This window comes from Gopherus flavomarginatus, chromosome 3 (assembly GCF_025201925.1).
Source record: "Gopherus flavomarginatus isolate rGopFla2 chromosome 3, rGopFla2.mat.asm, whole genome shotgun sequence".
NCBI classification, from domain to species: domain Eukaryota; kingdom Metazoa; phylum Chordata; order Testudines; family Testudinidae; genus Gopherus; species Gopherus flavomarginatus.
The window spans coordinates 20,492,546-20,564,634 of record NC_066619.1 but is presented as its reverse complement, the minus strand read 5'-3'; positions in this window follow the sequence as shown (position 1 = coordinate 20,564,634).

Genomic DNA, 72,089 nt, shown 5'->3' with positions numbered 1-72,089 from the left:
TGGCTATCACAGGAAAAGTGAACTTTTAGGAAGGTTCTTAATGAGATGGGACATCGTATTGTGAATGAGGATTAAGAAGCTGATCTATGCATAGGGAGAAGCATGGAAAAAGTTGTTATAGTAACATTAATTAAACAAACCCCACAACATTCTCTGAGATTGGTATGATAACTATTTTTAGAGTTGATCAAAGTGTTTTGAAATGTGAAAAAACAAGTTTTGGGGTATGTTCCCCCATGTTCTCACAGGCTCTCCCCAGTACAGATGAGCAAACTGAAGAAGAGGTTGGTAAAGTAGCCAGCCTATGGCCACACAGTCACTTGCAGTTCCAGGGAGAAAATGAAGGAATCCTGACTCCTAGTCTTCTGATATATTAATATTACTGTTTGCAGTTATGCAGCACGTGCCAAAGGGTAGATCAGAAACCAGTTTCTATCCTCCTTTCCATATAACTCCACAAGCAGATATCGAGATACCTTTTTCTTATGAAGTACGGGCGCTGTAAAATCCATTTGCTTATACGCGTCAGAACAAGACAGTTACTAAGCCGGCTCATTTCCCACTCTCAAATCCCTCCTGGAAATTTCCCTGGTTTGTTTTATTTATTGATTAAGGACAAAATGTTTAAATAGGTTTGTCAGGAAAAATTTGTAAAGGATCATATGAATCCCACTGAAATGAAGCTTTCACTTGCAGTAGGGCTCCCCTGCTTCAGTCCTTTGGACATTTCTACGTCTGTGTGGAAGTAATCTTAATAAAGTGGTGCTGCAACCTACATTTGGTCTATGGCCCCATTCCTCCCCATTCCCTTCACTTATTCACAGATCCGAGTCTATGTCCGACCTTGTTCTCCCTACTGAACTTGTAAACGCACTTCTAAATGTGTGTGTGTGTGTGTATTCTACCACCTCTTGCTCTCCATTCCTTCCCCTGTTGTTGTTAAGTAACAGTGACATGGGGGAAGGGAAAAAGCAAGGAAGAGGATGGCCTGTAAAATTGGCTGTAGCTCTTCTAGAAAGGCTGCTTCTCCATCTGGTGAACCTCCCATAGGAGGATTGCCAAAGGAAAACCTCAGTCCCATGAACCTTGCTAGGTATAGCAGCCTGGGCCTGCCACTGGTGAATATTAGCATGTCCACAGGAGACTGGAAGAGAGGTGGAGTAAGAGGGACAAAGGACTGGGTGTGTCTGCAGGGAGATAGAGAGTGGGCTACGAGGAGACAAAGAGACAGGCTGGGTAGTATATCTGGGGTACTGGACTCTACAGCAGAAACTGCTTGGGGAAAGTAGTCAAAGAGACAGAGCTGAAGAAGGTTGTCTCTCATATGCAGTTTTCTTTCTCTCAGGAATGCTGCATCATTTAACAGAAGTGGCTAGCAAAACTCCATATAGCTGTTGGCTTACACTGGCGGCCCTGAACTGAGCTAGGAGGAATAAGGGGAATTGTATTTGTTTGTTATTTTTAATATTTGAAAACTTAGCCTATGTCAGAGGCATAATTCTGCTTAATTTGCATTAGATTCAGGTTGGAGTAATAGTATACCTGAATTAGAGGAATCTGAAATGGGTCTTATGTTAGAGAGGCCCAATGAAAAGTCAGACAAAGAAGCACATTTTCAGAAAGGATGTATTTTTGTGAGTTTTCAGTGGTTGGAATATTGATTGAAATATTATAAACCCGGGGTAGAAAATTCTATTAGTATCTCATTTGCATGAGTCTTAACTGGGAAGAAAATGAATTGGATTATTTTGAAGGGAAATGAAAGGTGTTAAATGCTTTAGCCTCAAATCACAATTAAATCCTAAATACAGAGTCATGACCGACACACCCCACAATAAACATAAGCATTTCGAGAGTAGTTTTGTGCATTTTTTTTAACCCATAAAAAAGCAGTTAAGGATCTTGGGTGTGATTTTCAGAGAGATCCTAGGGGAGTTAGATGCCTAAGTCACATTTTCAAAAGTGACTTTGTGCCAGAGTTCCAAAGGTATTTAGGTGCTTAATGGACTTTTCAAAAACTCCTAAGCAGGTTAGATACTTAACTCCCATAGAAATTATTGGCAGCTAGGGCCCAGATCCTCAAATGTATTTAGGTGCCTAAATCCCATTGAAATCATAGAGTTTTGAAAACCCCATTAAGTGCCTGTCTGAATCTTATTCACTGTAGAAAACAATGGGACTGCTGTTATACAGCAAAGAATGGCACTATTAACACATATTGCACGCTGCTTGTGCTTGCTCTTAAATGGCCTATGTCTGCAAATCACAGTGAAGAAACTGTATGGTGATAGATCCCCATCACTGTGGTCTCTGTGTACCTTTAAATTGCTTTGAAATACATCAGGTCAAAAAGCAGCCCCATTCCAGCTGTACTGAATGCACGGTAGAAGTTCCCTTGTTATTTGAAGTATTATTCCGGAATATAATTTACTACATTTAAGTCACATTAATTTAGCCCCTGCAAACAGGACTCCCAAGAAAGTTTCTGACAAGGTTTTGCCAAGCTTCAGGCACTGGTACAAAAGCCATGTGAACAGAGTAAAGGAAGTAAATGGTAAGGGAAAAGATGCACAAGAGGTTGAAGCATGCAAGCTGTCCTGGCGTATGTTTCATTAATGTCTCCCTCGCATAATATTTTCTCAGAACTTTTGAAAAACTCCATTAGCTCTTTCTGTTTGAAGGTGACATTTATTTTCAATTCTCCCTACAATATGATGATGAAATTACATGAACTTTAAATCAAACTTTAGTGCGACAGGATAAATAAGCCTCACAGCTGACTGCACTGAACTGGCGTTGGAACAATCGCACTAGCATTACAATTTTATCTTCTTAACAAATGTTTGTTTTCCATTTGCATTTGACAATGGAATTAATAAACTATTTTACCAATTTAAGATTTATGAAAAATATCTCTCTCTCCCTAGATCCCCACCCTCACTTATCTCATTTATAGAATTTGCAATTTGCATAATGGTAAAACAGGGGCATTTTTGCTAGAGCATTTCAAACACCTCGATTCTAATTTTCATGGTAATAGTAAATGCGCTTAACAACAATGGTCCATTGATCCAGTTTGTCTCCTACCTGCCCCTGAGCAACTGGGCAATAGTTAAATGTAGAAGCCACAAAACAGATAACAGAATAGACCATTAGTGCATAGGCTTTGGCTATAATGGTTTCAATAATAATTAATATGCAGGATACCTAGTCATGTCACACACCATTTCAGACTAGAATTGCATCTGTCAGTCCAAATTCTGACTACGCACAAGGCATCCAGCACCGAATCTAGTTAGACAGCTAACTGAATTAAAACAAAAATCTACAGATGCATGATAAATGCACAGGATGCTCTGTCACACATGAATGACTCCTGTGCAGGCCAAATGACAGATGTATTTCCTCGACTCCAGGCCAGGCTCCAGCACAAACCACTCTTCATTTATCAATAATTGGGCCTTAATTTCATTTGGCAGTGGTGGAGCAGCATGCTCAGCTTCCTCTCCAATAGACTAACACTAATTAGACTTTTTGGGGGGGGGCATAAATCTTTTTATTTTATCCTCTAATAATCCTATATAAGCATAGCTATATCTTGTCCTTTTCAAGGGACAGGGTCGGCTTTACCCATAACTCATTACTAGCGATAATGGAATGGGAATGGGAACCATTGTATTATATGTTAGAGAACGACAGAGAGAGAGAGGCACATGGGATCATATTCTGCCTATTCACATTGAATCAGTGTCTTGATTCATTTGCCACCTCTTTGGAATAACAAAATGTCATGTTCTATTAGTACCTTTACACCAAAAAGGGGATTTTGTTAAATAAGCCCTATTTGTCAGCGAGATTGGAGGGTAAAGTACAGGCAGAGTAATGCTGATGGAAATGCCCCACTTCGCACCCAGTCATCAGAACCTTGAGGGCTCAATCCAGCAAAGTTATGAGCACTCCTGAGTGGTGCTGGGCACCCTCAACTCCATGGAAAAATGAAACTTGATGGGAGTTATGGGCACCAGAGAGGATTGAGTTCTTATTGAACTAAATTTGGTAAAAGGGAAATTTTAGGGTCTGCAGGAAATCCATGCAGTATACATGGCACACATACATACACACACATGCAGAAAAGGAATGAGACAGGCTAATCTTAGGGCTTATTTACACTGCACATCATGCTATCAAAGGATTTACCCCCCACAGAGTTTAGCTTTACAGCTAAATTTCTTGCTGTTTCAAATGCAGTAATATAACTGACCGTGGTTTACATAAGTTTTGCTCTTATCACCTGTTTCCCCTGTGAGTTCAGAGACAAACATCATATTTCTAAACCCTTTCTTGCCTCCAAGTGATAAACTGAAGTGACTGGTCCCATTTGCAGAGAAGACCTCAGCTTTAGGTAAGTGTTAAGCTCTAATGATTGGCTCCAGGGATCAGAGCTGTTCAGTGCCACTTACATTCCCCTTAGTACTTTAGCATATAACACTGTGTTTATTAGCATACACTAAATCAGTGATGTGGTCCTGAGGGCTGATTGCTATGCCCAGATGATCTGTTGGAGTTTGCCTCATGATCCAATCTCTGGCATAATTGAAGAGGATGAGGAACAAAATTCATCCTTGTTTCACCCCAGTAACTACGCCAAATTCAACAGAGAGCTCTCCATATGGTCCAGCACAAGTTAGGTAATGTGTATATTATGCCATAATAGATGAAGTCTCATAGGTTTCAGTGGCTAGTTATTTTCAAAGATCTTTCATAGCAATTCATTGTGAATGGAGCAGAATGCAGCAACAGGGAAAATGAAAAATAGTGCTGCAGTGCAGTTATGATAGTGATGGAAAAATCTGGGCTTGTGTGATTTTTGCAAAATAATGATGCATGCACATGTGCTTGATCTTCCCCTTGGAAAAGTCTGCCATTTTTTATTCAAATTTCCTTGTGGTTAGTATAGTTAAAATATGAATGGGTAGATACTTCAAGGGTCTGTTCCCAAAAAAATGCTTAGCACCCTGAACTTCCACTGAAGTCAGTGGGAATTGAGGTCTGTCAGCATCTTGTGGGAGCAGACGCTGAAGCAGTGACGAATGAAAAAGTTCTTAACTCTAGTCTAAACACTGGCAAAGTTATTATATCAGGTATGTAGAAGTGGAGTATGTCTATGAAACAAATTCTCCTCTTGTTTACATTGGTGCAACCCCATTGACTTCAATAGAGTCAAACCTAGGTAACTGAGAAGAGAATTGGGCCTTTTACATTGATTCTGTTGTTCTAAATTAAAGATCTTAAAAAGTTCTCCTAATTTTATTTAAATGGGTTAGTTAAAGTCCCACAGACACATTTGATTATGTAATCTCGGCTGCAGCAAGAAATTATTGAAATATTTTAAAAATATCTGTCAATTATCTCTCGCCGTGTTTTAATTTGTTAGCCATGTGTATGGCCTGTTGACATGAAGATCAACGGAAGACAATTGAACCATCTAAAAATACTTGATGTGTGCAAAAGAGCAAAGAGAGAGAGGAATTCTCTAGGATAGTACAAAGGGATATAGCCAGTTATGTCTAAAGATGGGTAGGTAAAATTGAGAAAATAAAGGCCATTTCAGAGTCTATTTGCAGCAATAGGTAAAAATACCAACCCTGCCTGACTCAAAACCAGGCAGATAAAGCCTGCCCTGAGGGGACTCCTTTGGGCATAAGTGGCAGTAACAGAAAGAAAGAAAGAAAGAAAAAGTAAATTTAACAGGATACAAAACTCAGATAGAGAACCTGATCTGCAAACAATCCTGAAGTTTAGCGGTCTCCAGATCTCAGGTTTTGGTTTGGCTCTGTATACGTAGATGGCAAAATTCAGATCTGAATTCAGGTTCAGGGTTAGCAATAGAGTATGCCAGAGTGATCCATCTAGTCTGGATCTCTATATCCAACTGTTGACAATACCAGATGCTTCAGAAGAAGTTCCAAAAAACCCCGTCATGAACAATTATGGAAAACCCGCCTCTGATGATGATGAGTGGAGCTGGAGGAAGATCATCAGTTTTCAGCAGGGACTTAGTTAAATATAGCATAGGAGACTCAGAAATTCAAGTCTGTTTAGCTAACAAAAAAACACAAAACCCTCTAGAATCTTAGCATGGAACACTGGCCACACAGCATGCTTAAAAAAGTTCTCTTTCCTGCAACTCTGCCTACCTGGTGCACCCCTTATTGCTAATAAGCCATCATCATAGGAGAAGTTTCTTTCTAACTCCAGACAACTAGTAATTGGTTGGTTTATATTATGTACTTTAACCATAGCTAATGGAACTGCTGAAGGTAAGAAAGAAAGTGGTTCAAGACTATTTAGAAAAGCTGGACGAGCACAAGTCCATGGGGCCAGATGCACTGCATCCAAGGGTGCTAAAGGAGTTAGCGGATGTGATTGCAGAGCCATTGGCCATTATTTCTGAAAACTCATGGCAATCGGGGGAGGTCCCAGATGACTGAAAAAAGGCTACTGTAGTGCCCATCTTTAAAAAAGGGAAGGAGGAGGAGGATCCAGGGAACTACAGGCCAGTCAGCCTCACCTCAGTGCCTGGAAAAATCATGGAGCAGGTCCCCAAGAAATCAATTTTGAAGCACTACAAGGAGAGAAAAGTTATCAGCATGGATTCACCAAGGGCAAGTCATGCCTGACTAACATAATTGCCTTCTATGAGGAGATAACTGGCTCTGTGGATGAAGGGAAAGCAGTGGATGTGTTATTCCTTGACTTTAGCAAAGCTTTTGATACGGTCTCCCACAGTATTCTTGCCAGCAAGTTAACGAAGCATGGGCTGGATGAATGGACTATAAGGTGGATATAGAAAGCTGGGTAGATCATTGGGCTCAACAGGTAGTGATCAATGGCTCCATGTCTAGCTGGCAGCTGATATCAAGCAAAGTGCCCCAAGGGTCGGTCCTGGGGCCGGTTTTGTTCAGTATCTTCTTTAATGATCTGGAAGATGGCGTGGATTGCACCCTCAGCAAGTTTGCAGATGACACTAAACTGGGAGGAGTGGTAGATACGCTGGAGGGTAGGGATAGGAATCAGAAGGTGTCATAAACAGATAGCTAAGGGTTAATGTCTCTTTCACCTGAAGCACCTGACCAGAGGACCAATCAGGAAACCGGATTTTTTCAACTTTGGGTGGAGGGAATTGAGTGTCTGAGTCTTTGTTTTCCGTCTGCCTGCTTTCTCTGAGCTTTGGAGAAGTAGTTCTACTTTCTAGTCTTCTGTTTCTAAGTGTAAGGACAAAGAGATCAGATAGTAAGTTCTATGGTTTCTTTTCTTTGGTATTTGCATGAATATAAGTGCTGAAGTGCTTTGATTTGTATTCTTTTGGAATAAGGCTGTTTATTCAATATTCTTTTAAGCAATTGACCCTGTGTTGTATCATCTTAATACAGAGAGAACATTTGTACTTATTTTTCTTTCTTTTTATATAAAGCTTTCTTTTAAGACCTGTTGGAGTTTTTCTTTACTTCAGGGAAATTGAGTCTGTACTCACCAAGGAATTGGTGGGAGGAAGAAGTCAAGGGGAGATCTGTGTGTTGGATTGCTAGCCTGACTTTGCATTCCCTCTGGGGGAATAGGAAAGTACTTTTTGCTTCCAGGACTGGAAACAGAGAGGGGGAGTCACTCTGTGTAGTTTCACAGAGCTTATGTCTGTGTATCTGTCCAGGAGCATCTGGAGGGGGGAAGGGAAAAAGGATTATTTCCCTTTGTGGTGAGACTCAAGGGATTTGGGTCTTGGGGTCCCCAGGGAAGGTTTTTCAGAGGGACCAGAGTGCCCCAAAACACTCTAATTTTTTGGGTGGTGGCAGCAGGTACCAGGTCCAAGCTGGTAACTAAGCTTGGAGGTTTTCATGCTAACCCCCATATTTTGGACGCTAAGGTCCAAATCTGGGACTAAGGTTATTACATGAGTGGCAGCCGGTGGGATATAGACAGAATCCAGAAGCCAGTAGGAATATTATATTTTTCTTTTCTCTGCTAAGGGCTTTTTAGCAGAGAGAGAAACAGTTGGTTTTAAAAGGGAACCAGAGAGAATTTTTTTTTCTGCTCTCTCTGGCAGTTTGTGGCTTGCATGTTAAGCGAGAAGCCATTAAGAAACGGTTGAGGGTCTTTTGTCATGCAATAGCCCTCCCATTAGGAGGCAAGTCCAGCACTATAGGCATGCAAATAAAGTGGTTTTTCAGGTTTACTTAACATTGAAGATTAGCTAAAGGCACTGTTGCTAGGCAGACTTCAGGAGGCAACAGAGAACCTGCAGTTCAGAAGATAAACACCGGAGGGCACCCCAACACACGAAAACAGGAACCATGACTTCTAAGGCAAAAATTAAGGCCGAAGAGCAATTCAAAGAAGCTGAACACAGGCGACAAATGGAGATGAAAGAAAGAGAAGAACAAATCAAAGAGGCAGCACACAAAAGAAAAATAGAAGAAGAAAAGGTGGCCCACCGAAGGAAGCAAGCAGAAGAAGAGTTGGCCCACAGAAGGAAGCAAGAAGAAGAAGAGGTGGCCCACAGAAGGAAGCAAGCAGAAGAAGAGGCAGCCCACAGAAGACAGATAGAACTCCAGAGGGAAGCCCACCAACAGGCCATGGAATTAGAAAAGGCTAAGCAACAGACTCCAGCCAACCCTAACAACCCGGCGCCAAATATTGCTCCACAGCACAGGAAATTTCCCACCTACAAGGCAGGGGATGACACCGAGGCCTTCTTGGAAAATTTTGAAAGAGCCTGTCTTGGGTACAACATCCCCGAAGACCAGTACATGGTAGAATTGAGGTCACAGCTCAGTGGACCTTTAGCAGAGGTGGCAGCTGAAATGCCTAAGCACCAAATGAATGACTATAAACTTTTTCTAACCAAGGCCAGATACAGGATGGGGATAACCCCAGATCATGCCCGTCGGCGCTTCAGAACCCAAAAGTGGAAACCCGAGGTGTCATTTCCCAAACACGCCTACTACATTGCAAAAAACTATGAGGCCTGGATAACAGGAAACAACATTCAAACCTTGAAAGAACTAAACCTCCTCATACAAATGGAACAGTTCTTGGATGGTGTTCCTGAAGACATCACACGGTACATACAAGATGGAAATCCCAAAGATATCGCTGAGGCGGGGGAGATTGGAGCCAAATGGATGGAACTGGCAGAAAGCAAGAAAGCTACTGTCAAGGGGAACGATTACCCCAGGGGGCACACAGACCATAAACCCTACAACCGAGGACAGCCAAAGACCCCACATACCACCCAAGTAAAGCCACAGATACCCTACCCTTCAACCTCACCAGTCTCCAGTAACTCACCTCGGCCCAGTGACCCATCAGATGGAAGATGCTTTAAGTGTAATGAACTGGGACATATCAAGGCCAAGTGTCCCAAGAACACCATGCGAGTGCAATTCATTACACCACCATCACACCAAAGATCCCCAGGCCCGGATGCCTCTCAAATACCCTTGGAGCGAAGGGAAAATTTGAGAGTGGGCGGAAAGAAGGTTACTGCGTGGAGAGACACGGGGGCACAAGTGTCAGCTATCCACCAATCCTTCGTTGACCCCAAATTCATCAACCCAAAGGCCAAAGTTACAATTTACCCCTTCATGTCACAAGCTGTAGACTTGCCTACAGCTCAACTGCCTGTCCAGTACAAAGGCTGGTCAGGAATTTGGACTTTTGCAGTCTATGACAATTATCCTATCCCCATGCTACTGGGGGAAGACTTGGCCAACCAGGTGAGGCGGGCCAAGAGAGTGGGAATGGTTACACGTAGCCAAGCCAGGCAAGCTTCCAGACCCATTCCTGTTCCTGAGCCGTCCACAGAGGCCCCGTCTGTGTTACCAAAGACCCAGACAGAGGTAGTGGACCCGGATTCCATGCCAACCACTGAAACAGCCACAGCATCTCCAGTCCCAGGCCCGGAACTGGAACAGCAACCAGCACCAGCAAGTGCAACCCCATCTTCAAACTCAACGCCAGAGGGCGCCAGCGAGCCACAACTGGCAGAAGCAACAGACAGCCATACCCAAAAGGCTCAGCCGGAGCCTGAAATACCCTCAGGTGCACCAGCGGAGAGCGGTTCACCAGCAACGGAAACAACCCCATCACCTACATCGCTTCCAGAGGGACCAAGCCCAAGTCCACAGTCTGAGGAAGAACTGGTGACCCCAGCCTCAAGGGAACAGTTCCAGACTGAGCAGAAAGCAGATGACAGCCTTCAGAAAGCTTGGGCGGCGGCACGGAGCACCCCACCGCCTCTCAGCTCTTCTAATCGATCCCGGTTTGTTATAGACCAAGGACTTTTATACAAGGAAATTCTTTCTGGTGGACACCGGGAAGAATGGCAGCCGCAAAAACAGTTGGTGGTTCCAACTAAGTACCGGGAGACGCTCTTAAGCTTAGCCCATGATCATCCCAGTGGCCATGCTGGGGTGAACAAAACCAAGGACCGGTTGGGGAAGTCCTTCCACTGGGAGGGGATGGGCAAGGACGTTGCCAAGTATGTCCGGTCTTGTGAGGTATGCCAAAGAGTGGAAAAGCCTCAAGACCAGGTCAAGGCCCCTCTCCAGCCACTCCCCATAATTGAGGTCCCATTTCAGCGAGTAGCTGTGGATATTCTGGGCCCTTTCCCAAAAAAGACGCCCAGAGGAAAGCAGTACGTACTGACTTTAGTGGACTTTGCTACCCGATGGCCAGAAGCAGTCGCTCTAGGCAACACCAGGGCTAACACTGTGTGCCTGGCCCTAACAGACATCTTTGCCAGGGTAGGTTGGCCCTCTGACATCCTTACAGATTCAGGGTCTAATTTCCTGGCAGGGACCATGGAAAAACTGTGGGAAACTCATGGGGTGAATCACTTGGTTGCCACCCCGTACCACCATCAAACCAATGGCCTGGTGGAAAGGTTCAATGGAACTTTGGGGGCCATGATACGAAAATTCATCAACGAATTCTCCAATAATTGGGACCTAGTGTTGCAGCAGTTGCTGTTTGCCTACAGGGCTGTACCACATCCCAGTTTAGGGTTTTCACCGTTTGAACTGGTGTATGGTCACGAGGTTAAGGGGCCATTACAGTTGGTGAAGCGGCAATGGGAGGGGTTTACGCCTTCTCCAGGAACTAACATTCTGGACTTTGTAAGCAATCTGCAAAGCACCCTCCGACACTCTTTAGCCCTTGCTAGAGAGAATCTAAAGGATGCTCAGGAAGAGCAAAAGGCCTGGTATGACAGACATGCCAGAGATCGGTCCTTCAAGGTAGGAGACCAGGTTATGGTCTTGAAGGCGCAACAGGCCCATAAAATGGAAGCATCATGGGAAGGGCCCTTCACGGTCCAAGAGCGCCTGGGAGCTGTAAACTACCTCATAGCATTTCCCAATTCCTCACTAAAGCCTAAAGTGTACCATGTTAATTCTCTCAAGCCTTTCTATTCCAGAAACTTACAGGTTTGTCAGTTTACAGTCCAGGGAGATGATGCTGAGTGGCCTGACGGTGTCTACTACGACGGGAAAAAAGACGGTGGCGTGGAAGAGGTGAACCTCTCAACCACCCTGGAACGTCTGCAGCGGCAACAAATCAAGGAGCTGTGCACTAGCTTCGCCCCATTGTTCTCAGCCACCCCAGGACGGACTGAACGGGCATACCACTCCATTAATACAGGTAATGCTCACCCAATCAGAACCCCACCCTACCGAGTGTCTCCTCATGCCCAAGCTGCTATAGAACGGGAAATCCAGAACATGCTACAGATGGGTATAATCCGCTCATCTACCAGTGCATGGGCATCTCCAGTGGTTCTGGTACCCAAACCAGATGGGGAAATACGCTTTTGCGTGGACTACCGTAAGCTAAATGCTGTAACTCGTCCGGACAACTATCCAATGCCACGTACCGATGAGCTATTGGAAAAGTTGGGACGTGCCCAGTTCATCTCTACAATAGACTTAACCAAGGGGTACTGGCAAGTACCGCTAAATAAACCTGCCAAGGAGAGGTCAGCATTCGTCACCCATGCGGGGGTGTATGAATTCAATGTCCTTCCTTTCGGCCTTCGAAATGCACCCGCCACCTTCCAGAGGCTGGTAGATGGTCTACTAGCTGGACTGGGAGAATTTGCAGTTGCCTACCTCGATGATGTGGCCATTTTTTCAGACTCCTGGCCCGAACACCTACTACACCTGGAAAAGGTCTTTGAGCGCATCAGGCAGGCAGGACTAACTGTTAAGGCCAAAAAGTGTCAAATAGGCCAAAACAGAGTGACTTACCTGGGTCACCAGGTGGGTCGAGAAACCATAAACCCCCTACAGGCCAAGGTGGATCATAAACAGATAGCTAAGGGTTAATGTCTCTTTCACCTAAAGCACCTGACCAGTGGACCAATCAGGAAACCGGATTTTTTCAACTTTGGGTGGAGGGAATTGAGTGTCTAAGTCTTTGTTTTCCGTCTGCCTGCTTTCTCTAAGCTTTGGAGAAGTAGTTCTACTTTCTAGTCTTCTGTTTCTAAGTGTAAGGACAAAGAGATCAAATAGTAAGTTCTATGGTTTCTTTTCTTTGGTATTTGCATGAATATAAGTGCTGAAGTGCTTTGATTTGTATTCTTTTTGAATAAGGCTGTTTATTCAATATTCTTTTAAGCAATTGACCCTGTGTTGTATCATCTTAATACAGAGAGAACATTTGTACTTATTTTTCTTTCTTTTTATATAAAGCTTTCTTTTAAGACCTGTTGGAGTTTTTCTTTACTTCAGGGAAATTGAGTCTGTACTCACCAGGGAATTGGTGGGAGGAAGAAGTCAAGGGGAGATCTGTGTGTTGAATTGCTAGCCTGACTTTGCATTCCCTCTGGGGGAATAGGAAAGTACTTTTTGCTTCCAGGACTGGAAACAGAGAGGGGGAGTCACTCTGTGTAGTTTCACAGAGCTTATGTCTGTGTATCTCTCCAGGAGCATCTGGAGGGGGGAAGGGAAAAAGGATTATTTCCCTTTGTGGTGAGACTCAAGGGATTTGGGTCTTGGGGTCCCCAGGGAAGGTTTTTCAGAGGGACCAGAGTGCCCCAAAACACTCTAATTTTTTGGGTGGTGGCAGCAGGTACCAGGTCCAAGCTGGTAACTAAGCTTGGAGGTTTTCATGCTAACCCCCATATTTTGGACGCTAAGGTCCAAATCTGGGACTAAGGTTATTACAGAAGGACCTAGACAAATTAGAGGATTGGGCCAAAAGAAATCTGATGAGGTTCAACAAGGGCAAGTGCAGAGTCCTGCACTTAAGACGGAAGAATCCCATTCACTGCTACAGATAAGGGACCGAATGGCTAGGCAGCAGTTCTGCAGAAAAGGACCTAGGGGTTACAGTGGACAAGAAGCTGAATATGAGCCAACAGTGTGCCCTTGTTGCCAAGAAGGCTAACAGCATTTGGGGCTGTATAAGTAGGAGCATTGCCAGCAGATCAAGGGGTGTGATCTTTCCCCTCTATTCGACATTGGTGAGGCCTCATCTGGAGTACTGTGTCCAGTTTTGGGCCCCACACTACAAGAAGGATGTGGAAAAATTGGAAAGAGTCCAGCAACAAAAATGATTAGGGGGTTGGAGCACATGATTTATGAAAAGAGGCTGAGGGAACTGGGATTATTTAGTCTGCAGAAGAGAAGAATGAGGGGGGATTTTATAGCTGCTTTCAACTACCTGAAAGGGGGTTCCAAAGAGGATGGATCTAGACTGTTCTCAGTGGTAGCCAATGACAGAACAAGGAGTCCGAAGTGGCAGTGGGGAAGGTTTAGGTTGGATATTAGGAAAAACGTTTTCACTCAGAGAGTGGTGAAGCACTGGGAATGGGTTACCTAGACAGCTGGTGGAATCTCCTTCCTTAGAGGGTTTTAAGGTCAGGCTTGACAAAGCCCTGGTTGGGATGATTTAGATAGGGATTGGTCCTGCTTTGAGCAGGGGGTGGAGGTCCCTTCCAAACCTGATATTCTGTGATCCTATGATTAAGGTAGAGCGGATCAATACGGAGAAAATTCCAATATTTTTTAAAAGATTTCATTTCAAGTCGGAACAAAAATTAGAAATTTCCCATGGAAAGGTAATTAAAAAAATGTTTTGGAAAAAATCAAATCAAATCATTTTTGTTTGCTTATTTCTAACAGATTTCTACTCATGCTGTCCCAACTGCCATGGACTCCACTACTAGGGTCAAGGGGATCCCTCATTGCAGAGTAAGAAGTCTAGAGCCTTGAGAGTGACATCTCCTGTGGCAGGGAGCCTGGGAGCCTTGGGGTCCCTGATTCCAAAACATGGCAGAGCTGCCCCCAGAGGTCATGGACCCAGGAAACCAAAGCTTCTCAGCAGCCCAAATGTTTCTGTGAAACATTTTGGTTTTGACAAATAAGCATTTTCCAATGAAACGCTGTTTTTTGGACAATTCCTAACCAGACCTAGCTGAAAGTAGCCCTTCCCCTTGTCTACTGAGAACTAGTGTTTTAAAGGAAGCATTTGTTTATGGTGTCAAGAAATTGCTTCTCGAGTCCTTGTCCCATTCTGGAATGGTTTCAAATCCATATTTATTTTTTGATTCTGATTCAGATCCATCTCTCAAAATACATGTGACTAGTAAGAAAATTTCCTATGGGTCAGATCATCCTGATGTGAAATAATCTCCTACTAAAGTAATAGAAACACCAGCATTTTAGATACTTAAAAAGTTGGCTAAAACAAAACATTAGTAAAAGGTTTTCCCACCCACCCCCAGTACCATCTCCTATGATTCTTAGTGTATTAAGTAACCAGGTATTATACTACAATTCTGATAACTAATTAAACTGCCTGTATTTGAGACTGTTCACAGCAAAGAAATTCATTGGTAGTCTAATACTTGCTGTACTTTATTTATTTGGATTGATAAGAACAATAAAGGGCACCCACTCTAGGTCTGGTAGAGTGATTAACAGATTTTTATAGTTCAGTGGCTGAACTGAAAAGTCTGAAAAAAAATTTAGTCAGTTTTGAACCAAAACTGATTTTTTTTACATTTCTTAATAAAAAACAAACCAAAAAAAACGTGTTTTATTGAAGTTGAATGAAATACCAGTTCAAATCAACATTTTCAAGAGAAGACAGTTCATTTCTAAATGAAATGTCAAAACAGTTTGTTTAGAAGATGTCAAAATGAACCATTTGGACTTTTTCTTAACTCTTTTTCCTCATATTTTAGTCAGCAAAGACAATTCTCCAAATTCTAGGCAAATACTTGCAGTCTCCCCAAAATTATGTTGATTGAATAATTTATTATTTGCTGAAAACATTTTTGCCCAGCTCTGCAACTCTAGTTACCCCTGAGAACTTAAAAAAAAAAATCCTAGTCACTATAAACAGAAGAGAATCAGCGGCAGTCCCACAAAGCGTAACAGTAATATCATAGATCTACAGCTCAGATACCCCATGCCAACCTCAAGCAGAATTTCCTTTCCCAAAAGCTTCCTTAAAAGATCATTCATTCATATGTTTGTTTATTATACGCTGTTTGATGGATCATTGCTTGGCATTAGGTGAAATCCTAACACACTGACATATCCATCTTATTTGCGTGTAGGCAAGTAGCAGAAAAGTGGCCAGTAATGTTTCTTTTTGCCTATAAACTAATTTTATTGTTTTACTATGGTGGAGAAAATTGCTACATTTGTCTTGGAACGAAAACTATTAAAGATAAACAGCCAATTAACAAAATAAGGAGGGTTTAAAACATTATTTTGAAATAAATAATGGCTTACTGGGCTCAGCTGTATTAGGGAGATATTTGTTTTCTTTCCTGCTCTAAATTCCTCATGTGGAGTGCCTCACCCTAAAACCTCATGCATTGGTTCCAGCAGGAAAAAATAGACTGGAATCTTTGGAAGGATTGAAATGATTTGCGCTCTGCTATGTTTGTTAGTTTGCAGATGTGTCAAATAGTTTGAAGGCTTGTTCAAACAGTTAAAATGGGGTCAGCTGTCTCAGGCTAAAAGAACTTTGTGCAAAGAATAGAATAGAATTCGACCATGAACATTCGAAGAACAAAGAACATTCGGCATACTCACCCAGCTACTTTAATGCCATGTTTCCAACCCAAAACCATGGTGAGGAATGCTTGGACATAACTAGTTCTTATAGGATGAAATTCACCCCACTGCAGAGGGCTATCCACCACCTAAGTCCCACTTAAACCCTGTTTCAACCCAGGCCAGTGTAGGCAGGGGGATTTAGGGGTAGGTAGAAGAGGGGCAAGGAAATATCTAGGAGTTCTGCAATTACACGATGAACTCCTTCATGTTAGAGGAGTGCAGAGGTTACTCTTCATTCTTGCAGCTCCTATTCCAGTACAAAAGATGGAATAAAAGCTGTGTAATGGGCTGAATTCTCTCCTCTACACCCTTGTACTTCGTTACTCTTTGTCAGGGGATCAGAGGATGTCAAAAAGGGGTGTGTGCAACAGTGTCCCCAAACTGCCCACTTCTAAGAGCTTCCTCCTGCCCTCACATATTGATACCTCACTCTTTTCCAGACTTTTCTGGTCTGTTACCATGGCAATTCATTGCCTCAGCACAGTCCTTGTGAACTTGTTTACCATCCCAATTATAATGTTCTCAAATCCAGGCTGATTATGACAGCTCTGTCTCACCCATCTGTGCTTGATCTGATCAGCACTTCCACCACAATACATTGGCAGGTCACCATAACTTTGCATCACACTCTCCCGCACATTAACTAGGCTTAACTGTTCTTAACATTCTGAAATCAACTAAATTCAGCACTCCAGCGAAATTTATAATTCTCTGTTACAAGCCAGACATTTATGGAAGACCACAAGGGGGCAGAGTCAGATATAAAGGGCATTCAGAGCTCCGATGCTTTAAAAACATCTATTCACAACTTTTTAAAAAGGAATATTTTTATGATGCTTGTTCCTAGAGGCCTCAACTGAGATTGAGCTCCCCTTGTGCTAGATACTATGCAAACACATAGTAAGAGACTATCTGTGCCCCCAGCAAGTTCACAATCAAATAGACATGATAAGAAAAAGGAAGTATTGTATTATCACCATTTTACAGCTAGTAAAGTGAGATACAGAGAGAGCGGAAGCAATTTGTCGAAGGTCATGTAGCTATGGTAGATCTGGGGATCGAATTTAGTTCTCCCGAGACCAACGGCAGTGTCTTGACCACAAGACCATCCTTCCTATCAGGTTATAAGAGACAAGAATCAGATGAGTGCATGTTGTGGCTATGACCATATGTCATAATGGGAGTGGCACCAATTGTTATTGTTGCGCAACATTTTCCATTCTAACTCTTTGTTTTCAGTCACTCAGAAATGCACTCTGAGCAGAGCTGGAGCCAAAATAACTGGGCATTGAAATGTGAAACTTTGCCATGAAAACAGCCCTCACTGAGGAAAAGTGTCTTTGCTTGCTCTGGAGGAAATTGATTTTGATTTTTTCACTAAGCTTGTAAAGTGTGCAGCTAAGGAATGATACACTCAACATGCTAGAGGGGTTAAATTAGCCTTGCAGAGCAAAGTCAAGTCCAATATATTGGTGTGACTTGATTAAGACACCTGGAATTGGGAGGAGTGAGACTGCAACCTTGTAAGATGTAAAAGGGGTTAAGAAGGCTGCTATGGAATTCTCACAAGTGAGGACTACTTGCAGGGATAGGGGTGGCAAGACTGGACATATATTAAGTGACTGACATATTATTCCCACATTTTTTTCAAGCAGGAGTCTGTCTGTCAATCTGCCCAGAAGGACAATTTTTTAGAAAGTTTTTTCAGCATCTGAAAATGGGTTATAATCAAAGTCCTGACATAACATTAATAACTATAGCAGGTGAGACCAAGCTCCTGCTCAGATTTAGTGTGTACTCTCTTTCCTCTACATACAGTTCAGGCGTGCTGACCTGATATTAGCAGACCGTAATTGTTTGCAATGTTCAGATTGGTCCAAGGAAATTGATTTTACACTGCTTGAACTTCAGAAGTAAAAGTATTCCAAAGGGATGCTTGAGAAGTTTAGCATTCTGTCTTGGTAACAGTATTCAGGGTTGTCAAGATTAGCAGTCTGCATGTTAAAGACCATGCGGGCCTGATTCTGTGTTGAACCTTTTGCTTTGTGAAAAGCCAGTAGAGTGCACCAAAGATAAATGTGGGCTACTGGTTTCAGATTTGAAGTTTGCAAAATATTTAAAACAAATGGAAAAAAGTATCAGCACTTTCCCCTTTAGTTATGAACACAAAGAGGGTCCCATTTTGCTGAAAAATTTGCCAGTTTTCGCCATTTCCCCCCCTTGAAAATAGGCCTCTGGCTAGTGAAAATTAGTTTTGGTGCAAAATGGGACCATTCCAAATGATGCTGGACATTGTATTTTCAGACTTTAAATTTTGAATTAGCCATTTTGTTGAATGATGCAGAAAAACTGAATCTGAAGCACATACTGTCACCCATAACAAAATGACAATTTTAATGGAAACAATTAAATGAAAAACATTCACCACTTTCTCACTGTTCTAATGCAGATTCATCCACTCTACTGTATATTCCTTTAAAAAAATATTGTCTCGACCTTCAGATACATAGCAAGCTCAATCTATTTCATTTACCAAAAAGAAAGTTAAGAGGAGACTTGATTACAGTATATAAATAGCTACTGGGAAGAAGATTTCTTAGAGGTGAGTGTTCTTTAATCTATCAGACAAAGGCATAACAAGATCCAGTGGTTGAAATCCAATGGTTGGAAGCTGAAGCCAGATACATTCAAGCTAGAGATAAAAAAGAACTTTTTTTACAGTGAAGGTATTTCAGCATTGGAACAGCTAACCCGGGGGTGTGCTCAATTAAAAAGATTGGGACCGTTCAGATTGGAAAAGAATGACTAAGATGGGTTATGAGAGAGGGCTAGAAAATCACGAATGATGTGGAGAAAGTGAATAAGGAAATGTTATTAGCCCCTTCGCATAACACAAGAACCAGAGGTCACCCAATGAAATGAATAGGTAGCAGGTATAAAACAAACATAAGGAAGTACTTCTTCACTCAATGCACAGTCAACCTGTGGAACTTGTTGCCAGGGGATGTTGTGAAGGCCAAAATTATAACTGGGTTCAAAAAAGAATTAGATAAGTTCATGGAGGTTAGGTCCATCAACGGCTATTAGCCTAGATAGTCAGGGATGCAACTCATTGCTCTGGGTGTCCCTAAGACTCTGGCTGCCTGATGATTGGGCTGGCTGACAGGTGATGGATCACTATAGAATTACCCATTCTGTTCATTCTCTCTGAAGATCTGGCCACTGTTGAAAGACAGAATACTGGGCTAGATGGACCATTGATCTGACCCAACATGACCATTATTATCTTCATCACTTGAAGTCTTTAAACCGAGGCTGGATCTCTTTCTAAAACAGATGCTCTGGCTCAAGACATGGGCTTGATGCAGGAATTACTGGGTGAAGTTCTTTGTGCTGTGCTATGCAGGAGGTCAGATGAGGTTATCAAAATGGTCCCTTGTGGCTTTAAAATCTATGAATCTGAGAAAAAAAATGTGTGCTGGAGTCACTAGCACCAGTTTCTGACTCAGTGATATGTGCAAATTTTTTAGAATGGAGTTTTCCAAGTAACTTAGTGTTCTGAATGAGTTCATTATGAAACACTCAATGAGTGTTGTTCTCTTTCATTCTGAGCAAAGAGCAATTTTGATAATCTCGATCCTCATTCAGCTTCTCCCTTCACTCCAAACACCTGATCATCACATTGAACACTCATTCCACTGGAGTCTTCCTGTTCAAAGGAAAAGCAAATTCTAATCAGTGTCACCACATGTTGAGCAAGATTTTTTTTTTTTTAAAAGTTTAGCACTTTAGCGGATTCAATTAAAAACTAGGACATTGTAGATGTTCCAAATGGAGTTCCTGGGAAACTGGGAGGCCGTATGAAAAACCAGGACTGTATGGGGAAAAAAATGGAACTCATGGTTACTGTTTCTGAATTCCAAAATGCTCCATGTATACACTGGGGAGGCTAAGTAAGCCCAAACACACAAGCTGCATACATGGATGCTTTGGAATGTAGCACCTTATTGAGGAATAGATATACTGCTTTCTGTGCACTTCTACTTGAAATGCAAAGAGCAATGTTCTCTAGTTTTCCATACATGAAATCTAAAAACCATTATAATATAGCCTAAGTTCATGCAGTCCCCTCAGGCTTCTTAGCTCTGTGTTGAAGCAACTTGGCTATTTATGATCAAAGCTCTAATTGCAATCCCAGCAGCAATTTCATTCCTGGGGTGGACTGCAACCCTGAGGAAGGGAAGCTGCACCATCCCAGGAGCAGAACCAGGAGGCACTGTGCCCCAAAGATGACCCTCTGAGGCATAATTCCTTCCATGCTCCCTCTTCCTCCAGTAAGGATGGGGATAGCAACTTGCTATTGACTATGCCAGCAATGAATTACAACACTTCCTGCAGCAGCCTAGCTCTTGTAGTAGGGAAGGCAAAATACCAAGGCTCTGCCCATTTCTTGCCCTGTGCATTCACCCAGGGTCCAACCTCCTACAGGAGTGTAAGGGAGGATTCTTACTCTTCCTTATTCCTCAATATGGGAATGTGGTTGAAGTCCAAATTGCATTCTTGTGTATAAAAGAAAACAGTGGTGGCTTAGGCAGCTTGCAATTTCATATATTTAATTAAAATCCGTTTTGCATTGACTTGTAGCATTTGTATTATTTTATTCACAACTGAATACATAAATTCTGATTTCTAAATTAAGCTTTGAACAAGTGTACCTTTTCCTGGTTTAACACAGCCATCGCTACTTGAATCCATGATTAAAACATTTGACTCATGAAACAAACTTAGACTTCAGAGGAGATAGGAGCTATGCCTGATGAGTGTTATAGCATTGAAGCAGAGAGCAGTGGACTAGATTCAGCTTTTTCAGAGGGAACTGTAGCACTTTCTGAATCATCAAGCACCACCCCCTCCAGGACTGCTGGTTTTCCCTGGAAATTTCACATCCAAGTATCATGCTCAACCTCATTTAGCAGGTGAGAGCTGACATGATCACAGCACAAGGTGTGATGCTGTAGGCATCATATGGTGCCAAATCTAGTCTTGTTTATATTTCTGTCCACACCATTCCACATCTGAAAGGGAACATTCATTTACTCTTTCAGTATAAACATCGACAGAGATTATAGGCTTGAACAGGATTGAGAATCCATTTTTCATTTTCTTCTCATTTGCATCCCGTTTTTGCTTCCCTGATTCCAATGTTCATATTCGGAAACAGCCACTGAGAGACTTTGAATGGCAGCAAAGGACAGTAGCTACTAAATGAGCTGAAAGCATTGATACTCAACAAGCCAAGTCATAGCCTATGAGTTGCATCTCTAGCACCCTTCCACTGCCCGTGATCAGACTGCTTTTTCTCACATTGGACAGTGAACCTTCCCATCCCTTTCTGCAGCTGCTTTTCCTGCATGGCTGAGCAATACAAAGCCGTGTGGCCACATGGACTTGGTTCTTTTTCAATCTATTTTTGCGACACTATAAAAATGATGGGTTTGGGGGTGGGTGGATTTTTTTCCAGAGCTGCTTTCTGTTTTAGTTTTTCATTAAATCCTAAACTTAATTTCAGATGTGCCTGTGGCAGAAAATTTTAGTGAAATGTCGCTTTTCCTGCCAGAATAGTTTTACCCTACTTTGCTTTCTAATCCCAGGAAGCTTTATACTAAGCTGAGAAACATCTTTGGCTTAGTTTGGACAGACATAGCTGGAAAGAGAACACAGAATGCCTGCTTTTAAAAATAGACGTATCTGTACTTCCAGAGACAGGTTCCGATCCCCTACCTCATGTGGAGTGGCACCTTATGCCACAAATAGTCCTGTTAACTGTCACCACCAGAACAGACAGGAGAGAGCAGGGTGTGCGCTCATCTAAGAGGAGGGATTATGACTTGGCCTGGCCCTTGCATGGGCAGGACAGAATGACAGGGAAGAATCCTTGTTCCCCATCCATTTCACACATCCACACAGGGATGGGGCACATGAAAACCTCAGTGAGAGGACAGGGAAGACCTGGGTAATATATGAAAGACATTTCCCTGAATTAAATCATTGTCCACAAGAAATACATACAGTGACTATCTTTGAACAGAAAGAATATGGCCTGGGTTTCCTGTGGACATTGCTGTGGTTTTAGTTATCAGGGTGTGTCTGTGGTGGGGGGAGCACAGTGAGGAAGAGAGAGAGAGCGCGCAAATTTTGTGCAGAGTGGACAGCACATTTCAGTATGAGCCACAATTAATACACCATACCAAAGCCGTCTGTCTTTTTATGAGCAAAGGTTATATTCAGCTGCTTCTTTATATGCAAACCTCATCTTTATGATGGTGGGTGGGACTGGCTCCATTTGAAATGCCATAGGCTAGTTTAAACATTTTTCATTCTTTATTGAATTCTATAGAACTTTCGCATAAGAGATTGCTTTAATCTACATATTGCTAATGATGGGCCTGAAATCAATCATCTGTCCGCTACAGGAGCAGAAATGTGCTTGTAACAGCTCTAGAGCAAAAACATTGTTGTTTCTAGCAAGCTTCTTCCCCAACCTCAAAATATCTTCTCCCTGCCAAATAACTCAGCTAATACTGCTTCCAGCTATTCTACCCAACTATATCAATTCTTCTCCTGCAAATAACTTCTTCCCCCACTAAATCAGGTACTTTGCCTTCCAAAATCAATTCCACCTTGATCAATTCAGCCACTTAAAACCAATCCATTCTTCCCAATCAACTGCCCCTCCACCAGGGCCGGCTCCAGCTTTTTTGCCACCCCAAGCGGCGAAGAAAAAAAAATTAGAAAAACCAACAGGGCTGCCAAAGAGGAAGTGAGGCACTAAAGAACACTCCGCTGAATTGCCAATGAAGATCCGGACATGCCGCCCCAACAATGGACGGACTGCCGCCCCTTTCTATTGGCTGCCCCAGGCACCTGCTTCCTTCGCTGGTGCCTGAAGCCGGCCCTGCCCTCCACAAAACAGTCCATCCGACACCCTTAATCTATTTCTCCCACCATCTATGCAGGATCCCTTATTGATTTTTCTGCTTCTGCCTCCATTGCTCCTGCTGTCCTGATCTCCCAGCGCCTCCTCCAGCTGGGCCCTGATCTGCTCCCCATTTCCCCCCTGCCCTTTATTAAAGGAGCAGTAGCTCAAGGGCTGCACTGCTCCTAACAGCTCCTTCCCTGTATAAAGAGCAGCAGCGCTTGGGTTGCTTAGCTCCTTAAGTGGCGGCAGAACAGGCCCCTTTGCACCTCCCAACATGGACAAAGAATCAGGTCCTAAGACTGAAAGAATAAGTTGTTCATTATGAATAGAATGTCAAGTTCTATTCTATTTTGTAGAGGTTCCTGTACCACCATCACTGTAGTATCTGAGCTTCTTTCAATGGTGCATTAGCAATATGACTCACATATGCCACTGATTTACACCAGTATAAGAGACAGGAGAATTAGACCCTGGTCTGAGTTCTAAGCTTCTAACACAACCTGATACCAGGGCAAGTTTCACATGGTTGCGGGCTTTGTTATGAACGCCAGACATGGCTCTGCCTTAGACAGATGTACCAAATGAGACATCTTCCCTGTTGTGTATTTGTTTCAATTCCAGCTACCAATGAGTTGTTTTTTTTAAAGCCCAGTTAAGTTACTTTGGTTGATTTTTTTAAACACACACATTCTATTAATTTATAATAGGACACATGCTTGTATTCCTCTCAAGGACAGAGCTGGTCCTCAAGTTCAACCCTCACTCCCTGCCCTCTTTATCTTTATCCCACGCCTTTGTTTCTTTCCTCTCTTCTGACTCAGTGGCACAAGATGGCTTGAATACTAATCCCCCTCTCAGTGAAGTATTTTCTCTATTTTAATCTACTAGGTCATATCTTAACAGATCTCTACTCACCACTATTACCATTCCCAACTCAACCAGCAGTAATGAGAAATCAAATCACAGCTGTTAGAGAGATGTAGGCGCTCTGGGGCTGTTCTCACAGCTACAGTTGAAGACAACTTCATCCCTTACCCCTGGTTTCAGCTGTATTAGTTAACATACTCTCACACTGCCATGCTGGACTGCTTCTGGCAATGCCTTGTCACTGTGGGTATGGTTGTGTTAGCCCATGTAGCAGAGCAATGACTGCAAATCATCTGACTGATTTACTCCTGTATATGAGCATCTCCGGCTAACTCTGCAGCACTTTATGACATCTGGCAAGTATAATAAATTCCTTCTAGCTCAGCTTGTGGAGCTGAACCTATTGCTGTCTTGAACACAGCTCTGGCTATTTGATTACCTAGCTGTTTGATTACCTTATGCCCTTATGCAAATCTTGCCAATGTCTCCATCTTTTCAGTAATTTCTTAACTCTCTGGATTCTGTGAGCTCTTGCCCCTGGATTTCAGACACATTTTTCATAGTGTACAGCTTTGCATGCAATAGTCTTTTTACTTTAAGCTCAGGGATGGATTTTGCATGTTACAGACAGAACAGTCATACAGGGTTAATTTTAAACTCTCAAAACTATTGAAGGTGGAGTGGGAAAGGCAGGTCTAAAAAATTCTGTCTTATTGTCAAGTGAGACAACTTCAGGTCTCCAATGCATCAGGGTAAACCGAGTGTAAATTCAGTGACTCTAGTGGAATTGCTCTGGATTTACACTGGTGAGAGAGCGGAATTTGCCTCAGTGCCTGCAAAACTTATGCAGGGTGCTAAACTGCCAATAGTGAGAACCTCTGCCATTTCAAGCCATTTATACTGTGTACTGGGAAGTGGGTTCTGAGCTGGATTAGTGCTTTGGTCTTGCTTAGGCAAGATGTCAAGTATCAGAGGGGTAGCCATGTTAGTCTGGATGCGTAAAAGCAGCAAAGAGTCCTGTGCCACCTTATAGACTAACAGACGTATTTGGAGCATGAACTTTCATGGGTGAATACCCACATGCATCTGACGAAGTGAGTATTCACCCACAAAAGCTCATGCTCCAATATGTCTGTTAGGGTACGTCTACACTAGGGGATTATTCCGATTTTACATAAACTGGTTTTGTAAAACAGATTGTATAAAGTCGAGTGCATGCGGCCACACTAAGCACATTAATTCAGCGGTGTGCGTCCATGGTCTGAGGCTAGCATCGATTTCTGGAGCATTGCACTGTGGGTAGCTATTCCATAGCTATCCCATAGTTCCCGCAGTCTCCCCAACCCCTTGGAATTCTGGGTTGAGAGCCCAGTGCCTGATGGGGCAAAAATCATTGTCGTGGGTGGTTCTGGGTAAATGTCGTCACTCATTCCTTCCTCTGGGAAAGCAATGGCAGACAATCATTTCTCGCCCTTCTTCCCTGGATTCCCCTGGCAGAAGCCATAGCATGGCAACTATGGAGCCCGTTCAGCTTTTTTTTTACTGTCACTGTATGTGTACTGGATGCCACTGACAGAGGCGATACTGCAGCGCTACACAGCAGCATTCATTTGCCTTTGCATGACAGCAGAGACAGTTATCAGTTGTTCTGTACCGTCTGCTGCGCCATTGTAAATTGGCAATGAGATGACGGTTATCTGTCGTTCTGTACCGTCTGCTGCTGTCATATGTGCCCCTGGCTGAGGTCAGCCGGGAGCGCAAAGACAAAAATGGGAATGACTCTCCGAGTCAATCCCTCCTTTATGGTATCTAAAAATAGAGTCAGTCCTGCCTAGAATATGGGGCAAGTGTACTAGGAACCAGTGTATCAGAGAACCAGAGAGCACAGCCGCTCCGTGTCAGATCCCGCAGAAATGATGAGCTGCATGGCATTCTAGGGGGTGTCCCTGCAGCAACCCCATGCATTGCTTCCCTCCTCCCCAAACCCTGGGCTACCGTGGCAGTGTCCCCCACCCATTTGTGTGATGAAGTAATAAAGAATGCAGGAATAAGAAACACTGACTTGTTACTGAGATAAAATGGCGGGGAGGCAGCCTCCAGCTGCTATGATAGTCCAGGCAGGACATTAAGCGGTGCGGGGGAGAGGAGCCCAGCATCCTGCTGCTATGATAGTCCAGGCAGTACAGAATCTATTCTTTACACAGGAAAGGGAGGGGCTGATGGAGCTCAGCCCTCAGTTGCTATGATGAGGACGGTTACCAGCCATTCTGTACCATCTACTGGGAATGACCGGGAATCATTCCTATTTTTACCCAGGCGCCCCCGGCCAGCCTCACCTGAGGCCAGCCAGGAACGCTCACGGGCTGATTATGACCACGGATAGCAGTTATATTGTACCATCTGCCACTGGGGAGGGGAGGGAAGGGGAGCGGATACTGCTCTTCACTGCCGCAGCATCGTGTCTACCAGCAGCATGCAGTAGACATAGGGTGACATTGAAAAAAGTCAAGAAACAATTTCTTTCCCTTTTCTTTCACGGGTGGAGGAGGGGGTACATTGACGAGCTATACCCTGAGCCACCCCGGACAATGTGTTTGACCCTACAGGCATTGGGAGCTCAGTCAAGAATGCAAATACTTTTCGGAGACTGCTGGGGACTGTGGGATAGCTGGAGACCTCAGTACCCCCTCCCTCCCTCCATGAGCGTCCATTTGATTCTTTGTCTTTCCGTTACGCTTGTCACGCAGCACTGTGCTTTGGCCTCTGTATCACGGCCTGGAGATTTTTTTCAAATGCTTTGGCATTTCATCTTCTGTAACGGAGCTCTGATAGAACAGATTTGTCTCCCCATACAGCGATCAGATACAGTATCTCCCATACGGTCCACACTGGAGCTCTTTTTGGATTTAGGACTGCATGGTCACCTGTGCTGATCAGAGCTCCACGCTGGGCAAACAGGAAATGCAATTCAAAAGTTTGCAGGGCTTTTCCTGTTTACCTGGCCAGTGCATCCGAGTTCGGATTGCTGTCCAGAGCGGTCACAATGGTGCACCGTGGGATACCACCCGGAGGCCAATACCGTCGATTTGTGGCCACACTAACCCTAATCCGATATGGTAATACCTATTTTAGCGCTACTCCTCTTGTTGGAGAGGAGTACAGAAACCGATTTAAAGAGCCCTTTATATCAATATAAAGGGCCTTGTTGTGTGGATGGGTACAGCGTTAAATTGGTTTAATGCTGCTAAAATTGGTTTAAATGCATAGTGTAGACCAGGCCTGAGTCTATAAGGTGCCACAGGACTCTTTGCTGCTCTTAGGCAAGATGACACCAGATAGATACTACTCTTCTAGTCCTTATGCAGGGAAGACTCACATTTAATTCTGTGAGAGTTTTGCATATGTAAGAAATATGGGACCAAGAGAAATGCCTTCTTTGAAAACAGCAGTTGTTCTAAGGCAAATCATACTACCTTCACAGAATCCATGCTGGACTAGCACTACATACTCTGGTGACTTAGATGATACCTGGAAATGCAGGGAGTGTGAGAAGGAGAAAGATGCCCTTCAAGTCGCAGACTACTTCCGTTCCCAATACCCTGACCTGAAGAAGAGCTCTGAGTAAGCTTGAAAGCTTGTCCCTCTCTCCAACAGAACTTGGTCCAACAAAAGATATTACCTCACCCATCTTGTCTCCCAGATATCATGGATAGCCATATTGTTAGTGCTTCAGGAAACTTGGCTGAAGTTAAAGTATTGTAATAAATCCATGGAGACCTAGAACTTATAGTTGTGCCTCTTCTACCTGGCCACATGTAGTAGTGATGAATAGAACCCACATCCATGTGCTTTGAAAGCACCGACAGCTACTCAAGACTCTTTCTGAGCCTCCAGCACAGACATGGGCAAACTATGGCCTGTGGGCCACATCCAGCCCTGCTGAATCCGTTCTCCCTGGCCCCTGAGCTCCTGGCTGGAGAGGTTAGCCCCCGGCCCCTGCTGTTTCCCCTCCTCCACAGCCTAAGCTCACTGCACCACCAGTGTAATGCTCTGGGCGGCGAGCTTCTGGGGCAGCGCAGTTGCAGAGCCCAGCCTGACCCGGTGCTCTATGCTGCACAGTGTGTGACTGGCTCCAGCTGGGTGGCGCAGCTGCTTGTCATGGTGCAGTCGTGCCATCAGCCACCAGTGCTCCAGGCAGCGTGGTAAGGGGGCAGGGGGGTTGGATAGAGGGCAGGTGAGTTTGTGGGGTGGTCAGAGGGCAGGGAACAGGGTGGTTGAATGAGGGCAGAGGTTCCAGGGGAGGTCAGGGAGAAGGGGTGGTTGGATGGGGCAGAGGTCCCTGGGAGGGATAGTCAGGAAGGAGGGGGGGTGGATGGAGTGATGGGAGGCAGTCAGGGGTTGGGGTTCCGGGAACAGTCAGGGAGAAGGGATGGTTGGATGGGGCACAGGTCCTGGGGGGGGCAGTCAGGAAGGAGGGGGGGTTGGATGGGGCAGCTGGGGGCAGTTAGGGGTAGGGGGGTCCAGAGTCAGTCAGAGGACAGAGAGTAGGGGGGGTGGATGGGGCAGGGGTCCCAGGAGGGGCATCAAGAATGAGAGGAGGGGTTGGATGGGTCCATGGGAGGCAGTCGGGGTAGGGGTTCCAGGGACGGTCAGGGGACAGTGAGGAGTGGTTGGATGGAGCAGGGGTCCAGGGGGCGATGAGAAAGGAGAGGGGTTGTTGGATGAAGTGGTGAGGGGCAGTTAGGGGCAGGGAGTCCGGGGGTGGTCAGGAAGGAAGGGGGGTTAGATGGGACAGCGGGGGGCAGTTGGGGCGGGGAGTTCTGGGGGTGGTCAGAGAACAGGGAGAAGGGGGGCGGATGGGTCAGGGGGGGGCCATCATGGAAGAGGGGGGGTTGGATGTGGCAGGAGTCCCGGGGGGCCATCTGGAGTGAGAAGCAGGAGGACGGTCGGATAAGGATCGGGGGCCGGGCCATGCCTGTCTGCAGAGGCACAGCCTCCCCTAACCAGCCTGCCATACAATTTCAGAAACCCAATGCAGCCCTCAGGCCAAAAAAGTTTGCCCGCCCCTGATCTAGCAACATAAGGCATTTGACCTGTGAACAGACATTCAAACAGTTCTCAATCCATCCAGGAGAGGGCAGTGGTGCACATGGACATACCAGGCCAAATGCAGACCACCAGATACTTTTGAATGGACCACAAAATCTTTTTATTTACTTAATGTTATTATTATAGTGGTATGAAAAATGTTTCTCTGGAGTCTGGATCTGAACTATATTTTGACCAAGAAATTTGGACCTTGACAAAAAATAAATTGAATACCCCATACTGGGTCATTGCATATTATCCGAGGGCTTGTCTGCAAGGTGCCTTAGTCTACACTTGCTGGGGTGTGAATTCTGTGGTGCATGAGCATGTTGTGCACTAGCTGGCTCATATGGACACTGCTGGCATGCACTAAAAGTTCCCTGGATACAGAAACATATGACAGAGGGAACTAACCAAAAGTGCCAACTCCAAATTTTTCACATTTCAAAGCACTTTTGTGACAGTTTTGAATGTACAGTTTAGAATTTGCTTTCAGGTATAAAACCTGATAGTCTCAAACCTTTGTATTAATAATGATTAAGCACTTAAATGTTCCCTGAAAGTGAACAGGAAAGGAACAAATATAAGCAAATCAAAATTTGCTTTCAAGCTTGAATGCACGTCTGTGGAAAACCATGGTGACTTTTTGTGCAGCTCTAGCTGGCACTTCAATGCACACCCCGGCCATGCAGAACTCCACAGCCAAGCCAGTTCTACAAGTACAGCAGCAGAGAAGAACACCTCAAGATATGGCTAATGTACTTTTGAAGGAAGTAAAAAAAAAAATCTTTCTAGAAAGAAATAAGGGTTGATCATTTGCTATCAATCCCCTAATGGCTGGCATACACTTGTAAGCAGGGTCTGACTGAGCTCTCCCTGGACCACTAGCTGGGGAGGGGAAAAGGCTTCAGGACCAGACTGTATTTACATGAAAGCACCCACTCTGCTGAAGTATCCAGAAAACAGTGCTGTGTTGCCAAAGTGATCAACTTTGGCTGATGTTACAAATCACTTCAGTGCAAATGAGAAGAGCAGTAAAGAAAGTAACTGAAATAATTCCCTGATAGATTGTATTTTCTAATTGGACAACCTACCCTAATTCTCAATTATTGAGGGACAGTCTCCATTCATGGATATATTTTGCTTTCCACGACCAAATCTCTGCACCACTTCCCATGAGTAGTGTACCTGAATACTTGGATGCTAATATCTAAACTGTATACTTAAATTTATTCACCTAAATGTGGGTTATTGATGATTATGTACTATAGGTATCATATGACTTAAAAACAAACCTTGTATTTGTGGATAATCTAAGTGCTATAGCCAGATGTACAGACACTTTTCTCAACCTGTGTATTATATAATTTTAACATTAGCTTTAATAACATTTTTAAATTTGAATGCAGTGGTAATGAAATTTTATCCTTATGGTAAGAGTAAAGAGCAGCAGAATTGTGCTTAGCCTGTCTTGATTGAGAGGATCACCCTCAACTGAGCCAAACTCGGATGCCAAACCTCTGTGAAAAGAGAGGTGGGGTGGGGGCAGGTATCCCTCGTAAGAGGTGTGGGCTCTGCCTAAGTGTCCTAAGCATGCTTTAACCTGCCCCTCCCCACTGTCCATATATACAGCCAATTAAGGCTTCATTCGGAGTCTTTTGTTAAGTGATCACTAGAGCTCAGCTCACTTGTTGAGGGACAGCATTTCTGCCCAGCCTGCTTCAGCAATGAAGTTCCCCTATTAAAAGCTGAAAATCACTTGGGTAAAACATCAAGAGAAGGACCAGCAGAGGTCACAGTAGAGAAGCAGGTGAACATAAGAATGGTCATACTCAGTAAGACCAATGGCCCATTTAGTCCAGTATCCTGTCTTCCAACAGTGGCCAATGCCAGGTGCTTCAGAGGGAATGAAGAGAACAGGAAATAATCAAGTGATCCATCTCCTGTCACCCATTCCCAGCTTCTGGCAAACAGAGGTTAGGGACACTTCAGAGCATGATTTTGCATCCGTGCCAATCCTGGATAGCAGCCACTGATGGACCTATCCTCCATGAACTTTAGTTCTTTTTTTGAATCCTGTTACAGTCTTGCCCTTCTCAATATCCTCTGGCAAAGAGTTCCACAGGTTGACTATGCATTGTGTGAAGAACTACTTCCTATAACAAACAAGAAGTAGTTCTTCACACAATGCATAGTTAATTTCATTTGGCGACCCCTAGTTCTTGTTTGTGTTATGAGAAGTAGTAAGTAACACTTCCTTATTTACTTTCTCCATGTCAGTCATGATTTTTATAGACCTCTATCGTATCCCCCTTAGTCGTTTCTTTTCTAAACTGAAAATTCCCAATCTTATTAATCTTTCCTCATGTGGAAGCTCTTTCATACCCCTAATCATTTTTGCTGCCCTTTTCTGAACCTTTTCCAATTCCAATATATCTTTTATGAGATGAAGCGACCAGATCTGCATGCAGTATTCAAGATGTGGGCATACTGTGGCTTTATATAGAGGCAATATGATATTTTCTGTCCTGTTATCTAACCCTTTCCTAATGATTCCCAACATTCTGTTCACTTTGACGGCCCCTGCACATTGAGTGGATGTTTTCAGAGAACTATCCACAATGCCTCCAAGATCCACTGGAAGTGGCAGCAGACGGCACATCAGTGATGGCTGGCAGGGTGGCCAAAGGAACAGTGAGCAGCTGGTGGGGCAGAAGCAGAGTGGTGTTGCCAGAGCAAGTGCTTAGACAGTGGAGCAAGCAAGGTGCACCCCCCCCCCCGGGTGGAAGGTGAATTCACACAAATGCACCTCTGATTTCTGGGTCTTCACTGACCAAGGACAACAACTGTGAGTGGGGAGGGAGCAAAAAAGGGCATACTAAAGGAACTTCTGGTTGTTGAACTCAAGAACCTGAGGCAAAAGACATTGCCCAATGTACTCTGGGGTGGGTGCCCTACTCAGTTTGATGTTTATGAATCCTGCTTGCAGCGTTTTCCCAAATTAATGCTGGGTGACTTCCCTCCTTTCATTAAAAGTTTCTCTCAGACTCTGTGCTTGAGAGAGGGGAAGTATTGCCTCTTAGAAGGGCCTAGGGGGTGGTGTGTCATTTTCCTAGGTTACTGGGTGGGGGCTCGAGCCAGTTCTGTGTTGCCTTGCTGAAAAGGAACCCCTAGATATTGAACCCAGTCTGGTTGCTGCTGCATCTACCTGGCAGAAGGATTACACACTATAAAAATATCATTATTTCTACAAAAAGAACAGGAGTGCTAAGGTGCCACAAGTACTCCTGTTCTTTTTGCTGATACAGACTAACACGGCTGCTACTCTGAAACCTGTCATTATTTCTACAGTTAATGGCAGTTTTCCTTTAGCTTAAACAGTACCTGTGTCTGGATCTAAAGATCATGGGTTCTGTTTCCAGTGCTGTATATTTGTATTAACACCTGTATTTATATGGAAGCAGATTAATTATGCCCCTTTTATTTTAGTTTTGAACATTTAGCTCTTCAAAACAGAGACGGTCTTTTTGTTATATGAGTATACATACCTTGCACAATGGGACCCTGATTCTTGGGGCCTCTAACTGCTAATGCAATATAAATAATCAATAATAACAGCAGAATCTCCATGAACATTTAAATAATTTGTAGTGAACACCTGCTCCCAAGACACACAGGGGCAAAGGGGACTATTTTGGTTTTGCAAAACCTGGCTAGCATTATTCAATTCTTTATCTCTTTCTAGTGTCTGCACACCAAGGGGTCAGATATTCACATGACCACAAAAAATGCTCAGACAAATCTACAAGGCCACATCCTCAGTTGGCATAAACTGGTGTAGATCCATTGACTTCAGATTTCCACCAGCTGATCTGGCCTCAAATGATTATTGTTTCCATTCCTCAAGTTAAATTCCAAATACTTTTGAGGCACCCATGAACCAGTCAGTCATTTGCTAAAACCAGTCTCACGAATGTAACTGTTTAATTACATTTTCTGTAGTATTCACCCTTTTTGGTGAGTTTATTATCAAAATACAACTCCATTTATAGATTAGCAGCTGTTGCTATTTTAAAAAGTGAGTGAAATCTGCATTTGCTTATAGAAATTTTTTGAGAGGTATGTTTAAATTAATCTCAACAAGATGATAACTCAACAGAAGAGATGTGAAACAATAGCTGGTGCAAGGAGATGTAGCAGAGATGTGTAGAGATATGAAAGCTTTCCATTTTCAAGGTAAAGATTATTCTAAAAATTATGGGTGCTTAGTCACTATTATGACACCTATCTAAATTCAGGAAGAACAAAATTTTCATATCCACATTAAACAAGAATGAAAAATCAGATACCAGAACCAGTCACTCAAATATTGTGATGATGAAGACCATATAAGTAGACGGATATATTCCATTTACTTATTGGGTTATGAATGACGGATCTCTTAAATATTAGATTACAGATCCCTCATATATATATATATATATATATATATATATATATATATATATATATATATATATATATATATATATCTATCTTACCCAACTTTAAAAACCAGATTTGCAACGACAAGTTGGAAGAAATGGTGAAATTCACAAATTGACAGTCATTTCTAAGTTTTCCCACAGACAGTGAACATGATTATTTTGCATTGCACCAGTCTGAGTTCTGGACCTTTCCTCTGATTAGTTAAGAACTATAGTAAGAAGATAAGAAGAGTTTGAGGAAGTCTAGTGTGTTTTCAGGAATGTCAGAGAGGTGAGGGGATATTGTTACTGAACTGTCTTTCTCACTGTGTTAGTTTGTTTTTTGCATTTTTTCACATAAACATTAAAGGAAAGTAAAAATATTCTTGTTCGGATAAAAAACAATTTTATCTTTATATACATACCAGGTGCTTTTAAGGTTCCAATTACCATAGTATCTGAGCACCTCACAATTGTTATTTATACTACAACACCCCTCTGAGGTGTTGTAAAGTGTTATTATAACTATCTAACAGATAGGAGAACTGAGATAGACAGATATTAAGTGACTTGCCCATGGTCATACAGGAAATCTGTGGCAGAGCAGGGAATTGAATCCAGGACACCAGTTAATGTGCTAACCACTAGACTGGTGGTTCTCAAACTTTTTTTTTGTGGACCACTTGAAAATTGGTGAGGGTTTGGCGGACCGCTTAATGATCTTTCCAAATGTTGTTTGTATCATTAGCTAACTGTTGTAAAGCACTTTGGATAAAAGTGCTATATAAAAACCTTATTAACTTTTTTGTTCTACAAATAAAGGCGCACAACTCATATTTTAATATCAGTAGTCTTACTGTTCTAATGCAATGGATGTGCCCTCTCCCCCATCACAGCAGACCCCGAGCTGGGGCTCGGAAGAAGGAGGGGGGTCTCTCTCCCGCCAAGGCAGCCACAAAGCTGAGGTTGAGAAGAAGGTCTGTCTCTCCACAGCAGCCGAAGCCCTAGAGCTGGGGCAAGTCACATCTTTCTCCAGCCTCCGCAGCCCTGCACATTCCAAATGCCCTCCACCTCCTCTTCTCACCTCACTGCCCCCTTCCGCCAATTCCCCCCAAGTCCACCACCTTACCTCACATGTGCTTCTTCTCCAGGGTCCAGGTACTTTATTACTGGCACCACACCTGCTTGGCTCCACTAATTAGGTGGGTGGCCATTCGTTCTCTTGTATGTGGCCGCCCAGGTGCGCACCTTAGAGGGAACTATCCGTGGACCACTTGAATGGAGCTCGCGGACCACAGTTTGAAAACCTCTTTACTAGACCATCTTTCCTCTTCGTTTTAAAACTGCATTCCCTTCACTTGAAATGTTTTTAACCCTGTGAAAATAAATCTCACTGAGGGTGATTTTTTTTTAAAAGAATGGTATTTAAGCAGTTTGAGAACCCCTGCTCTAGTGCATAGCTATTGCAAGTATCTCTACTAGGAAACTGCTCTGTAAAATTCTGTGACCTGTGTTATGGAGAAGATTAGAGCAGATCATCATAACAGTCACTTTTGGCCTTAAAATCAATGACTATGAATGCAAGATCATTTTTTAAGACAGTGGGCCAAATTCTACCCTCAGACACAGATACAATTCCCAGTGGCTTTGGGTTTAGGTCCAATCCCTCCAACCCTTCTGCATAGCTTGGCCCATACAATCTTAACTATGGATTTAGAAGCCTAATTTTAAACTCCAGTTTTTGAAAATATTTTCCATACTATTTTCGGACTACAGACAGCAGCTTAGCCTGGGGCCAGATGCTCAGCAGGTGTAGCTTGGGTTAGCGCCACTGAAATCAATGGAAGAATGCTGATTTAGGCCAGCTGATGGTCTCGCTCAATGCATATAAATACAGAAAAATAGAAGGGGCAACCCCAGAGATACTTATATATCGTGGTTAATCACTGCCACAGAGAAACTTTTGCAATTTACCCAGGATTTGAAATTTTTTGAACAAAATCCAAGTGAAACAGCAGGAACACCTTGCTTTAGCTGGGAAACCTGGGGAACTGAAATATAAAAAAAGATGTAGTAGAGTCAGATCTAGAGCAGGTGTATATCAGATCCAATAAATGAAAGGAGATGTGCCAATTTACACCAGCTGAGGATCTGGCCCTACAGTCCCACTGTGGAGGAGACGGTAATTAGTATTGGTGGCATGATTAAAACAAGCCAGAAGTGGGTGAAGGTGAAAGTTTGGGGAATGCTCCTAGGGGAAAAGGCCGACATTTTTGCAGATCAGATTTCCACAGACTGCAGGGAATGTTAACATTCATGCCTCAGACAGTTAATTGTGGTGGTGTTTTCAGGAACTGGATAAAATCCACCAGGTGAAAATAACTGCCAAATGCAAGTCTGAATGGTATTCAGACTGTAAGTGCTTTCAGCACAGAATGTGAAAGAACAATGAACATACACTCTGTGGCTTGAACAGGGTTATAAAATAGACACAGGCCTGTATTGTTTTGGAAATGGCACACGACTCAACTTTAGTACAAAAGACGAAGGACTCTGTAACTATGGGGGACAAACAAGTGATGGACAGATGCTCATTTTTAATTTGTACCTATTTTCTATAGAAAATCATATTAAGCTCATTGCACTGAGCAGTATGCAAATCCCTAATTCTCTGACTATCTTAACACAGCCAGTTTGCCAGTAAAATACACAAACTCAAGAAACAGCTGCATAGACATGGAATCCTCTCCATTGATTGGTTGGAAAAAAATGGTTGCTGCGTGGAAAATAAAATCCAACTCCATTGCAAAGCTAGTTTGCTTGGTTGACTGTTCTCATGCTCTTTTCAAGTAGAAATCAGAAAGGATGGCTTAAACAAGACCCATTTGTTCATCTTAAAATAAGTATTTGAATGATGAGTCAGTTTCATCCTTTCTGTGTAAGACAAGACATTTCCGGAGGATTTTGCAGCATGGCTTGCTAACATAAGATCTGCCTATCATTGATTGTGTTAAAGGCTACATATTAAAAGGATTATGGTTTACAGCTTTGGAAATGTGTTAGAATGAATTGCCTGCCGTGAACACAGGGAAAGACTGGTGATTGATCAACACTGAGATTGACCAATATCCACAGCTGATTTACAATGAAGATGACCTTGAGGAAGCGTTTATGTAGTTGGATATAGTAAGCAAAGGATAGGGCACATAGACCAGCAGATAACAGAATACCCCTGACATCAAGCAAAGAAGCAGATTCAGTGACCAATAGACAGGACATCTGCATTCTGATGCTTACACTTTCTACAGTTTCATTGAAATGAACAGTAATCAGCTAACCTTGTCAGCAGTTAGGAGTTATGATGAAGGGAGGCTGTAGAGAGAGATCAGGTTTAGAGAGAATAAAAAGACCAGAACATGTGTAGAACACGATAGAGACAAGATGGGCAGGGCAATATCTTTTATTGGACCAACTTCTATTGGTGAAAGAGACAAGCTTTCAGACTAAACAGAGCTCTTCTTCTGGTCATGTTGTCCAGTTGGTTGAAAGGACTTCACACTCCTCAGCTGAGGACTTCTGATCTCTAGTGCAATTATTTCCTGGAACAGCAGAAGATGATGCATGATATAAAATCCTAGCCAAAACAGTTAGCTAGGATTTTAGATCATGCACAACTTTCTGCTGTTCCAGGAGTCTTGTTTAAAACAATACGTGGATGAGAACCAAAATCCCAGATCCAGATATCCACAACCTTTGCAGAGGTCCAAACCCAACCTTCACGACTGGCCCCTGTATCTTTAGTTGGCAGAAACACAACTCTAGATCTAAGTAATCACAAACTTTATAGCTTGATCTTATCCCTATTCAAAACTTTATGAAATTAGACAGATGGATTTCACTTCAAAGGTGTACATGTTCAGACTCTACTCACTCCTGAATAAAATCAGACCTGTGCAAAACTACCATTCTAAAATCCAGCCAGACCTCAGGTTTTCAACCTAAAACAAGGGGAAACTGACTGGGTTCACCTGAGTTTCACTTTGAGATTTTAGTAGTTCAAACTCAAAACTCTAAGTGAAATCCATGGCACATAACCCTAATAGGAACAACAACAAAAATTAAGACATTTGCACAAACTGCCTCTGAAATGGCACGGAGATGAATTTTGCACATAGATGAAATGTACAAAAGCTCTAGGAACATGTTTTCTCTTTTCAAAAGCTGTTTCTAAATGTCAGTTTTATCGCCTTTTTTTAAAAAATCATTTATGACCATATGTGTTTTTATGATATTCACAACATGCTTATGCCACACAAGATGCAAATGTAATTTCCTGTTATTATGGCACAATATGCATAGTAACAATGAGAGTTAAGTGACACAAAATAATGAAAGTTACTACATACATATTATATATATGTGCAGTGAGAGGCAATGAAACACTAGGATAACCAAATGTTTTGCTTAAACTCCCAATTCTCCATAATTGCACTTATCCATAAGGACTGGGCCAAACCTGGACCAAAGGGGCTTTCAGATCTTCAGTTACTGATAGGATCTGTTTGTTAAGGAAGCCATCATCTTCATAGGAAAACATAGGCCTGATTCTCCATTATTTGGTACATTAAATTAGCTGTTACCACTCAAGAAAGAGATCTTGGAGTCATTGTGGATAGTTCTCTGAAAATATCCACTCAATGTGCAGCGGCAGTCAAAAAAGTGAAAACAATGTTGGGAATAATTAAGAAAGGGATAGATAATAGGACAGAAAATATCATGTTGCCTCTATATAAATCCATGGTACGCCCACATCTTGAATACTGTGTGCAGATGTGGTTGCCCCATCTCAAAAAAGACATATTGGAATTGGAAAAGGTAAAGAAAAGGGCAACAAAAATTAGGAATATGGAACAGCTTCCATATGAGGAGTGATTAATAAGACTAGGACTTTTCAGCTTGGAAAACAGACAGCTAAGGGAAGATATGATTGAGGTCTATAAAATCATGACTGGTGTAGAAAGTAGATTAGTAAACAACACTTCCTTCTCATAACACAAGAACTAAGGGTCACCAAATGAAATTAATAGGCAGCAGGTTTAAAAACAAACAGAAGGAAGTATTTCTTCACACAACGCACAGTCAACCTGAGGAACGCCTTGCCAGAGGATGTTGTGAAGGCCAAGACCATAACAGGGTTAAAAAAAAACTAGATAAATTCATGGAAGATGGTCAAACAATGGCTATTAGCCAGGGTAGGCAGGAATGGTGTCCCTAACCTCTGTTTGCCAGAAGCTGGGAATGAGTGACAGGGGATGGATCACTGGATGATTACCTGTTCTGTTCATTCCCTCTGGGGCACCTGGTACTGGCCACTTTTGGAACACAGGATAATGGGCTAGATGGACCTTTGGTCTGATCCAGTAGGGCCATTCTTGTTGTAGACTCAGTTATACCTGTGATGGGAAGTGTTTTACATCCATTTGTGTAGGTGTAAATTGGAATATATGTGGCAAGGCAGTGAAGAATCTGGCCTCACTTGAGACAGTCTCATACTTGGATTGGGTCTACTTACAGAAGATGGTGAAGGGTTAACATCCCTGCTGACAGGGGATGAATCTTGCTCCCAGAATTCTAAATGGAGTTAGACACCCTACAATGGCAATTCATGCATAAATTAGGCACATGTTGAAAAGATGAGATGAGGAAGGGAGCGTACGGAAAGAGCTGGTTCTTGAGAGGAAGAATATGATGAGTTAATGTCTGAGCTTTCTTTCTGGATCAGCCCTACATGTGAGCATTGTGATATCCATTATGGCACTGGTGCATGATAACCATCAGTGCTGCGACTAGGGGTGGAGTACTGGCTTTTGCCCTTGGCAGGGGCATCACAAGGCAGGAGAGGGCTAGGTTTGACAGGAACCTAGGTTTAGTGGTACCTTTGTTAGCAAAAATGGCCTGGGCGAGTATGTGTGAGAGAAGCCAGGTCAGAATGGTGTGAGGGTAACCAGGGCCAGCTTTAGGCCGATTCTCCTGAATCGGGCCTTGTGTCCTAAAGAAGAGCGCCTAATTTTTTAATTTTTACTCACCCAGCAGCGGTCCGGGTCTTCGGCAGCGGGTCCCTCAGTGCCATGGAAGACCCGGAGTGAGCGAAGGACCCACTGCTGAAGTGCTGCTGAAGACCCAGACCATCGCTGGGTATTCAAATCGGGCCCCACACTTCCTAAAGCCAGCCCTGGGGGTAACCACAAACTATGTAGAAAGGGAAGATATCAAAAGAGAGGGAGAGGTGGTAGTGACAAGAGATGAAAGAAAGGAAAATGAGGAATATGGGTCAGGCAGAAAGTGGGTAGAGAGCTAAAGATAACAGGGAAAAATGGCAGAAAAAAGGGGAAGTGTACAACAATGGGAGGAGGAGTGTAGAAACCAATGGTCCACTGGTGAGTGGGGCTGAGCAGGGCTCTACTTCTACTGCTTGGCAAATTCTGTCTAGATCCCTGATCATTATGTATGCTGAGTGTTCTGATTCCCACCCAGTGTATTAAGGCACAGATAGTCTTTCCCAACATCATATTTTCAGTATTAGCTTTTTTTTAAAAAACAGTTTACTAGCTGGTTTCGAAAAGGCAAGCATGCTAGAGTGAAAACTGACAGGAGAAAGTACATTCAAAGCTGTTTATTATTGTTACCATAGCACCAAGAAGCCCTGGACCCCATTGTGCTAGGTGCTGTACAACAGAACAAAAGGACAGTCCCTGACCCAAGGAGCTTACAATCTAATTCTAAGACAGACAACAGGTGGATGCAGACATACAAGAGAGTACCAGGAAACAATGGGATAGTATTGGTCAGCACGATAGGTGGTGGTCTCAGCACACCAGCCGCCTACATTAAACTCCTTCACTATGGGCTATATGGTCCTCTGGATTGCATGCTATAGATAAAGCTGAAAGGTAGGTGTGTGTGTGTGTGTGTGTGTGTGTTTGGGGGAGTGGATGGTGAGTTACAAAAACACTTCCAATTCACGGAAATACTGTACCAGAACTGCAAACCACTGACCTGCTAGGATTCCTTGGGCAAAAAATCACTTGCCTACTCTGTGCCTCTGTTTCCCTCCCCAGTCTTTTGTCTTGTTTATTTAGATTATTAATGATTCACGGCAGGAACCGTCTCTTACTGTGTGTTTATACAGCTTATAGCAAACTAGAGCCCTGATCTCACCTGGGGACTCAATATATGGTTGTAAATAATTATTAATAATCAATAAAAGGGGGTTGGTGAATGGGACTATGGCAAGACCAGCTTGTAAAGATATATCCTATGCTATAGTTGTTGCCTAATAAAACTAGAAACATTTATATGGAGACACAGCATGAAAAGTACCGGGGCATGGAATTGCACCAGTGTAAAATTAGTGTAAATCTGACCCAATATCTATTGCATTGTTCTATGGCTGCTGTGACAGATTGAAAGATTTCTAGTCTTTCTGCTGCTTTTCTAGACCATGCCCTCTGTTTGGTCTAAAGACTGCTAATGTGTGTATAATTGCTAGGTGTGATTAGAGCCAGCTGAACTTCATTGCAAACAATTTATCCCTGTATTTCAGAAGTTTACAGTTGGATTATTTTAATTTGTTCTGTGATAGATGCAACCTGCAAGTTCTTAGCCCAAGAGTAAAAACAACTATAATTTAACACAATCGTAAAACAGTGCTCCCGCCCTGGACACTTTGCAAAACAGAAAAAACAAAAAGGATGAAACTTAGGCCCCGATATTGCATACAGATACATTTACACACAGTTACAGCTTTGTTCATGTGAGCAGTCCCATTGAAGGCTATATCATAGGCAAATTAAAACAACCAGGCTAAACTCCAGAGATCAACAAATAAATTTAACCTGAATGAATAGGCTCTGGACTCTCTTACGTAATCAGGAAAGTAACCTTATGCATTCTTATGCCAGCTGGCAAAATGCTGGGCAACCCAAAGATGCCAGTGTGCACCCTTTTCCATTAATTATAGGCAGAGCAGATAGAGATCTATACTTAAGATTGCCTAACACTTGCCATTAAAAGACCCTGTTTTTAGTTGTTTATAATTTTGCCAAACTTAAATAGTTCAAGGTGAAATTTTTCCATGCCTCAGGCTGAATTTTTCTGGAAAGTCTCAGTTAAAATGGTGCAGCTGTTTCTGAGAATGAGATGAGAAATAATCTTAAATGTTAAGAACTTCTTATACCTGTTTTATTGAGAAGCTGCAGAGCCTCCATTCTTTGGAGCAGGGACTTGAAATTTGATCGGAGGTTCACCATGGTGTCAGGGATGTATTTTGTACCATCCTCATGAAAAACAACTCAAAACTGGCAACACCCTTCTGGAAAATCTCAGTTCCCGTGTCCTCAGTAATGACTTGTTAGAGTTTCACGGCTAAATTCTCTAAATATTTTTGTCTGCACTGAGAATTCTCCAGGATGGCAGGGCTTGAACAGGACTTAACCTGCTTTTGCTTCTTTAGGGTAACTGGGAGTTGCTGTGGCAACTAAGAGAAGGAAGACTCTCTCTCTCTTATGCTCTCAATGCTCTTCCTGCTGGCACCCTGCTGAATACTTAGTCTAGGGAAGTAGGAGATGGGGAAAACTGGAACATGAGCAGGAAGAGGATGAAGAGGGAGGGGACGAGACTGGGACAGGAGCTGGGGAGGAGACAGGGGGAAGCAGGGAAGGGGAAAGAATGAGAAGGAGTTAAGGGGGAAAGGGGAAAGAGATTAGGATAGAAGCTGGGGAGAAAGACTGGGACAGATGATGGTGGGTGCACAAGTGGAAGTGAGGGAACAGTGATGAAGGAGATGGGTAAGGGAGGGAGACGTGAGACTGGGTCAGGAAGTGGGGAAAAGGAGAAAGACAAACAGGGACAGACTGGAGGGTCTGAGTAGGAGGGGTCAGGCTTGGGGCTACAGCATCAGAAGTGTCTGTAACCACTACAGCACACTCCCTTCCAGAACCTGGAATTAGACCCAGGATTCCTGAATATCAACACTCCTCTTCTCTGTAGCAAATACCTGTGAAATCCATTGTCAACATGTGTGACTCTTCCCCCTTTAGCTGCTGGGCCACATAATGTTTAGCCACCTACTACTGTTCCTGGGTACTCCATTAGCTTTGGTGGTAGAGGAAATGAGCTATGGATGTAAAAACCTTGTTAATGCCAGTGACAGAGGTGGGACTCACCACCACAGCACCTCCTACTGCTTACCTCCAGGAATTAGCTCAGGCCAGTGGCAAGACATACCATAAGAGGGGTCTGGGACAGACTGCCAGCTGGTCTGCTGGGCAGCCTTTATATAGGGCCAAGCTGAGCCCTGATTGGCTGTCTCCAATCTCAGCCCTCATTGGCTCTCAGTAAACCCTTTCCTGGTTGGCTGCCAGCCTGCACAGCCATTCTGGCCTACTCTAGCCCCTTCTCACATGGGGTTTGAGGTAGCTGCCCCACTACAATGCCCCATGCAGAGTTTAATTTGGAATTTCTGTTTTTCATTGTGCACTGAAGCAGTCTTTAACAGATGGCCACATACTATCTCAGAATGCAAGCACATATGAGGCCAAAATAAGGTTGCACAAGCATTTCCTAACTTTTGAGTACTTGACTTTGAAAACCTAACATTCTTTTAACTATATATATATATATATAGGTTATATATTGTTTCCTGTCTGTCAAGTGGTAGCAGATATTCACAGTCCTACTTGTTGGCTTCCCAGTGGAGGAGAAATCAGTTTAGGTCTATACCTTGTTTTATTTACACATATACACCATACCTGGATCAGAGGTGGTCCTAAACAGCATGCAGAACTATTCCATCTTTCCAGAATCTCTACTGCCAGGGAAAAATTCTTCCTAAAGAATTGACTCCAATAAGAGATGAAGACAGAGAACAAATTCCCCTGCTACTCTGCCAGCACCTTTTATAACAAAACTAAAAACAGCACACAGCATGTCTTCCCAAGATGGAACATTTGATCATGTGCTAAGAAAAAGAACTTGGAAGGGTACGTGTAACAGTTCCACCTGGCGTTCCCAGAAATAATCATGCATAAAAGGTATGTTAAAAGAACAAGATTAAGGTTGCAAACTTAAGCACAACAAATTTAGTAAATGCCTGAATTAGTTTGCCCATGTAACCTAACTCAGCACCCTTGTGAGTATGCATTATGGTACAGTCTTTAATTACATGATTACTTAATATTTTTCCTGCTCCTCTTCCAATCCCTTTCTCCCTGTATCCAGTCTCCAGTTGCTCACTCCTACCCACATTTCCTGTCCCCACTGACTCCCAGTCCTAGTCTCCATCTCTAAGCTCTTTTCCCAATCTCAGCATTCTCTCCCTACCCTGCCCCAGTTTCTTTGCACTGCTAGTCCCAGTCTCCCTCCACCTGGCTCCCGGTTCCAGGTTTCTTACCCAAACAGTCCCAATCTCCTCTGCTTCCTGTACCTCAGTTCAAGTATTTTTTCCCTGCCAGTTCCAGTCTCCCCCACACTCTAACTCCCAGTCCCAGTTTCATTCTCCCTCCTCAGCCAGACGCTGGTCTGTCTGAGTCTCTACCCTGCCTGTGTGTTTCGTCTCCTTGTCTATCTCCCCGCTGAGCTAGCTCTTTTCTCTTGCAAATCAGGTAACATCCTCCTCCACGCTGCCTGGGTCCGGCATAGGGGGCACTGACAGCACAGGAGAGACAGGTTCCCTGCTTGCAGTTCAGGTGCCCAGACGTGGCCCAACTCACAGAAGCCCAAAGCTGATCCCAGGGAAAGTGCTGCTCAGCCACGGGCTGGAGCATGCCCAGCATGCACTTAATCTTTGGCGGATTTAGCTGTAAAGCTCTAGCAACTCTCTACTGAGCATATGCAAACTTCAAGTTCCTGCTCCAAATCATGGAGGCATTAGAGCTTCTCAAAGAAAAGGTCACCAGAAAGCTTTAAGATGGACAAAAGAACCCCATATTTTTCCCTAACCTGAAAAATAGGCAGTGGTAGAAGGTTTGCCTATTTATATATACGTGCATGTGTACACACATGCAGACATGCACAATGTCTTGGTTTATGTGAGGTCTTGATTTAAAACATTTAAAAAATCATAATTGATGTAGGAGGGACACCCAAGGAAAGGAAGCAAGAATACAGGAGAGCTCCTGAATGGTAAATGTTGCTAGTACAAGGGATGGGTTTGAACTCCATTCACATACAATCTTATCTCTGGCATTTCCTGACTTTTGTTTCATCATGCATGATGAGGCTCAATTTAAATGTATACCCCAAATTAAAAAACATAGTAAGAGGGCCAAAAAAGTGACACTGTGGCTAAATAACAAAGTAAAAGAAGCAGTGAGAGGCAAAAAGACATCCTTTAAAAAGTGGAAGTTAAATACTATTGAAGAAAATAGAAAGGAGCATAAACTCTGGCAAATGAAGTATAAAAATATAATTAAGAAAGCCAAAAATGAATTTGAAAACAGCTAGTGAAAGACTCAAAAAATAACGGCAAAAAGTGTTTTAAGTACATCAGAAGCAGGAAGCCTGCTAAACAAACAGTGGGCAAACTGGACGATCAAGATGCTAAAGGGGCACTCAAGGAAGATAAGGCCATTGCAGAGAAACTAAATGAATTCTTTGCATCGGTCTTCATGGCTAAGGATGTGACTGACCCATTCTTTTTTAGGTGACAAATCTGAGGAACTGTCCCAGAATGAGGTGTCATTAAAGGATGTTTTGGGACAAATTGATAAATTAAACAGCAATAAGTCACCAGGACCAGATGGTATTCACCCAAGAGTTCTGAAGGACCTCAGATGTGAAATTGCAGAACTACTAACTGATCCAGTGGATATAGTGTACTTAGATTTTCAGAAAGCCTCACCAAAGGCTATTAAGCAAAGCAAACTGTCATGGATCAGTAACTGGTTAAAAGATAGGAAACAAAATAGTCAGTTTTCAGAATGGAGAGAGGTAAATAGTGGTGCGCTCTCTGCCTCCCTCTCCCCCCACCCCCAGTGGGCTGTACTGGGCTAAATACTGTTCAATATATTCATAAATGATCTGCAAAAAGGGGTAAACAGTGAGGTGACAATGTTTTCAGATGATACAAAACTACTCAAGAGAGTTAAATTCAAAGCAGACTGTAAAGAGTTAAAAAGAGATCTCACAAAACTGGGTGACCGGGCAACAAAATGGCAGATGAAATTCAATGTTGATGAATGCAGATTAGTGCACATTGGAAAACATAATCCCAACTGTACTGGGGTCTAAATCAGCTGTTACCACTCAAGAAAGAGATCTTAGAGTCATTGTGGATAGTTCTCTAGAAACATCCATTCAATGTGCAGCAGCAGTCAAAAAAGCTAACAGAATGTTGGGAACCATTAGGAAAGGGATAGATAATAAGACATAAAATATCATATTGCCTCTATATAAATCCATGGTACACCCACATCTTGAATACTGCATGCAGATCTGGTTGCCCCATCACAAAAAACATATATTGGAATTGGAAAAGGTACAGAAAAGGGCAACAAAAATGATTAGGGGTATGGAACAGCTGTCATATAAGGAGAGATTAAATAAGACTGGGAATTTTCAGCTTGGAAAAGAAACGACTAAGGGGGGATATGATAGAGATCTATAAAATCAGGACTGGTGTGGAGAAAGTAAATAAGGAAGTCATGTCGTGGTGAGAGTCTGCTGTAGACCACCAGACCAAGGGGATGAAGTGGATGAGGCTTTCTTCTGGCAACTAGCAGAAGTTACTAGATCGCAGGCCCTGGTTCTCATGGGGGACTTCAATCACCCCAATATCTGTTGGGAGAGCAATACAGCAGTGCATAGACAATCCAGGAAGTTTTTGGAAAGTGTAGGGGACAATTTCCGGGTGCAAGTGCTGGAGGAACCAACTAGGGGCAGAGCTCTTCTTGACCTGATGCTCACAAACAGGGAAGAATTAGTAGGGGAAGCAAAAGTGGATGGGAATCTGGGAGACAGTGACCATGAGATGGTCAAGTTCAGGATCCTGACACAAGGAAGAAACAGGGGCGGCTCTAGGTATTTTGCTGCCCCAAGCATGGCAGGCACACTGTCTTCAGCGGCTTGCCTGCAGGAGGTCCCAGGTCCAGCGGTTTCGGTGGCAAGCCAGTGGGAGGTCCGCCGAAGCCGCGGGACCAGTGGAACCTCCGCAGGCAAGCTGTCCAAGGCAGCCTGCCTGCCGCCCTCGCGGCAACCGGCAAAGTGCCCCCCATGGCTTGCTGCCCCAGGCACGTGCTTGGTGTGCTGGTGCCTGGAGCCACCCCTGGGAAGAAAGGAGAGCAGCAAAATGTGGACTCTGGATTTCAGAAAAGCAGACTTTGACTCCCTCAGGGAACTGATGGGCAGGATCTCCTGTGAGAATAACATGAGGGGGAAAGAAGTCCAGGAGAGCTGGCTGTATTTTAAAGAATCCTTATTGAGGTTGCAGGAACAAACCATCCCAATGCGTAGAAAGAATAGTAAATATGGCAGGCAACCAGCTTGGCTTAACAGTGAAATCCTTGCTGATCTTAAACATAAAAAAGAAGCTTACAAGTGGAAGATTGGACAAATGACCAGGGAGGAGTAAAAAAATATTACTCAGGCCTGCAGGAAGGCAAAGTCACACTTGGAGTTGCAGCTAGCAAGAGATGTTAAGAGTAACAAGAAAGGTTTCTTCAGGTATATTAGCAACAAGAAGAAAGTCAAGGAAAGTGTGTTCCCCTTACTGAATGAGGGAGGCAACCTAGTGACAGAAGATGTGGAAAAAGCTCATGTACTCAATGCTTTTTTTGCCTCTGTCTTCATGAACAAGATCAGCTCCCAGACTACTGCACTGGGCAGCACAGCCTGGGGAGGAGGTGACCAGCCTTCTGTGGAGAAAGAAGTGGTTCAGGACTATTTAGAAAAGCTGGATGAGCACAAGTCCATGGGGTTGGATGTGCTGCATCCAAGGGTGCTAAAGGAGTTGGCAGATGTGATTGCAGAGCCATTGGCCATTATCTTTGAAAACTCATGGTGATCGGGGGAGGTCCCGGATGACTGGAAAAAGGCTAAAGTAGTGCCCATCTTTAAAAAAGTGAAGAAGGAGGATCTGGGGAACTACAGGCCAATCAGCCTCACCTCGGTCCCTGGAAAAATCATTGAGGAATCAATTCTGATGCACTTAGAGGAGAGGAAAGTGATCAGGAACAGTCAGCATGGATTCACCAAGGACGAGTCATGCCTGACTAACCTAATTGCCTTCTATAATGAGATAACTGGCTCTGTGGATGAGTGGAAAGCAGTGGATATGTTATTCCTTGACTTTAGCAAAGTTTTGATACGGTCTCCCTCAGTATTCTTGCCGGCAAGTTAAAAAAGTATGGGCTGGATGAATGGACTATAAGGTGGATAGAAAGCTGACTAGATCATCGGGCTCAACGGGTAGTAATCAATGGCTCCATGTCTAGTTGGCGGCTGGTATCAAACAGGGTTGGTCCTGGGGCTGGTGTTGTTCAATATCTTCATTAATGAGCTGGAGGATGGGGTGGATTGCACTCTCAGCAAGTTAGCAGATGACACTAAACTAGGAGGAGGGGTAGATACGCTGGAGGGTAGGGATAGGATACAGAGGCACCTAGACAAATTAGAGGATTGGGCCAAAAGAAATCTGATGGGGTTCAACAAGGACAAGTGCAGAGTCCTGCACTTAGGATGGAAGAATCCCATGCACTGCTACGGACAAGGGACCGAATGGCTAGGCAGCAGTTCTGCAGAAATGGACCTAGGGGTTACAGTGAACAAGAAGCTGGATATGAGTAGACAGTGTGCCCTTGTTGCCAAGAAGGCTAATGGCATTTTGGACTGTATAATTAGGGGCATTGCCAGCAGATCGAGAGATTTGATCATTCTCCTCTATTCGGCATTGGTGAGGCCTCATCTGGAGTACTGTGTCCAGTTTTGGGCCCCACACTACAAGAAGGATATGGAAAAATTGGAAAGAGTCCAGCGGAGGGTGACAAAAATGATTAGGGGGCTGGAGCACATGATTTGTGAGGAGAGGCTGAGGGAAATGGGATTATTTAGTCTGCAGAAGAGAAGAATGAGGGAGGATTTGATAGCTGCTTTCAACGACCTGAAAGAAGGTTCCAAAGGGGATGGATCTAGACTGTTCTCAGTAGAAGCAGATGACAGAACAAGGAGTAATGGCCTCAAGTTGCAGTGGGGGAGGTATAGGTTGGATATTAGGAAAAACTTTTTCACTGGAAGGGTGGTGAAGCATTGGAACAAAGCACCTAGGGAGGTGATGGAGTCTCCTTCCTTAGAGGTTTTTAAAGTCAGGCTTGATGAAGCCCTGGCTGGGATGATTTACTTGAGGATTGGTCCTGCTGTGACCAGGGTGTTGGGCTAGATGACCTCCTGAAGTCCCTTCCAATCCAGATATTCTGTGATTCTATAAGTGTTATTTACTCCTTCTCATAACCCAAGAACTGGGGGTCATCAAATGAAATTAACATGCAGCAGATTTAAAACAAACAAAAGGAAGTATTTCTTCACACAATACACAGTCAGTCTGTGGAACTCTTTGCCAGAGGATGTTGTGAAGGCCAAGAGTATAACAGGGCTCAAAAAAGAACTAGATAAATTCATGGAGGATAAGTCCATCAATGCTATTAGCCAGGATGGGCAGTGATGGTGCCCCTAGCCTCTGTTTGCCAGAAGCTGAGAATGAGCGACAGGGGATGGATCACTTGATGATTACCTGTTCTGTTCATTCCCTCTGTGACACCTGGCACTGGCCACTGTCGGAAGACAGGATACTGGACTAGATGGACCACTGGTCTGACCCAGTATGGCTGTTCTTATGCATACTTAACATTCTTTTAATGTAGGAGGGTTTTAGTGGTTTTTACTATGGTTTTGGAAAGAAAGAAAGAAAGAAAGAAAGAAAGAAAGAAAGAAAGAAAGAAAGAAAGAAAGAAAGGAAACTGTTTGGCTAAACACCACTTGTATATTCTGTCCAAATCACCCTAGTAGATATGGTAGAGTGAGCAATGAATTGAGACACCAGTGCACCTATTTAGTTGCAGAGAATAAAGTTAGGGGAAAAAATGTGGTCCCAAGAACAGAAAAAGTGGAATCTGTATACTCAAAATGCAGACTAAGAAACGAAAGAGTGAGTAGCGTCAAGCATTGATATTGCTTATAGCAGGGCAACTCCATTGATTTCAGTGGAATAAATGTCAGTGGTATTAGAAACATCAACTTTTAATGTTTTATACATTTCTGACTACAAGTTTGAGGACAGGGAGGTCTTGTGGTGGAATAAGACTGTACTGAACTGGCCCAATATTGAGGTGAAACCTGACCTGTCTCTGCTGATTCATTACCTACTTAATGAACCAAAAGGGGCTTTCAGGCTCTGCATCTGACATGGACCAAAATTATATCACAAAATTGTATTTTGAACATGCTGAAAACATCCGAAGCCTAAAATGAAGTATTTTAAATCCCTCTTTAAAGTATGGCTTTTAATAGATGAGACACTGTGACCTTTGGTGACACATACTGTTTATATATACACACACAAAAAGTAGCTTCTGCTTAAAATATTCATACCTTAGTTTGCAGAGTGACACATGTAGCAGTTAGGAAGCAGAAGAGTCCAGAGGGCTTCAGCTGTCTGATTTTAGCTTTTGTAGGAATTGCCCATTGAATAATAAATTTCCATGAATTATTTAATGATTTTACATGTAATACAGCGAAATACAATTCCCACCTTGTTATGTGTTTTAAGTACATAACTTTATTACAGCTTCAGAAGGGAGATCTTGCTCCTTTCTTGTCATATTGCAGCTTGGAGTATTATTCACAATAGCCTCAGTGGAAGAGTGCTGACATATTTTTCTCACACATCTCTGAGGTCACAGGTTTAAATCCCAGTGGGGGCCAGGTGTAAGCTTCCTTCACCATCTGTGAATCCAAGATGAAATATTTCTGCTGCATTTGTAAAATGCATAAACTTGTATTTATAACAGAGATGGTGACTGACTCTCTTTGCAGTTTTTCTGCACAAGCATATTCTGAAGCTAGAGGTGCACTTGCACGAACTGCTGTCCAATGGTTAAAGCAGGGACTTGCCAGACAGGCATCCTAAATCCTATTCTTAGCTCTTCAACTGACTTTGTACTTGAATACGAAAAAATCAGTTATCTTCACTGTGCTTCAGTATACCCATTCTGTAAGATGAGTATGATAATAATAATATCACCTGCCTATCTCCCGTGGGTGCAGTGAATAAATCTGGTTGAATTATATACATTGTGCATAATATTCATTTTGAATTTAGCCTCTTTTTGTCTCTTCACAAATTGTAAGAAGCCTTGATGCAAACAACTGTGCCCAATCCTGCCACCTCTTATTCATGTGCCTACTGTAAATCTTTGTCTTCCCTGTTATACAGCAAAATAATGTAAAAATATATTCAATATTATAAAGTATATTTAGCATAGCTGTTTTTAAAAACTACTGGGGGCAACTGTTTGTCCCCAGGGCAGTTTCAAATACTTTTATCATGCATGGTTCATGTCAAATCTGCCTTCAAATTATAGCTCAAAGACTGATATCAGCAATTTACATCAGCCAAGGCAAGCTCTTCAGTGAATTATTTTTGTTCTTGCACTGTCCCTGTGACCAGCTGATTTCAGATAAGTAAATCAACCTCAAGATTTATTTAACTCTCTTTTTTTAAGGAACTGTGAAAAAAAGGAAATATGCAGAATTTTGCTTTTTTATAAACACCTTCGAATTGCACCAAGGATGGATTTGGCCTATTATTTACAGTTTCAGTCCTGGTGCAAATGGGCACAACCCCCAGTGCAGTAAATTGGAGTTGCACTTGTTTACACTTGCACTGAAACTCAACTGATATATCCGTTACATATTTATAAATAATAAGCAGAAGGATTTTTCCAAATGTGTGTGGTATAACGTTGTCCTAATTTAAGAGCTTTTGTGTCTTCTCATAAAGAGCACTAGAACAAGAGGATTAGGGGAAAATTCTTTGAAAATCACAGCCCGTGTTATTGCTTCTTGATGGACTAACAATTCAGATCTAATTGATCACCGCATTAATTACACATAATCTCTGTGTACTAGGGTAGCCTTGTGGGATATTTCTAATCAAATTAAAACTAATTCAAAGCAATCTGAGATTACAGAATGTTTTGTCTCTATTTTAGGACGAGGAGTCAGGGGATATGAAATGCATATTACATCTTGATCTGAGTGCATGCACTGTAAAAAGGTTTTTAATATAATCACTTCAATGGAGTGATGATTATGCGTACAGTAGCCATATAGTAGGCAAGCTCACAGAATGGGATTTTTTAAATTAATTAAACAGGCAACATAATAAAGCTCCAAAGCTCTAATTTCAGCATGAAAACAAACACCTTACATGAGTTTATTTTTAAAAAGAAAAGACCCAAATGCTACCCCATTGAAGACAATGCCTTTCCTAGGCCTTAGTTTAGCTAAGAGTTAAATGTGTGCTTAAATCCACTTTTATTCAGCAAAGCACTTATGCGTGTGCTTAATTTTAAGTAGATGCTTAGGTCTATTGAAGTCACACTATACATGCAGCTAGAGGGACTTGTGATAGGTACACATTTAATTTTCTTTTCACTAAATGCCTAAATATATGTTTTGATTTATTTTTGCAAAGACACCATCAGGCGTTTAATTTAAACATGACCTTCCCTAAAAGTACTGTTTTTTTATTGCAGCTGAAAAAGAAGCATGCTAGCCAGCCTTATGGCTTACTATGTAAGTATCCAAATACAAGCAGTAAATAAAAAGTCTGTGGGCCAGATCCTCATCTGATGTAAGTTGTCATAGCTTTATTGGCTTCATTCAGTTGAAGATTTAGCCTTGTATAGCTAGTTTATTTAGGCACTCATGACTGGCCAATTTCTGATGTCAGTTATGGACTCAGATCCTTTATCAGATCCCTGACAATCCCATGGCAAATTCAGCGAGCCACAAAAAGGGCATATTACCACCATAAAACTTTCTACGAATTCTGCTGTTTCTTTATTATGCTTCCTTATTAAATAACGAATAGGTGAGAATGCTTGAATATTTCCCAGTTTCATTTGCTCCCCTCATTTGACGAATATGCACTGAAAACCAGGCACATGAACTGAAATGTGATCTTTCACCTGCTGGCTATAGTTGCTAACTTCTAAACCGCTGGAATGGACTCCACAATACTTCCAGAGCTTGTTTATTTAGAAAAGTTAGACTAATTGTAATGCAACTGCTTTACGCTCACACATCTCAAAGAGACACCTGTTCCTCAGCTCCTGCTGGCATCTCAGATCAGTCCTAAAATATCTTAAATAGCACAGAGAAAATGTAGCAATTAATTAATTTGACATTCTCAAATTAGTTGTTCTCTGTATATAAGTAAAGCCCACCAGAGGACAGGCACTGTTTAGCTTAAAATATTCTGCACCTGAATCTGTCCTCCCTTACACCAGTATAGTTCTATGCACATCCTTACATCCTGCTGTCATAAACAGATAAGAAAAGTTAATAGCACAGAAGTACTTTATATCTCTTTGGCTATAAAGGGTTAACAAGTTCAGTAAGCCTGGCTGTCACCTGACCAGAGGACCAATCAGGAGACAGGATATTTTCAAATCTTGAGAGAGGGAAGTTTTTGTGTGTGCTGTTAGTTTTGGTTGTTGTTCACTCTGGGGGCTCAGAGGGATCAGACGTGCAACCAGGTTTCTCTCCAATACAGGCTCTTATAAGTTCAGACTAGTGAGTACTAGGTAGATAAAGCGAGTTAGGCTTATGTTTGTTTTCTTTATTTGCAAATGTGTTTGGTTGGAAGGAGTTCAAATTGGTATTTTGCTGAAAGGATTTTAATTTGTACTTGTATACTTAGGCTGGGAGGGTGTTCCCAGTGTCTATAGCTGAAAGACCCTGTACCTATTCCATTTTTTTTTAAATTTACAAAGATAATTTTTACTGTTTTTTTTTCTTTAATTAAAAGCTTTTCTTGTTTAAGAACCTGATTGTTTTTTTATTCTGGTGAGACCCCAGGGGACAGGGTCTGGATTCACCAGGGAATTGGCGGGGAGAAAGGAGGGAAGAGGGAGAGAGAGGCTGATTTCTCTCTGTGCCAGGATTACTTTCTCTCAGGACAAGTCTGGGAGGGGGAAAGAGAAGGAGGGAGGAAGGTGAATTGTCCTCTCTGTTTTGTGATTCAAGGAGTTTGAATCACAGTGATCTTCCAGGGTAACCCAGGGAGGGGAAGCCTGGGAGAGGCAACGGTGAGGGAAAGGGTTTACTTTCCTTGTGTTAAGATCCAGAGGGTCTGGGTCTTGGGGTTCCCCGGGCAAGCTTTTGGGGGGACCAGAGTGTACCAGGCACTGGAATTCCTGGTTGGTGGCAGCGCAACAGGTTCTACGCTGGTAATCGAGCTTAGAGGAATTCATGCTGGTACCCCATCTTTTGGACGCTAAGGTTCAGAGTGGGGAATTGTACCATGACACCTGCTTTGCAATGATGTAAGTTGAGAGATGAAATCAGGCCCTTCCCATGACTCTCAGGGCTTTCAGAGAGTGAGCAATGACAACCCAGAAATGGGTTCAGAGAAGACGGGATCCTTCCTATATACTGAGCACAGGCTTTGATATTCCTAAGCAAGAGCTTTCTTTTCCATATGGGCAAAAGTCTCCAGTCTTCTCACAGATGGTGTTATTGAGCTTACAAGGCCAGAAACTCCCCTTTGACCTAAACCTGTTAAAATCTTTGAACATTGCAAATAAGTGGCTTGCTGTATGTTTAGAATAATAGAACACTTTGGAAATTTCAATAAAAAAGTGGTTTATAGATTCTAATTAAATCTTTTTAAAATGTATAGCAGACACCAATTCTAGTTAACTTTAATTTAAGACTGACATTTACATGCTGTCTAAGAAGTGGGAATTCAGGATGGACAATTCATTTTAATTTTGGGGAAAAATATCATTTAAATGTCAGAAAACTGTATATTTAACATTTGCAGTAATTAAGTGATTTTAATTTAATAATTGCTCTGTCTTTTATCTATTTACACGCTTTCATCTGTCCTCACTGGCACTTTCTATAAAGATTCAACTACTACTAGTTACTTCTTTTCAAGTGTAAATATGTTTAGTACTTTTTCTGTCCAGGTAGCACGTTTACTGATAATAACCTGTTTCACAAAATCTGTAATTTGGGGGCTTCTTTTGTGTGACAAAAGTTTTTATTTATACCTCGAAGCAACAGTTTAGACTATCAAGTCTGGATCTGATTCTGATGTACAAACCACCAGCTTGAATGGTTTTCATTTAAACAGGAAGAACATTCGACAATAAGAACATTTAGTCACCTTAAGCAATTGTTCAAAATAACTTTTTTGGTAACACTTCATTTTTTCAGGGCACTATGTGCATCCAATCTATCTACCGAAGAATCTCTGGATTTTTTAGGGAGTTGAAATTCAGCTGCTCAGACCCAAATGTATTTTGAACATTGTGTGTCGGTCTGCTATACCTTAAATAATTTTCCTCCCGTGATCCTATTCCTGAGTCCTCCTCCTTCTCTGTTAAAGCCCAGGAGAGGATGCCATAGTTCTCACCTTAAAAAGTTCTTCTTTGGAGCAAACACTCAAAAATGTCCCTAATTTTGAACAAAAACCTCAACATTTTTAAAATTTAGTTTGGAAGAAAATACATTTTCACACTGAAACAGGCAAAAATCTCAAGCTTTGATTTTTCAGTGCAAAACCAGTTATTACATGTGAAAAGAGCAAATATCTTTTCTGGGCCACTAAGTGTCCTGAAGGGACATTAAAAATATTTTTTCTCGTCAAATTTTGCATAAAGGGCTTTAATGGATTTTTACTCAGCAGCAAACTTTATCTTGGTTTTGACAAACATTTATGTCCTAGGCCAAATGCAACCACATGGGCCAGATCCTCAGCTGGTGTAAATCAGACAGTTTATGCCAGCTGGTGTCTGACCCACTAGATCTTACCAGTTCAGCTCTCCATTTTCATTCTAAGCGATCCATTCATCACTATTGGGACTACCATCCATCATCAAGGCAATCCATCGTACAGCTCTGATTCTATATAACTTGACCAGACAACAGGAACCTGAAATTCTTTAGTCATCACATGCCCTTCACCTTGGTTTGCTTTAGCATCTTGCATGCATACATCTTAAAATGCTTTGATGTCCAACTTTTAGCTGCTGCTGCTGCTGTATCCTTTTGCTGAGTGCTCAGGTTTTTGCTCCATATGTTATGGCTGAAAGTGTACATGTGTCAAAATCCTTTTTAAGCAGAGTTAGCTTAATGATACCTATTATTTAGGAACTGTAAATCAGTTAAATGTTTTAATTAAGCCATTCAGTAACTTCAGACACACAGTGTACTGGAACCCTCATGACCATATGGATGTGCAGTGGAAGTTTTCAGCATGGCACACTGGGATTTAGCTGTATGACTTCCATTAACAAATCTAAAAAGCAGGAAATACACCTCTGCTCTTTTAATCTGACACACTGCAGAGCTAACAAAAAGGTGTGGAAAGCAAAACATTTCAAGTACTTGGAATATCAGAGGGGAAGACAATCATAAAATGACACTATCAGCTCTAGAGGAACAATCACCTGTATTAACCTGTCTCCATTCCACCCTGGCCTAAGGTCCTACCAGATTTCACAAGAATGGTCAGTATTTGAATGAGAGACCTTTTCCTTCAACCTCCTTTTCTCCAAAGCTTCTTCCCCTCCCCCCACAAAAGGAAGTGAGGTTGGTTATTCAGAAGCTGGTGAGTAGAGCAAAGTCCTTAACTTTGTATTCTGTTCCTGTAGGAATGGCAGTTGCCAAAGTGATTGTTCTGAGCTCAATTGCTCCATGGCAGCTAGGGAATGGTGCTGAAAGTGGCAAGGATTGATGAAAAGAGATGAGGGAAGCTCTGATGAAGCTTCTCAAACTCATTGTTTTGTTAAAAAATTCATAATGCAAAACAATAAAAACATTTAAACCACTCAGCTTCTTTGCTTAAAGGATATAGGATATATATTAGTAATATTTTTATTGCAACAGTGCCTAAAGACCTCAACAAGGTCAGAACCCCATTGTGCTATGCACTGAACAAACATACAGTCATGACAGTCCCTGACTCAAAGAGCTTGTGTGATGACCACCATCTTGGCTGACACAACAGCAACTGAACCAGGGACTTCCACAGCTAAAGAGCATGAACTACTGTAGCTTGAGCTAAAGCTCCCTAGGAGAGGGGTGTGATAACTCATATCCCAGCAGCACAGGCGTCCTGTAAAATACCTTAACGGTGTGTGACACTTTTAGTCTAAAATACAAGGTATAACAATTAGACAAGCCAAACAGAATGGAAGGGAGAAGAAGAGATGATGGGGTAACCAAAAAGAAAAAAAAGGACAGTTTAGCACAGATTATCTGTGTGCATACATCTTAGCCAATCAGTAGCAGCGATCACGTTGCCACCTGACTAGCCATCATTAGATTGCTGTTTCTAGTTTGCATTACAGCAGAGGTGAGCCTTGGAGGAGAATAAGGCGATGGCTTAATAAATTTTGACTAGGGACCTTTCACATGACTAGGGTCAGCATGGGAGAAAGCATGAAGGCATTTGTGGGAGAAGCAGATGATCAAGGCTGACATTGTTGGCAGAGCGGAAGTACAAGTTGACCTCACAATAAGACAGAAAGTCAGTGGCTGGGTGGAGGTCTTTGAAGGTTAGGATAAGAAGTATGTGCATGGTGTGGGAGAGGAGAAAGAGCTCATGGAGGGCTTTAAAGAGGGAATGGTGGAATCAGAGTGATAAGAGGTTGAGTTCACTTCAGAAAATGAGAGAAGTTTTGACTGGTTTTTGTATGTATGTTTTGAAGTTGTTCATCCAGCCCTCGTTTTAACCCACACAGTTAATTTGTATTCTAACTTTAAAGGATTATTTTATCTGAGCATAGCTGTGCAAATACCTGGCCAAATTCTGCTCTGGCTAGAGTGAATGGGGAAATAGGAACACTGGCTAGTATGTTCATTGCTCCACAAATCCTACCAGCCAGGGCAGGAGTCCATGGAGTGGGTAGGGGAACAGATGGGGATAGGGCCATGTCTAGTTAGTGCCATGATGCAGTTCTCATTGTGAGAGCAGATCATCCAATCTAAGGCATTCCTGAATGCTAAGGGGTGAACCAGGAAAAGCTCTATATTCTTTTTGCCCACTAACAAATTCATGCAGTGGAGGGAAGGACCTGGCATGGTATTTTGTTACTTTGTCAGTAATCACTAAATAAATTAATAGAAATTACTCCTTTGTGCCCTGTGAGGAAGGGCCAAAGAAGCACTATTTGGATCCTTATCCAGATTAGGTTTAGATTAGGGTTCAGCACTAGCATTCAAGGGTTGACTTGGATTCAGCTATGCCACAATCTCATCAATTGTTCTCAACTATTTTTGTGTGGCTTCCACCATCTTCAGCTACATCTGAACTTGATCATGGAATCAGTGATAAAAAAGCTTTACTGGCATTTATTTATGACCACCTTCATATATCACTCATGATTTTGCTATTCATGTGTTAAAGCAGACATCTTAAAATCATGTCAGTAGAAGCTTTTTGTATCAGACTACACCATCATGTATTTTACAGAATCATGGAAATGTAGGTCTGGAAGGGATCTCAAGGGGTCATCTAGTCCATTCTTCCCATGTTAAGGTAGGATTAAATATAGCTAGAACATCAATGACAGTTTTTTGCATAACCCCCCGTGACGAGGATGCCATTTACATATATATTAGTCCAATAGCTCTGTTGTAAATGAGCAATCCCATTAAATCTATAAAATGATTTGGAATGGAATGGTTACTCCTGAGTAACATTTCAAGTAAAATCTCCTTTCAATGTTTGAGTGTGAATAGGTCATTAGACCACACTGTCTAGGGATTTTGCAATAAAATATTGCAAGGATGGGGAACCTTGCTGAAATACCAATATTTTGAAACCCCAGGGTTTTTCAATCCAAAGTAAAAGCAGTGATCAGAGCACTAATGGGGATTGAAGTGGTTAATATGCATTTTAATATGCTGGCCTTTTAGGGTCGAATCCTGAACTCAGTGGTAGTTGAGGTTGCTTAGACCCTCACAGGACTGGGCAACTAAGGAAACCAGAAGCAACTTCCTAACCCTGCTGGCAGCAGGGGCGGCTCTAGGCATTTTGCCACCCCAGCCATGGCAGGCAGGCTGCCTTCAGCAGCTTGCCTGCGGGAGGTCCCCCGTCCCGAGGATTTGGCGGCACACCTGTGGGAGGTCCGCCGAAGCTGCGGGACCAGCGGACCCTCCTCAGGCAAGCCACCCAAGGCAGCCTGCCTGCCGCCCTCGGGGCGACCGGCAGAGCGCCCCCAGTGGCTTGCCACCCCAAGCACACGCTTGGCATGCTGGGGCCTGGAGCTGCCCCTGGCTGGCAGGACCACATGCTCTGCAGGAGCTATGATTTCATTTGCTCAGATGTCTTTATTAAGTGTCTTAAACAGAGAAATGAAAGGTAGTGAATGTTTATAAACATCACTGCAAATATTATTAATACTTCCCTACAGCCGGTGGTAAGATTTTGCAATTTGAAATTTCAAAGACATTAACAAAATTTTGGATTTCAGTTTTTGAAAAGTGAGGGAATAGGTGAAATTTCCCCCAGCTCTATACTTTAAATTTAAATAGCACTTCTGAGCCAAATCTCAAAGTGCTGTACAAGATGTGTAAGTATTATTATCCCCATGTGACTGCGGGGATAACTGAGGCCCACATGTTACATTATTAAGTGATATGGCAGAGGTCACATACAGCATAGCATAGGAGGGACAAAAATTAGTTGTCTTCATTTCTCAGCACATGCCTAGTCCATTAGATCACTCTACTTCTCTTTGGGCATTGTGAGTAATACCATCCTTTGAAAAGAACTAGTGTTTCGTATCTAATTTGCTGAAATATGACTATATATGTATTTTAAGTGTAATATCAACTCATTTTAAGATATGAACCTGTTTCAAAATATGGTGAGGGAACATTTCAGATTGCTTGTCTGTAGTGTTGGATATTTTCAATAACTAGCATTAAAATTTGTGTTGAAAACATTTCAGTTAGCTTGTCTTTATTACAGGATATAACCAGTCACAGATCTCTTAGGCTGGACTCATTCAAAGAAATCTTGTGCTTCACAACAGATGTTTCTAAACATTTGGATTTATTTTTTATGAAGGTTTTACAAGAATCAATTCCCATTTATAAGTCTTTTTTTTTTTCTGAAGACAGAAGAAGATTTGGAGAGCTCTTTCTGGTGTTCTGGTTGCTTTTTAAAACACTACATTTTTATGTAAGCTGCAGCTTTTACAGACAAAGTAGCTATCACATTTCACAAATCACTACTTCTGGTACCACATTACATGTGAAATACTGGAGCAGCGAGACTGAAAGCTGATAGATTTAGTGGTCACAAGGTACAGAAAGAGAAATTAGATCCATGCGCTAGCAGTAGAACATAACATTTTTCGGTTGGGGGAAGCTGGCTGCTTCCAAAGCAAATCAGAATAAGGAGACAATCTAATGAGAAAATTATTGAATTGAGGGTTATAGTCTTCTGAGCCTTTCCCAACCCACATGCCATTCTAGGGGTTAGGGATCCAATCCTGAGAAGTGCTGAAGTTAACTGGAGTTGAGAAATTCAGCATCCATCAGGAGGTGCTCAGCAGGCTGTAGATTCTACCCTAGACTGTACCAATACAGTAACAGGAAAGTAGAGGAATGGAAAGCTCTAGAGATTGAAAATCCAAGCAGGATCCTCCCCTCCCCCAGTTAAATTCTAACTAGAACTCTGGTTAGGGTCCAAAAATTCCTAACCCAAGCACAGTGTAACCTTTCTACCGAGGTCTATTTGTTGGCAACAAGTTCAAATGTCTAGCTGTTACTTCTGAAAACTTAAATAACACGGGCTTGAGCTCCCACCCAAAACCTGGAAGACTATATATACCACCCTGCATACCCTTTACATACGTCCCCACTCAGAAGCACTGAGTCCAGGGGTTTGAGAAAAAGACAACTTTATTGAGGGAACAACAAAATTAAACTTGGGAAAACCAGAAAGCAATAGAATTATAATTTCTTTTGGGCAAAACTCCCCAGGGAGTCTTAACAGTAGTCCCAGCCGCAGTCCTCCTCTTGCAGCTGTGAGTGGCCAATGCATTTGAGCCACTTCTCTGCTCCCTAGCTTCACACCCACAGCTTGTTGTCCAGGAATGGTGGAGTCCAAGAATTCTGGCAGGTCAGTCTCCAGCTCCGAAGGGAATTGCTGTCTGGGTTGCTAAAGGGGCTGTACCACATGGCCCAGCTGAAGTGGTTTAATCTTTCATTGCTGGATAGTGAGGCCGGAACTGGAGTCCTTTTGATGGGGTGCTGCTTTTTACAGCTTCAGCCCAAGCTACCTCAGCTCCAACATCTTCCTGAGCTCAGCCTACTGCCTCGAAAGCACTGTCTTGAACCTGCATCTCTGCTGAGTCTTTGGAGAGGGACCAGTGATACGCAGGACCGTTAACAGAGTCCTTGCCACCAGAGAGGCACACCAGCAGAAGATAGGAGCCCTTCCCCTCCCCATCTGGGCTTGGCTGCAGTCTCAGTCAGAGTGACCCCTCACCCTAGGCACATTTAGTGCAGTTTTCTTTTCCTTTCATTTACCAACAGGAATAATAGTGTTGCCGTTTTTGACCCAAACGGCTAGTCAAAGTTTGGGGCCCTGAAGGTCTTTCAGTTGGGAGTAAAGTATCAGAGAGGTAGCCGTGTTAGTCTGGATCTGTAAAAGAAGCAAAGAATCCCGTGGCACCTTATAGACTAACAGACGTTTTGGAGCATGAGCTTTCATGGGTGAATACCCACTTGGTCAGATGCATGTAGTGGAAATTTCCAGGGGCAGGTATATATATGCAGGCAAGCTAGAGATAATGAGGTTAGTTCAATCAGGGAGGATGAGGCCCTGTTCTAGCAGTTGAGGCGTGAAAACCAAGGGAGGAGAAACTGGTTTTGTAGTTGGCTAGCCAATCACAGTCTTTGTTTAATCCTGAGCTGATGGTGTCAAATTTGCAGATGAACTGAAGCTGAGCAGTTTCTCTTTGAAGTCTGGTCCTGAAGTTTTTTTGCTGCAGATGGCCACCTTAAGGTCTGCTATAGTGTGGCCAGGGAGGTTGAAGTGTTCTCCTACAGGTTTTTGTATATTGCCATTCCTAATATCTGATTTGTGTCCATTTATCCTTTTCTATAGCGACTGTCCAGTCTCCAGCTTCCAGCTTCCATCCCGGGCACATCACATGATCCATTGTCTACAGCCAAGCACTGAGGTACAACCGTATCTGCTCTAACCCCTCAGACAGAGACCAACACCTACAAAATCTCCACCAAGCATTCTCAAAACTACAATACCCGCACCAGGAAATAAGGAAACAGATCAACAGAACTAGACGTGTACCCAGAAGCCTCCTACTGCAAGACAAATCCAAGAAAGAAACCAACAGGAATCCACTGGCCATCACATACAGTCCCCAGATAAAACCCCTCCAACGCATCAGGGATCTACAACCCATCCTGGACAATGATCCCACACTTTCACAGGCCTTGGGTGGCAGGCCAGTCCTCGTCCACAGGCAACCTGCCAACCTGAAACATATTCTCACTAGTAACTGCACATCGCACCATAGGAACTCTAGCTCAGGAACCAATCCATGCAACAAACCTCCAATGCCAACTCTGCCCACATATCTACACCAGCGACACCATCACAGGACCTAACCAGATCAGCCACACCATCACCGGTTCATTCACCTGCACGTCCACCAATGTAATATACACCATCATATGCCAGCAATGCCCCTCTGCTATGTACATCGGCAAAACTGGACAGTTGCTACGGAAAAGGATAAATGGACACAAATCAGAAATTAGGAATGGCAATATACAAAAACCTGTAGGAGAACACTTCAACCTCCCTGGCCACACTATAGCAGATCTTAAAGTGGCCATCCTGCAGCAAAAAAACTTCAGGACCAGACTTCAAAGAGAAACTGCTGAGCTTCAGTTCATCTGCAAATTTGACACCATCAGCTCTGGATTAAACAAAGACTGTGAATGGCTTGCCAGCTACAAAACCAGTTTCTCCTCCCTTGGTTTTCACATCTCAACTGCTAGAACGGGGCCTCATCCTCCCTGATTGAACTAACTTCATTATCTCTAGCTTGCCTGCATATATATACCTGCCCCTGGAAATTTCCACTACATGCATCTGACCAAGTGGGTATTCACCCACGAAAGCTCATGCTCCAAAATGTCTGTTAGTCTATAAGGTGCCACAAGATTCTTTGCTGCTTTTACAGTTGGGTGTAGAAACTGGGAATATTACCTGTCACCCTGCTTCCTCTGCAGGGAGGTATTCCTCAGCCTCCAGAACTCACTTTTGTACTGGCACAAGCGATGGGGTCACAACAGAGGGTTCCTCTGTGGAGGCTTCTCCCTGGACAATGGCAAACCACATAAGATGAGGGGAGAGAGAGAATCTGGCAGTGCAGATAAAGACTCTGTGTTCTGCTGATCCCTTGATGTCCCAGACTCCTTCTCACTATCCTGGGGCCCCACATTCTTCCCAGGGACCCCCAAGCCAGAAGTGTGTGGCCAGGAACCCCTCAAATGACCAGGGTCACCACACAGGAAACATTTAATCTTTCCAGAGGTAGCAAACACTGTATAATCTGCCCCATCTATGTTGTGCTTTAAAAACAGGTGCAAGGGCTGTTCATGGTTATTTAGAACCATATATACCTGGCTCCAAAGTCACAAAACATGCCTCATATTCGGGTTCTTCATCCTAACAGCATAAGCCACCTTCCCATAACAGGGGAGATCAGACACTAGCGTCTCATTGTGAAGGAAAGCAGGTGGGAGTATGGAGGCGGGGGGTTGGGGGCGAGAGATTGGACAAAACTACTTTAGTAGCAGGAGTAAACAATGGAAAAACACAAACAAAAGACTTCTTGATCCAGAGTCCCTCCTGTACCAAGCAATTCACAAACTGCTCCTGGGCCAGTAAAATCACTATTGATTTACTCATTTGAGAGGCAGATTTTATATTGGCACAGCCACTAACCTTACCTACTCTCAGCAACACATTCTGCACAGTGCAGGAAACAGCAGGCACGCAGCACATTCCCCACTGCAGGTCAAATGGCTAAACCCATCTGAAGTGGACACCACAGAGAAACCCTCAGTTCCTCAAGGAAAAAGAACGGCACTAACAACATCTCTAAAACCGAAAAACAGCATGTAACAAAATAAAAACAAACAAACACAGCTAGCGCACACAGCACATACCAAACACAGCCTCACTCTCAGAAACTCCCACAATCCCTAGAGGAAGAGAGAGGCTTAATAGCTTTAGATCAGAATCCAAAATATGTCTGTCAAACCCAACAGTACATATGGCCACCAAGCTAGGAAATCCCAATGATCTTTCATAGCTCACCTGTTATGGAGTGTTCATTGAACAGTGCACTTTCATTTACCACCTTACCATTTCTTTTAGATTTCCCCAATCGTGGGATCTTTTCCATTAGTCTTCAAACCTTGATCAAGTTTCCAAGCATTTTGTCTTACACTTGATTTAGCTTTGCTAGACTAAGCACATTATTAATTGAGTCTCCTTTTATTTACAGTACTATTGCTTGAAATATACACTACACTCTGTAATTGAATTTTCGGAATACAGTAATTAAAAAAGTCAAAAGAGCAATAAACAGAGGTGTTAGTAAATAATTGCATCTGAGGACGAGCATAAATCATCCAGATTAAATTATTTTATTTCATATTTGAGCTCTTTAATTTTAATTTATGATTTCCAGACAATTTACAACTGCCACTGACTACATTTTCTTCTCTGTGTCGTATAGCCTTAGTGCTGCTAAAAGGATCTTGAAGAATTCTTTGATTTTTTTTCTTTTTCCTATTTTCTTTTTCCAGAGGTGAAATGTATAAAAATGTTGAGGTTGATGAAAGAAAAAAATGATCACAGGCCAAAGCATGCTTCAGACTTGCTTAATGTGGCTCAGTAATCAAAGTTCAGAAGTCAAAGCAGGACTGGTGAGTGTAATTCAGCACAGTTTGAAGTGGCTGCTTAAAGTGTGCCTTCCTATTTAAGCATTAGACAAGTGGGTGGAGCCACAATTATATTGATGGCAAATTGATCAACTAAGTACCATTCTTTGTGTGACTGTGGTCTTCTGACATGATTGTAAATGGAGTGCATGCTTTTTCTAGAACATAGTTAAGGATCTAAAGTAGGATTAAAGGTAGCATATCCCATTAATAAACCACTGAACAGTTTGAATAAATATCATATCTTATACCTTCTACCAAAGGATATCTGTAAGCTTTACAAATATTGATTTATCCTCACTACACCCATTAGTGGTAGGCGTTATTGTTCCCATTTTACAGATCAAGTCTCAGGTATATTAAATAACTTTTCTAAAGCCACAATGTGGCAGCTCCAGGAAGAGACTTCATTTCTTCCTGACTCCTAGTCCTGGCTATTAACTACAGGGCCATTCTTTCTTGACCTGTTATTCTTCCACACACACATGTGGATGTATATGGAGATGTGGGCCTGCAATTAAGACCAGAATTAAGAGGAAGTTAGTTCACGAAGCTGGAAGAAGTGTCAAAGAGTTGGGCACACACTAATAAATAAATACTTCGATTAATATTAATAATACCTATTTTCTTCTCTTCCCTTGTTTTGTCATCACGATCCTACCTTCTGACAGCTCAGCATGGCTACTATGAGACATGGCTACATGTGAGACATAAGGAGGTGGTCAGGATTCTTGCAAGTGGTTTCATTCTGTTGCAAGCAGAGGCAGGCTGGAGCAGCAAGAGATGATAAAGGGTAGTTGAAAAGTGTGACAATGGGACATGGGAGTGGAGGGGCGGGAAAAGACTTATAAGGCCTTTGCTCAGGCCTTTGGAACTTTTCTGCCTGCAGCTTTAGAAACTAATGGCAACCATTCTTACTCCCATCATAATGACATCTATTCATTTCTAAGGGATGCTTGTGGTTTTTCTATAGGCCCCACTACAATGGGCAGCAATTTACTCTGTTTTAAATTTTTATTTGTAGTTTCCTTTGCATCTGCTTAGCCCTCCATAGTGGAATGTGTTCAAGTGCTAAGATGTTGGATTCAATAGTAGTCAAATGGGAAAATCACCCGTTTCTCATTATTATAAACTTTAGGGACCTTTAGGACCATATTCTCTGCTGTGCAGTTTATCTGCTTGGCTCAGCAGAGAGAAGAAGCCATCAGGGAGCCAACTACAGCCCCAGAACATGTTAGAGCAGTCCCACCAGCTGGCAATGGTCACCAAGGAACCATCTGCCAGCTGAAGATAGCTGGAGTGATACATGCATCCAGCATGTCCATCTCTGCCCAATATGCTCCCTGTGCCAGGGGCTGCAAGAAGAGAGGCATAGGAGCCAGCTACATCCTCTGGGAACTCCCATAAGCTGGGAAAATGCCCAACTAGGAGGTCGTGGCTGGTCCTCCTTTCCTTTGTGCTGCACCAGTTATCAAAAGTGAATAGAACGGACCAGAGATTCTGGTCTTAACTGTTTAACAGATCCACGTAGGTCTGGACATTTATGTTGGAAGCAATTGACTAATTTGAGATTGGCATTAATTTCCCTATATTGACAATGCACTTTAAAGTAAATGTCAGGAGCTCCAGAAGGTAGCAACCTTTAGGCACTTTAACAGAAAGGGCTGCATAACACTGCACCATATGGAACAATAATATTTTAGTAGTTGCGGGTAGGAGAAGTGTGCTTAAAATTGTCCCTTTAAGTTCTGTTTGATTCCCTTTGGTCTCCACTGGCTGATGGTAGGTCAAATGTGACATGGAGGGCTCAGATGTCTAATATCCGAGTAAGGGTTGGGAATCAGCAGTGCAGGGAAGCACAGCAGACAAAACTGGGTATTCCTGGTAATGGGGGTGGTGGGGCCATCCTAGACAAAAGATTCCAATCTACCAGCAACCAATCCAATCTACCAGCAACCCTCTGTCTGGCCCAGTATTATTTAGCAGAGCTCTAGGATACATAGGGAATGGTGGACAGTGTAGGAGCCTACAGGATATCTCAGTGGAGACAATCAGGTGATTTAGGCCCCAAATTTAAGTTATGTACAATAAGAAAAAGGTTTATAAAATCAAACATTAAATGTTTTATTTTTGTGACAGTTATTTTTTTTAAATGTTTTTATGAAAAATTGCTGGGTTTGGATTTGAACATTCCCTATTGTATTTGCAGTGCAAACATGGCATGATTGTTCATGCACATTAGCATCAAAAGTAAAATTGATTAGACTATTCTTATTGTCCAGAATTGAGAAAATTTTTAAAAAGATAGTTGAAAAATACTGAAAATTAGACTCTCAAGGCCAGAAGTCAATGGAGCGATGCCAGTGTACACCAGCTGAGGATCTGGCTTTTAAAAGTAATTTTGCTTTCAATAATCTGTGATTTTTCATCTTGATAAAGAATTTTTTTATGACAGGGGCTGTAAATAGCTCTTTTTTCAGTCTTATCTACAACTCGGAACACAAACCGTAGTGTGTTTTAAGCAGTTTATCTCTTGCTGATATAATAAAAGATGGTGAAGATACTTTAGTGTCCTGGCTAATTCATTTTGCCCAGCCATGAGGCATGTCTTTGTGATACCAATGGTAGGATACTGCATTGCACTCTATTAAGGGATACCAAAAAAAATAAAATTAAAAGGCTGATCCTTCTTTTGCATTAATACAGAATGTCATAGCTCGAATACTGTCAGATAAGGGCAGAGGGGATTATGCCTACCTGCTGTTGTGTTTACCTCACTGGTTGCCTGTGTGGGGCACAGACTGAGTTTTAAGGCCCTTAATGAGCTGGGTCCCAGATAATTTCCTCAGCTTCTGGCCTCCTGAAGGCCAAAGGGATGAAGCTGTAGGAGTCAGAAGGTTTGAGAGACAGGATTAAGTCTCTATCCCTGAGCCTATGGCTCTGAAGCCATGGAAAATTTTCCCCCCTTCGCCTTAGAATAACCATGCAACTAACCCTTTTTAAAGCAGATTTAAAACTATTTTTATTTCAGCAGGTATGTGGCATGACATATTGATATATATAGTTTATACAGATGGTTCATTTTATTATAAAGGGTCTTAAAGCCAATATTTTTGCCTTTTTAAAATAAGAATTAAGAAATAAACTTAAAAATAGAATATTTGCTTCATTGGTAATGATGTTCCCTCCCACCCTGCCATGCACCCTCTTGACATGCTAACTATGCTAGGGTCGGGGCCAAGTGGGACATAGACAAGCAGCTCTGTTAGCTTTGCATCACCTGAAGATTCCTGATGTCAGGGGAAATTCTTGCTTGCCCATTTTTGGACAGGGCCACCCAGAGGGGTGGGCAAATGGGGCAATTTGCCCCAGGCCTCTGGCCCCGCTGGGCCGCCCATGAGAATATAGTATTCTATAATATTGCAACTTTTTTTTATGGAAGGGACCCCCAAAATTGCTTTGCCCCAGGCCCCCTGAATCCTCTGGGCTGCCCTGTTTTTGGAGGAGCTAAAAGTTTCACCTGTGCACATTTAGGCCCCAATCCTGCAATGGGACCCCTGGCTTCAATGGGACTGCTCCCAGGTTTAAAGTGAAGCCTGTGTGAGAGTATTTGTAGGATTAGGAGCATGACTTGTACTCATTTTGCTCAGAGAAGGCCTGACTCCAAGTTACACCAATGTGACAGATTCACAAATAGTTTCTGCCATTTCCATACACAAGTGACAGTGCATAAAAATTTCACAAGTGTCTGCAGGCACCAGATTGGACATGCAGCAATAGAAGCTAGATTTTTAGTATTTTTTCTCAGTCTGAAGAGCTATAATAGTGCTGCTAACATAGGAAATAAATGTTTTCTATAAGATATTTAACTTGACATTGTCCCTTTCCTGTAAGGTAGGCTTTTATTCGGTATTAATTTCATTATAAAGTCCCTAAGATAGTCATTTGTAGACACTATTTACAGTAAAAGTATCAATACTTAAAATACTCTTAGAAAGAAGTCCATGAGCTCCTAAAGCCATTTCCGCTTGAAGCCTTGTTTGCTTTTTTTCAGTAAGCCAAACTTTATTCATTATTTTTAGTTGTCATTTTTGAAATGTACCATCTTTCTGGATTACACTTGATAAGCACTTGCTGAGGACATAAGCTATCAGTTTTGTAGTTATGATCTCCCAGAATTCATTTTTTTCTGGCTTCAGATCAAGAGATGACAAATATCTTGAAAGAAGACAGAAGCTTTATTGTTGCTATTTGAGGATATCAGCATGTCAGAAGTAGAGTTGGGTTGTAAACTACCCTGTTATTTGAGACACGTATTTCCAACCTACAAAAACACTTACTTAGGCTTGATAATTTTGCATATCTTTGTTCAGAATAAAAGATGTTCTGCTATACTGTTGATGTTGTCCACTCAGTGAAATCTGACAGCCAGTATAGTTACTCTTCTTGAGGCATTTGAAAATGTCACTAGGGAAGTACAGCTGCCAGAGGCACATTTTAACTGGCACTCAGAAAAACCAGGTACTGTATAGGAAAACATCACTGAAAAAGAGTAAATAAGAGGCTAGAGTAATCTCGTAATGCTGGCATCAACAAAGGCTTCTACAGGCGGCAAAAGGAATGAGTTATTTGACAAAGTTCAGTGTGACGTGTGCAACAATGTGAATATTTTGTGTCCTTGTTTAAGCATTTCAGAGAGCCTTTCCCTCTAGGGTGTTACTCCTAATTTCAGACCCTTCTCTCCCTCACTAGGCAGATTTAGGTTCCATTTACAATGGTCCCTAACTGTGTTAGTTCAGGGTTTCCTGGCTTCTCTGTGGCGTGCCAGGCTAATCCGGGAGGGAGAGGAGTGGGGCAGAAGAACAGCTGGAGCAGGAAAGGCTGAATGCTTTGGATCTGTCCTTTCCTCAATCGTTTGACTGTGGTTAAAGTGGAGGGCAGCTCCATGATAGCTGCCTCACTTTTTCACCTGTTCTTATGGTAGCCATTAATAAAACTGCAGAAACAGCTTATGTGCCCAGGGCTGTAGACTCAAGCAGCAGACTACAAGCCAATGCTTCCCTGCCCTCATGGGACTCAAATTGTCATAGCAGATGGACCTAGCCTCATGCATCTACCAATGGATTCCTCCTCCACGCTTCAAGCAGCATGTAGCTTTCTGGTGACTGGGGCAGTGGGGTTCAGGAGCCATCATGGAAAGAGAAGACTGATAGGGAGCAAAAAAACCAGAGTGCAACAAAAGGGAAAATAAAATAAAATGCATGTGGATAGAAAGAAAATGGGAGAAAGGGGCACTGAATGAGGCAGCAGAAAGAGAAAACCTATTTATTTACTTATCTATATTATTGTGGTGTTCTCAGTGTGATATTTGGATTAGTAAGCTATTGTCCCCGTTTTACAGATGGGTAAGTGAGACACAGACAGATGAAAGTCTCTGGCACAGAGAAAGTCTCTGGAACAGCAAAGAATAGAACCTGGGACCAGATTCTGGCTTCTGTTAAAGCCCCTTTACACTGATCCAGTGGTGTACAAGGGCAATAAAGGGAACAGATGGTGGGAAGAATTATACCAAGGGACTCATAGATCTGGTGTATGTGGCTTTACAGTCTCACTTCTTCACAGCCTCCCACATTAGGGGAGTACAGGAAGGGGGAGGGTTATTGGGGTAGGAGAAGAGGGGCAAGAGTGCTTTTGTACTCTCTCAGTTATAGGCAGGCTGTATCTTCACTGAATAGCTGCAATCCACTCTGTACATGCTTCATACAGAACAGGTACTCCACGGTACCAGTTATTCTTTTTATTAAAGTGGTGCCTAGAGGGCCCAACTGAGATCTGGGCCCTGTTTCTGTTGGGTACTGGACAGTGAGAGACAGTCCCTGGCCCTGTCATCAATGACCCAACTCAAACAATCAATCTCTGAACTGGAACCATATTTCAAAAGAAGATAACATACATTTGGTTTTTTTCACACTTTTGGAGCAGGGCAAAGGTGATGGAACTGATAGCCAGAATCTGGTCAAGAGAATAACTTGGTCTTGGACTCACTTCTTGTGAGCAAAGAAGTCATGAGTCTTCAGGCAGTATTTATGGCTGTGACTAGGGTGACCAGATGTCCCGATTTTATAGGGATAGTCTTGATTTTTGAGTCTTTTTCTTATGTAGACTAACACGGCTACCCCTCTGATACTTTCTTATATAGGCTCCTATTACCCCCCAACCCCTGTCTTGATTTTTCAGATTTGCTGTCTGGTCACCCTAGCTGTGACCCACCCAAAGACTTAAGCGCATACACTATGTATATGAGTAGGCGCAGTAACGCTAGCCATGTGCAGTAGTTTTGGCAGGATTAGGTCCCTAAGCCTTAACAGCAAGAATTATTCATGTTTAAATGTATTAGCTATTTATGTTGCCCAGGTTTTTTGCCATTATACTTATGCATAATTACAGTTTTATGGCTTTCGTAATATGTTTAGCCTCTGGTGGAAGAGTGCTATTTACAGTAGCTCTATCTTTTGAGGCAATGTGTGAGCCATAGCTATGTATTTATACAAAAAAAGCAGTATGATTCACTAGGAAAAAATTAAGAAACATGTGGAATAAATACATCTTTAGAACTCCTCTCCAGAGCAGAGGCGTTGTTATGTTAGTATTCTTGGGCACTGAAAACTTTTATTAAACAGTGATTCTAATTAAAGATGTAGCAAATTACTCAAAGATAATTCAATATTAGCCCATAAGACAGTGGAGAAATGTATGTTGAAGGATCATATCAATTGACCTGTTTTTAGAATTGATTTAGTAGTATAATTTGAAAATGTAGCATATACATATATAATCCAGTATACAGTAGTTGCCATAAGTATATGCAGGGCTAGATTTTAAAAAAAAAAAAAAAGGAGTATGCATTGGTTACTTTGACTGAAGAGGATAGAAAGGTAAAAAAGGCATGTCAGTCCAGGACAAACATTTTGGTTTCTTCTGAAAGGTTGTAGCAGTGATTAAATGACTTTAGAAAACCATGTCACATGCCTTGTCAGAGAGGAAGGCTGGTCTTGTACATAAGGCACTAATTGGGATTCAGGAAATCTAGGATACGTTTCTGGCTTTGCCTGAAACTGTGGGCAAATCATGTCATCTCCCTGTACTTGTCAAGTAGAGATACTACTTCTTTGGTCCTGCCCTTATCTGTTTAACCCCAGACCTTGCAAAGATTCACACATGTGCTTAACTTTATGCATTGTTAGTGGTGTCTCTGGAGTCCATGGGGGGCCA